General features: G+C 38.2%; 2 long non-coding RNA genes across 2 annotated transcripts; both read right to left on the bottom strand.

Annotated features, from left to right (window-relative positions):
- Positions 1-30,500: 30,500 nt before the first annotated feature.
- Positions 30,501-33,125, bottom strand: LOC134160660 (uncharacterized). The gene is made up of 2 exons (XR_009963652.1): positions 33,027-33,125; positions 30,501-31,983 (listed from the first exon to the last, which is right to left on the bottom strand). It is a non-coding gene; the product is annotated as an uncharacterized LOC134160660 (long non-coding RNA).
- A 4,256-nt stretch (positions 33,126-37,381) lies between these two features.
- LOC134160656 (uncharacterized) lies at positions 37,382-44,957 on the bottom strand. Its single transcript, XR_009963650.1, has 3 exons — positions 44,750-44,957; positions 41,433-41,532; positions 37,382-37,446 (listed from the first exon to the last, which is right to left on the bottom strand). It is a non-coding gene; the product is annotated as an uncharacterized LOC134160656 (long non-coding RNA).
- Between the last annotated feature and the right edge of the window lie 27,132 nt (positions 44,958-72,089).

The raw sequence follows: 72,089 nt of genomic DNA, 5'->3' as shown, positions 1-72,089 counted from the left end.
GGAGAAGAGGGAGAGGGTGGGAGGGGTCACAGAACTGCAGGGACCAAAGGAAGAATGTGTGGCTTTGCAGTAGGGGGTGATTCTAGGAACATGAGGTGGGAGGGTACAGATGGGGATTCAGGAAATGTGGGGGAAATTGTTAAACATCTTGGGGAGAGGGGGAGGAAATGGAGGACTAGGTTTATTGGGGAGACCTGCAGATATTATAGGGTAGACTTACAGATATTGTAGGCAGAGCTGTCATAGACTGGCTTACTGAGTGGAGAAAATGTAGGTTAATTAATCCTGCTGCTTCTGCCATAATTTATCAAATTACATGCAGCTTCTGCATTAGAAAGGTTGGCTGCCATGGATATGGATATGGATATGGATATGGATAGCATATAGTGTAGGAGAGACCTTACACAGGAGTGGCTTTGAAATACAAGAGGGGCATTAAAGGACCTTGCTTCTTTCTTTTTTTTTTTCATGGTGGGCAAATAGGCAATGAGTCAGTTCAGCTAAGGGGAATGATTTAGTGATTGATCTAGATGTCAGGTTTGAAATCACTGCTATAGATGCCTTGAAACTACAAGGTCATCTCAGCCCTTCGTCATTCCAAGGAAGAAAAATTAAATGCCATGCAGTTATCACATCTGGTCCTTGACGGAGGCCTTTAAAAATGAAGGCCTATTTGTTCTACATGGATTTGATGGAATCTGAGGTACCTGCTCATGTTTTCACACCCTCTAGTGTTATGTAGCAACTTGCACAACACAGATTTGTATATTTACCCACATCCAGCTGACAAAATATTACAGATTACAGGTAGATAATATATATAGGTACATATTACAGATGGATCTGTAATATCTGTGTTTCAATATGGATAAGCACATACTTTGTACTGAAAAATTATACATTGTTAATATCTTTGCTAAATATTCTCTAGACTGTGTGTGAATAGATTTTCAGACCGCTGACAATTCACCCCTGCCCTAATACACACGAGATACTGTCCTTTATCTTACTTCTTTACTAATACTCAGAGTAACAGTATAATGTTCAAGTCAAATATCAGAATTAATTAATTTGCAACAAGCACTGTGCCACAATGGCCTTATAGAGATTCAGCAGACACTAACATGATAACATACAAGTTGTATCTCAAGTTCATTTAGGTTTTCACAAACAGCCATGTTCAGAGAGGAGAGAATACCTTGATTGAAAACACCCCTACACCATTTGTTCATCAGTTCTGTGCTGAATCTGTGTGTCCAGATGAGCTGCACACTGACCAAACATGGAGTGTAAAAAAATTTCTTATTATCGATGGTTACCTTGCCATTGTCTGTTCTTGCTTCCTGTCTGTACAATACACCGGGTACAATGGGGTCCTCCTCCATGGATGAAGCTGCAATGTTTTGCAGAAACTGTACCTACACTACAGTACCACTAATAATCATCAGCCGCCAGAACTGTCAGTGCATCAGCTTGTCATCCCAGTGTGCAGTATGTTCACTGTTGTCAGATTCTCATTTTTAGAGAAAGAAGTCAAATATTTCACACTGAAAACTAATAAATAAGAAGTAACCCAAAGTGGAAAAATTAATTTTATGACATTTTTAAAATAAACAGAAGAGAAGGTAAAACAAGTAATAGCTACTTGTGTTTTCTGTAAGCTACTTTGACAAGAAATCAAAGCAAGTCAGGGAAGCATGTTTCTCCAATATTGAGAATGTAACTATAATAACTGTTACATTAGCCAACAAAAATTGAGAAAGCCTCCAAATCTGTGACTTGTCTCCACATGTCAAAAGGAGCATCTGGTCCTGTGATTTGCCGAGAATGAAAAATACAGCTTAGTGTAGAGGGAGAGATGTGAGTGAATTGCCAACAAAGGACACAACCATCTGAGTGCCTAAGGTGACTGGTTTAAGTTCAGTTTAATCTTTGCTCTTGTGCTTTATTTATTTGAATGTATCCCTGCAGACAGGATAGGGAAAAAAAAAACTCTAAAAAAAAAGACCAGGTACTGTTGAAACTAATTTAAATTGCAACGCAGTGGGTATGTACTTAAATTGCTGACATGGCATCCAAGGGGCCCATAGAGAGAAGCCTTTGGAAAAACGTGCGTGCCTTAGATTCCAGATACGGCTTGACTTTTTTTTTACATGGTCTGTACTCTGTATGAAGGTATTGCTCCTGAAAGAGCTCAACAATGAGCTGAGCAAGAAACAGAGCCGGTGGAGAATGTGCAAAGTCCGCACACAGCCCTGAAGGAAACCTGCCCTACTCCTGCTCTTCTAACGCAAAGGTTTATTGAACTGGCCTGAGCTTCCTAGTTTTCCCTCTAAGGGGATGGATAATAAATACTCTATGAGAACATTCATGTGGAGATTTGCTCTTGAATAACTAAAGTACTTCAAGGTATTGCCAGTTTATCCACAGTTTATGTCCTAAGCCACATTAGAAATGTTTCTGGTTTTCAAACCTTATCTTCAACTATCTCTACATCTCATTGTTTTGTATCACTTCAAGACCACATGGTAAAGTTGACCTATAATTTCTACTATGGTTATTGAGTTTTGGTTGCTTTCATCCTGTTTTTTTCACTTATCTGCAAAACACCTTCTCATCTACCTACTCCAGACCACTGAGGTAGCTGTCATGTAAAACCTTCCTATTTGCTTCAACCAACCACCAACCAACCGTATTTGCTTTTCTTTTCTCTTTCCTTCAGAACTGGCTTGCAAAAATCCTGCTTGCTTGCAATTTTTTCTCTTTGAAAAGTTAGTTTTCTTTCCTTGTCCTTGTCTCAAGGATTCTTTTGAGATGTTTCTCTACTTGTACAAAGTTGAGCTTTGGAGAAGTGGTTTTATTCATTCACTTATTCTGTGAAGGAATAAGAGATCTCTGTCTCTTACAAAGTTTGTGGGATATAAGGCAAAAAGCAAGGGAAAGGCAGTAACATTCTATATAGAGTATGAAGAAGAAACACACCTTGCAAGGAAAAGAAGTCTAGAGAGTGTCTGCTAAGAAATCAAAACTTGTGCAAGTGTCTAAAAAAATAGATGCAGTTGGTTTCTTTAATAAAGAACACCATCAGTTTTACAAACATGGACTCTTCTCATTATTTTCTGGGAGGGGAAAAAAAGGAAAAAAGTGGAAAGGTATGTGCTCTTAACATACAGCTAACTTAAAGCACACAAATCCCTTTCCCTGCATTTTCCAGCATATCCAGTCTCTTCTACTTTCAAGTATTTTTGACTCAAAACTAATCTATGAATAAAATAAATGTATGCATTTCTTTTTTGCTGTCCTCATCTGGCTAGCTGTACCTTTTCACAGGCTCTTAGAGGTCAAACGTCAAGACTTCAAAGTTTAGCTGCAGCCTGGCTTATGATATGCATGTATTCCCTGCAGCATGTGTAAGAGCTAATACTGAAATGATTTTAGATTGAAAGAGACTTTGAAGAGGTTAGAAACCCTTCAGTGATTTGCACTTATTTTTTCACTCAGCTTTGCTCCCAATATCCATGATCTTAAACATGAAACCTTTATAATAAAGTGCTTTTGTGTTGTTCATCCATGCTGTATTTCATACTGATTTCAAGGAAGAGACTATCCAAAAAAGGGGAAGGAAAGGAATACACATCAGATCTTCAACTGGTGTAAAGAGCTATTGCTTTACTGAAGGTGACAAAACCATGCTAATTTACTCCACATGAGGAGCTAGACCAAAACCATGCTCAGCATTCTCAAACTGGAAGGCAGTGAAACCCAGGTGTGTTTCTGGATGTGCCTTGATACGGATAGGAAACTATTTTGTGTGCAGCGAAGATACTGACTTGAGCAGAAAGCATACATAATCCTTTTAAGTATGAAACCCCTTTGTGTCCTCATTTAGTTAGATTTACTTAATTGTTGCCTCCCTTCCTGTACATGCAATTTAATACTATAAGAGTCATACCCATCTTACTGAAAGAGATGACGTCTTCTAAAAATACCTGAAAAGAAATACAGTTAAAAAGGTCTCCTCTCCTCCTCCTAAAGCAAAACAGTAAATGAAGCTTATTTTTAAAACTTATTTCCCAGCCAGCTCTGCTGATTGTTTTTATAGCATTCTGTGTGAATAGTAAATTTTAGGACAACAGATGGTCGTTAGCCTGTGTCTGTTTTAAGGAGAAAAGATAGCACAATCTAACTACCAGTAAGTTAGTAAACATTTCTATGCAGAGATATAAGACAATGAAAAGTAGAAAAATACAGTGGAGTGATGCTTTCTTATGCTTTTTAGATGCATATTACTTTGTCTATACATTGATTGCCTTGAAAAACAGCATGAACAATTGCGCTACATATAAGCGCTATGAATAGTTAGTCTTACATGAGAATTTTATTAAGATGTTCATGTAACTTAGAAATAAGACCATTTCTTCAGATCTAGTCCCTTCTTTCCGATACCAACTCGACAAGGATCTTCTCACCCAAAGAAGTGACTGTTGGATAGGCAAGGGTCACCTCTCCATTAAAGAAGTGCAAAGAGTCAGGTTTTTCCAAAATGCATTAGGATTTTGTATCTGCTCCACAAAGTGGTCTTCTGGCTGGGTACAACTGTTCAGAGACATGGAGTCCAGATACTCAAAAGCATCCAAATGAGACCTAAAATAAAGGATTATCCCCCACTCCAATTACTTCAGCCCTATGCTCATTGCATCAGTTAAGCACAGAATTAACCACCCTGGTGAAATATCTCTCTTGTCTTGAAGTCCTGCCATTCCTTGAGTAAGGACAATGTTTCACCTTGAAGTATACCTAAAGTTCAGTAGATACTGAAATCTTTTGCAGAGTTCTTGCCTTTCTAGGCAAAAATAAATCATAATTTTGGGATTTTTTTTTCTTTTTCTTTTTTTTTTTTTCCCCCAGTAGGATATCTATGTCTGCAGACAGTGTCATGATACCGTTTTTCTCGTTTTCAGGAGACAGTTCACATTTATCTGGAAAGTAGCTAGCACTGTAGTGCTAGAAACAAAATAAACTAGCTTCTTTTTTGGGTATGGAGAATTCTCCCTTATAGGAAGCGCTTCACATCTTATGTGTTGAATGGAACTAGTAAAAATAAAAAAAATCAAACCAGATAATTGTCTACTTTTCCAGATATCTCATTATTCATCTTTTGTGAGACAGTTACCTGCTGGTTTATTTGAGATGATCTTGATAAACCTACAGAATGTTATTAAATTTATTGTAAGTAATAATTCAGAAAGTGGTCCCAAAAATAACATGAGCCCCTTCACCTTTCCTTAATCAGTAATGCAATATATAAAATGTTTGAGTGATCAAATCACAAGCTAGAAACACAAAACTGCTTGAATTAACAGACCAACAAAAAAAGAGAAATTTATAAATAGCCCAGAGGTAAAAATAAGTTTATGACCTGCTTAATAAATATGTATAATAAATGCATAGAACCTAAGATATTTGTTAAATGTGGAGAGAGCTAGATTAAAATAATAATGTATTTGTAAGCCATAATTCAAAAAAAATGTAAAGAATGCTGACAATAAACATTTTCTTCATTAACTGGTTTGATAAATTGAGAATGAGCTAGTACTGACTGTTTCAATAAGCAAGCAAAGAACAAACAGACTTCATACAGGTAGTACTGTAGCCACCACATTGCCAGAGCAACAAAATCAATTAAATGTCTAAAATTATAGAATGTGAAACAAAATAAGAAAAATGATATTTTTCTTAGCTATTTTATCATGAGACCCACTAAGATGAATATTCAGTTGATAAATTAGCATATTTTACAATGGAAAACAGGTTATTTTAAAAGAGTAAGGAAAAATATAGGGAAGGTACTAAACACTTTCTGATCACAGCAGGAACACACTTTGCTATTTACTTATCATCATTTTCAAATAGATTTTTAGACATTTACTTTTGTTATTCCAATTAAAAATTTGTATTTTTATATCAGTCTTTTATTTACACCTCAAACTCACTTCTGTACTCAAAGTCGTTGATGCTAAACCAGATGAATTACGAAAAGCTCAGTGAGCTGTGTTCTGCAGTTTTCAGTGCAAAACCAATGAAGCTCTTACTGAGTTCTGTGGAGATTTTTCTTGGCAGCCAACCCATATCCCCCGACAGTCAGCTGTCTTTACAATATAGCTAAGAACAAAGATTGCTCTTTGAAAAGTCTTAATTTTAGAAACTTTCCAAGTTTTGAAATAATTTAATGTTGTTATAATTATTATTAAATTTTCATATTTGTAAAATCCAGCCTTTCCCCCGCACGCTACACTGTGTATATATGAGCCTAAATGCTTCCTCCTGAGCATAGCCTGAGGCTGCTGCTGTCTATAGAGTTGACTGAAGTCAGTCGAAGGTTGTGTGATTCCCATTTTTTTAGTAACTGTATTTAATTTATCTGGAAAACAGCAAAGGTTTTTATTTTATATCTTCTAGTTTCTGCTGCCATTGATTTGTCAGTAGAATGGAATGGAAAATACTATTAAGCTCTGGCAGCTGAACAGCAGTGGTGATGAAAGGTTGCCCTGCTTTTGCTCTTTATTGCACCACTCACTACCTTTCCAATGATGATTTGTCTGCACTATCATTTTTACTAGCTGTGGTGCAAAACACAAGAATGCTGTTTTCAGGTCATAGCTAGAGTGGAGAAAAAAGTACTTCCTTCATTTCCATCAAGAAGTTTCCATATTAAAACTAGCTGAGAAGGAAAATGCTCCCAATTTAATTTCTATGAAATCTCTTGACTGGCTATACAGCACTTAAAATATAAATGATGGCCAAGGCTATGGTTAAATTAAGCAAGCTGAAAACAGGAGACGCAGAGAGAAAAATGTTAGTGAGAGAGAGAAAAAAATAAAAATCTATTCACCATGTTCTTATCAAGATGTTTTGTGTAAAACCATTGGGCCTGTCCCTTAAAACTTCTTTATAAAATTTCAGTGAAAAACGCTAACATATCCTGAAGTGCTCAGTGGCATAATATATGTTTATGTATACTTTACATACAACAGTAGCAAGAGAAAGAGTTGGGAAATCATTCATAGTTGTTCCAAGTAGTCCACGTTCCATAGGGATCAGTAATAGTCTCCCTGCATAAAGCCTGAGCCAAAGTTGTGCTTTATTTCACTCTGCATCTTCTCCAAATTGGAGCCTCTTATTGAGCAACTGAGGAATGTAACAAAGACATAGATTTTGGATTGAATTTTTAGTCTAAAGTTGCTTCAAACTCTGAAGAGGTCTTTATTACTATATTCCTAGACTTTTCGGGAGCAGGTAGGAACACTGTGCTCAGTATGAGGAGGAAAGATGGAAAAAAGTGTGACACATACAGGTGTTAATAAAGCTTTCTGATCTGTTTCATATGCTTGAAACTATGGTTCTGTCATCTGTCATTTATTAATGTTGAAAGATACAGACATTTAAGCTACAGACTTTAAACACAGAGTTTAAGGTCTAGGTGGCTAACATAGATAAAGGACTGAATCTTGTCAGGATGAACTCATGGGAATTTTTACTCAGGTGAGCAATACCAGTGAATGCAATGGACCTGCTCAGAGGAGTAAGCTCCCACACCACCACTGCTGCAATCAGACTCATGCAACAAGAAGACTCCGGTGTAAAACAGCTGATAGGACAGAGGCACATGTGCCGAGTAACAGCTGATAGTGCTTAACAGAGACCACGTGTATTATTAGTCCTGAGCACAGGAAATGAAAGATATCCCCCTGCTCTTCTAATGATGCCTAAGAGCAAGTTGTGTGTAAAGAAATATTTCCTTAGGAAATAGCTGACTGATTGGAATCCTTAAGAAAAAAAAGAAAAAGGACAAATTTCCATTACCTTTTCTTGGATTAGAGGCAGTCTTGGTTTCTGCTGCCTCCCCAGTTTTCTTAAAATTGTTTTCCAGACATTCCCACGCTACTAGTGTACTAGTGTCAGGCCAATATCTATTAACTTTTTCCTGAACTGCTTATATTCGAACATAATATCTTTTAGTTCAAAGGGCATAAACCAATCATGTTATTCTTCTAGTTGACACTCAGGACATACAGAAAAGCCTTCCTGCTTCTGACTAGTAGCAGGTGCAGTTCTCACAATGGACTGAGAAGAAATTTTCCAAATGCTAACAGGTTTTTGTGATATGTTACTGATGTATATGTTGAAGTTACAGAGCCTAATCCATACAAATAGTTCATAATGTAAATTCATGAGCAGTCCATATTTAGTAGCACAGAAAATTATGTTTGTCTCAATTTGTAGTTAATTATCAAATAGAAGAGGGAATATTTATTCTTTTATCTTTTATTTTATGTCTTTTATCACAAGCAAAACTTCAAGTGTTGTCATAATTTTTTACTGTTATTATTTTATTGCTTTATCAACATAACTCAATTTTCTTGGGATGTGTCACTGCACTACCAGGCATTAGATATAATTATCTGAGGAAGAAAGCACAAGTTATTCCCAACAGTTTGTTTATTAGACAACACATCAACTTTCACTAGTAAATAAGACAACTTATTTTGCTTGAGCAAGTCTGCATACAATATTTATAACCCTACTACATATGCAATTTTAGCACACCTGCTAATAAAGAGATCTTGAAGGAATCCAAAAGCTTGTGTAGCACATTTTCATATATAACTTCCATCTATTTTGGAATACCATTATCTGTATTAAGATAAAGTCTGATATTTGTTGCTGCCTCTCATACCAGATTAATCAAGCTTTGCCTCTATTTATTTCAAAGAGGTCCAAGAATTTCATATATGATCACAGCCTAAATCAGGAGTAATGTGGCTTTGCTCTTCAAACCCTTTTAATGGCTCTTTATCCTTTATCTGTTTAATACTTTGCAAATAGCATGAGACAGTTTCTGTGAAAATACTATCTTACCACAAGACTCCTCATAGAACTTAAATTGTAAACTCAACTGCTCATTAAAGAAAATATGTTACTTTCAAGAGTTAGAATATGTCTAAAATATGTACAGCAAAAGTGACAGATTGCAGCTTATTTCAAAATCTATTAAAAAGTTAATAAATCTCATGGAGAAAAGCTAAATCAAATACGGTTATCTTCAATTTTCTGTTTAGTTAAGTTTAGAGTTTAGATAAATATATATGTATATAAAATCTGAATATTCCTGTAGAACACAGTGATAGTCAAACAAAAATACATAAACCAGCATTCACATAACTGATTCCCAAAGCAGTTTTGAGGCTACTCTATTCAAGTATTTGGACATGCCAGCTTCAGTCTATATTGTTATGAAAAGTTTCTAATAGCCCTTGGCTTCTGTGACCTTCATGTAAGCCCAAATAAATGGTTACTCAAGTGTATTGCAGTTATTAATCTGATTTTCCTTCCCTTCTTTAAATGGAGTTTCTGGCCCTTTCTTGATATTTTATCTTTTTCAGTAGCTCCAGATCTGGGCAGGGAAGGAATCCAGCTTTGTCTGTAAAAGTGAACCTTCAAAAGCATGCAGATTTGCCCTTTCTGGACAAATTGCTATTTAGTTATTTATTAGTTTCAGAAGAAAATATTTAACATGGAATGGCTTATTGTAATACTTTTTCAGAAACAGTGTTTTCTTAAAAAATATTTTTGTCCAAACTTCTGAACAGTGGTAGTTAGTGGTGGTTAGTTCCACTAACAGGAAAACCTCCTCAGTTCTAGGATGTTGCTGCCTGATAGACCAGCTGTTGTTGAACTGTCCACCAACATGATTCCCAAGTGGATTCTAGAGGAAATTCTTCACAGAGATTTATGGAATATGTTCCAACACTTTGGAATCAGTTCCTGAAAGTGGGCAAGGCTGGAATAAGCGAAGTCCCAGTTTTCCTGGGTATGATCTTGTAGCCTATCCTCATATTTCTGCAAGATTTTAGAAGCATAAAAATGTTCCAATAGATAACATGATCAAAAAAGAACATGTTTAATTCAAAATGTAGACACTTTCAACTGAAGGTTCAAAAATAATGTCTTTTTTAATTTCTTTTTTTTTTTTAAGTTTTTGCAATTCAGTTACAACAACTGTTTTAATGTTTTGATGATACTGTGGAAACGACAATACTTTGCTGTAGCAAAAAATCTGCGTAATCAGTACAGTAAGGACTTCTATGATCATTTTGCTAACACCTATGATTTCAACTAAGATTGCAAAAGAATGCCTATAGAAAGTTTTTTGTTGATGCTTTTAAAACAAGATATTGCATTTTGAATGTGAAAATAATTTAATGGAATTAAATTCCAGTACTACAATTAATTTTCATGGACCACTATTTATAAATGAGTAAGTCCAAAGCTAACATAATCCAAAATCTTTGTCTTTCCTTTAATTTCAATAGGAAATGGTTTGGGCTTTTCATACCTCTCAGAAAAGTCTCCAATTGTTTAAAGAAAATCTTACCAAGCAAGGCATGCAATAGGCAGCATCACTGTACCCCTACTATGGGGAAAACCCTGTGTGTTTTGGCACATATTTTTGTGGTAAATTAAGCCTGGGTTGCTGAAGTATCAAAATGCTGCCTGCTGCTACTCACATTGCCTTTCTGGAGCCTGCTGAGTCAAAAACTATGGTGGGGGGCAGGATCTGCCCTCACATCCTACCTGGTGCTGTGCTGCTTCCCAGGGAGGCTGTGGGCCTCAGCAGGATCCGTCATTACATACTTTTTCCAGGGTCACACAGGGCCAGGGAAATTGAAATAATTTTCATTTCAGGAGTTTGGCAGTTTTGTATTTTATAATGCCCACATTGGGCTTCAAACAAATACTTGCGCGTGTTCTTAAACCAGATGTAGTGTTCAGCCAAGCAGCAGGCATAAATAAGCTTGTAGCCTAGATTTCAGGGGTAGTTTTAAGAACCTAAATCAATTTGTGTATTCATGTTGCGGAGAATAAAACACCCCAAGAATTGCAATTACTGATATATGCATTTGGAATTTCTGGCATCATCAGAAATTCTCTACCTAAACTGGGAACATTAATGTTTAAATTAAAAAGAAAAATCCTAATCTGCAATTAAATTATGAATGACTTTTTTGTTTAAGAGAGCTAAAACCAAAGAGCCACAGCAGATTTCCAGGTGATTTTGACAAGTGTGATCCTACGGCACAGAATAGGTAAGATGGTCTAAACACAAGGATTTGCAGCATGTGGAGAAATGGGGAAAATGCATCAGTTATGTGTCTGAATTTCTTCCAGTGGTCACAGTGCTTCCTCATTTCATATAAACTATTTCATCATGTTTGAAAAGGGCACTGAAGGTCTTAAATGGAGATTGCAAGGGAGGAGAAAAGTTGATTTTCTAATGGGTATTTCCTAGTCTTTTGCTCTACTCAGACCCCTTCTTAAACTGTAATTTCTTTTTATAGGGAACGTTCCTAACTGCAATCTAGGCAGAGAAAATTGCTTCAAAGTATATTTGGTACCTAGAATATAATCTGCCGAAATGTCTTGGAATTTTTCAGTTGTGTTTAAAGTATCCAAGTTTAAATCTCCTTGAACAGTCTCTCAGATTCAATTTTCTAGCAAGATTTTTATACCTCTTGCATTTGCATTCCTGATCTTTTTAAAAAAAAATTAATGAGGTTCAGATCATTTTATTTGGATTTTTTTTTTTTTTATTTTTATTTTTATTTCCCCTTCAGAGGATCATCTCTGTGCTTATCTTTTGCAGTGTCCTGGTCTATACCTGAGCAAGCAACTGTGGGTCTGAGTCTGATTGCGCAGCCATGTCATTAGACCTGACTGCAGTAGACGGTGCAGGCAGCATGCACCAATTGCCCCAAGGTGATGCAAAAAGAGCCACCAAAGTTCCCCCAGTGTAGAAGCGAACAATTTTTTCCATATATCTTAGGTGTCACAGATGTATATATGTACATACACACACACTAGGGACACACTAGAGATATTAGCAGCAACCCCAAAGCTGTGTGTTGCTATGTCACTTCATTTGCTCTTACTCCAGCTCTGGAGACATGGGCTGTTCCTCAAACCCATCACTGACCAGAAGTTAGTCTGGGCAGACAGATCCCCTTTGGATGCAACACCTAGGGGCCACAGAAGGAAGAGGTGTGCCTCCTTACACACACAGACGCAACTCTCCTCTGTGAGAGTCAGTGCCCTCAGAAAAAGCTCTGCACAGAGTCAGAGGCTGACCCCTTCCAAAGCCCTTCATCTCTTTGTCATTTAACTATGGAAAACCAAAGAAAATGTAACATGATGGCAGTTTAAGAATAAATTCACAGCCTCATCTAAAATATGGATCTGCATTTAGAGAAGGCATTGGTTTCTAAGTGAGAAACTACAAGGTATGCCAAAATATTCAGCAGGTTGAAATCAATTTGTACTTTTGCAATGTAAGTGAAAAAAAGCCATCCTTAGATCACCTCCTACACAGGCAATAGAGCTCATCAAAGCCTGGGGCAGACAAATCCTGAAGCAGCAGAGAAGTGGCAAGGAAAGACATTAGGATACTATGTGCCAGGAAGAATGAATTTCAAGTTTAGATTTCAAGAATCATCCACACTTTCTAGGGTGGATACTGACCAGCCTGAACAATTGAAAACCAGAGCACTCACTGGAAAAAAGGCAACTGCATATAAACCCAGAGAAGCTAATAAGAAATTATGAGTATGAACTATACCATGACACGCAAACACTAATATAAAATCACTTAAAACTGTAGGCAGCAGCTTAGTTTCATACCACCAGGTGTTTTGCTGTAGCAAAAAGACAGAGTAAAGGGCTAACAGATTAGACAGGAATCTAAGTCCTAAGAATGCCCTAGCGTAGGGCAATTTTGGTGCTGGTCTTTGGGTTCTGCATCCCACAGTCTACACCCACTTCCAATAGTGTGGTTAACTGAGGAGAGACACATTTTTTTGCTGTTATACACTTCTGAAACAACCCGGAACCCCTGCCCCTCACTGCAGCAGTGCTGTGCATTTTCATATCCTTTTCCAAGTGTGGCTGCAACAGGAGAAAAGGAAGCAGAACACATCCCTGCACATGTGCCACTGCAAAGCCCAGCAGCTCAATGTTAGCCCTCCTTAGCCAGCATTTTCAGCTAAGGCCTTGGATTTCCTACTGAAGAGTTAAAATATGGGCATTAAATTCCTTCTTGTAAATAAAGGGAAGTATCAGGTAGGGATGCAGGCTATGTAACTGAGGTCAATATACCTTAAACTTCATTGGCAAGATCTCTGCAAGCTTACTGCCAGAGCTAAAGCTAGTCAGACAGCAGCAAGTTATGTAGCTACCCAAAATTCACCTCTAGTGTGTTGTTTGTACACTGACTTCATTAATTAAAAAGACAGCCCTACCTCTAAGTGGGATGCAATGCTTGGAATTAAAGCAGGAATGTCTCTGATGACACCTATTTACAACAAGGAAAATCAGTACCATTATGAACAGCCCAAGAAAGGAATATTAAATAAAATAAAATTGAAAATATGTTTTCCTGTCAGAAAAATTACATCCTGATTTCATCTAGCATTCTCACAGCAAACTGACATCCTTCCCCAACCTTAAACTTCTTGTATTCTTTCATATGAAGTATAAAATAAACATCAACAATTTTTAAGAAAAACAAACAGAGTAATTCCTAGGATTATACTTAGAAAATGCAGTCAGCATCCTGCAAATTTATACTTCTTTATTGCTTAATAGTATCATACCCTGTATAGCAAGTATTGTTTCTTCTTGAAAGTCCATTATCTCCTATCAGGAGCAAGATAACTTTATGAGTAGTTTTAAATGCAGTTTTTTTCTTTGTGGGATGAACTACTCTGAATTTGTGGGCTTTACATGTTTTAAAGCAAGCAGGCCTTGCTTAAATATGAAAACTTTCACCTTGTTGTGGTTCCAAGTTAATTAATCAGTCAGGCTTCTAAGCCAAAACTGTACTTTCAATGATGTTTCAGACTAAGGTTTTTTGAAAGTGAACGTTGAAAGAGAGCTTGATTTTTCTGGAAGTAAAGATTAAATGTAACAACTGGCTTCCTAGATGCTTGCCTGCAAGTGCCTTTGCCTCTACAGCTGAATAGAAAGTATTTGCTCCAACTGCTGCTTGCAGATGCTTTCTTTGTGGTTTCACAGCTTGGTCATAAGCAAACCTTTTTGTTTTTTATTTTTACAGCTGTTTAATCGGGACAGTCCCCACTCTGGTGTTTATTTGTGATGTTTGTTTACACAGAAGGCTTCTAGGTTTGCAAAGGCAGGGCTATGCTGGCTGGAGGGGCCAGGTAGAGTGTTTGTGCAGCTGGTCACCAGGTAACCCTCCCAAACACTGCTGGAGAGCACTGGAATCAAGTGTGAGGATCAGAAATGGTGCTCTCCCTGGGACTATTTGCATCACAGCACGAGCTCTGATATTTGCTCATTTTTTTTATATGAGGGAGAATAATAATTCTACTTTGAAAGCATAAAAACTGTGAAGCTGCAATTAACTCTCTTCAATAACTACATTTTAAGCAGAAGAAAATTAACTGCTTTATTGCTGAGTGTGACTGGGGAAACCCACAATGGCTTATTGATAAAATCTCAGTATATGGTTGGTCCCATGCAGCCAGAAATCCCAAGTCAGATGCCAAATATCAAGAGGCTTAAAAGAGAAAAATAAAGAAACTACATTCATTCTCCAATAATGTTTGAAACTCTTCTTTTGCTATTTTTTTAGATTGTTGAGATTTGCAGGTAGTCACATGCTTTTAGGAGCTGCAAACTAAAAAGAATCTCACCCTGGTCCCCTCCAAGTAAGCTGGAAAGTAGCCAAGCAATGGGTTTATTTGGAGCCACAGAGAATAAATGGAAATAATATTTCCTTTTGCACCTTAGAACAGTCAAGATATATCAAGACAGTACAATGCACATGATCAGGCCTGTATTTTAACTTTCATATGATTTGGCATTTCATTGTTCTTGACATGTTTACATTTTGTACTTCATCTGTAGTATTTCCAGTCATTTCTCTCTGAAATCTGAATTGTCACAATCACACTGCAATTGCGCATTAAGTGAAAGACAGCCATCTGCGTATGGAAAACTGGATTAGAACAGTCTTATATGAATACAGAACATAGTTGTGTGCATGTGTGCACTCCCCCAAGGCAATGAAACAGCAGAAAGACCCTGTCCTTAAGGAATATGTCAGTCACACCCCTCATCCTGAATAACCTGGATGGTGAGTGCTATTGGGTCTGAATTTCTATTTTCTTTTACCTGGGTCAATCATTGTGAGCATTTATCTCTTCTATAGTCACCTTCTGTGCTTTCATCCAGATAAAACTTCAAATAATGGTTTCCACCAGGGATTATATCCTTTCTCCTTTTCAATGCAGAGAAAGAAGTTAAACAAGAAAAAAAGGGTTCTGAGCAAATCAATGAAGCTGAGGTTAGTGGATTTTAAAAACAACCCCCCCTGTAGTACTGATATTAGTGGGCAATGGTAACTTACCAATTTGTTTCCATTCCCATAGTAACTATTCTAGGTACCATGGTAACAAACCTAAACAAACCTAAATATTATCTTTCCTTTTGGTCCCAAAATTTTCACATTTAATGTGGTCCTAATAAATAGCTACAGTAACAGTTCCCCTGATATTGTTCACAACACATGCCACAGTAAATAGGTTCTCAGCATGCCTACCAGAATATGCAAGCAGTCGCAATGCTTAATAAATAATATGTGATTATACTACATAACTGATTTTATTTAGCAATATAGGTACATGTAACAGCAAGAAGACATATGTCAATGAAACAGCATTTTAAGTAAGACAGGTTTGGTGAACTTACTGGCATGACTTATCAGTGTTTGACAGTCTGGAAAACTAAAGCTATTTTCCACGTTCATAATACCTGTCATAAGCATATTATGTGATTAACTTATGATTGTAAGGGAAATAGCTGCCTTTAAAAGTTATTATTCTAGTGGAAATTCATCTCAGAACTTGTGTAGGCACTTGGCTCTTTCCTTCTTGATCTGTTTCACAATGTTATATACTTTATTATTTACCCACAGTTCAATTTTTTTGGTAGTTTGATCATACTAAATCTTCATTTTCAAATACGAATATACCTTGATTCTATCTGTCAATTGAGCTTTCCAATATATGCATCCTAAAGGCTTTGCCAGCAGCCAGTGCCTCTGCCTCAGAAGCCTCCCTTTACCACGCAGTGACCAGCTGAAGACTTTCCACCCTCCTGTGACCAAGCCTTAGGCTGCTCTTAGCAGCCAAACTGTCTCCAAACAATGCCTCACTCTGGGGGTGCTGTATTGCCCTTCTTGAAGGACTGCCACCTTTAGCTAGTTGTCAGCACATTCTGGATGCAGCACATCTCACATGTATGCTTTGCATAGGATTCTGACCAGATGACTTCTTAAATAAAGAGGAAGACACCCCCAAACAGAGATTCTTTAGAAAAGCAGTTGGGATGCAATAGTTGTCTCTATCCCTTAGAAATCCAGTGAGTCTAACTGTTCAAAAAGACAGGCATACACCCTGTTCTATGATGCTCCTGGAACACCTCCGCCATAAAATACTAAAATTGGTCTCCAGAGCTGGAAGGCTTTTGCTTTTTTATCATGTTCCAGCCTGCCATTACATAGGCTTGCTCAGTATTATAAGGCAAGCACAGACTTTAGGGCACCACCTTGTTGGTAGGTGACATCTTCCCATACAAATCTTTTTTTCCAAGGTAAGAGGATGTCTACTCTTTGATTTGATATCAGAGGCAACCATCAACTTAACACCTTGAGTTTTTTACCTCTGGCCCTTAGTAGTCCATTACAGAGGTAAAACCAGAGAATTAAGAACTGAATATTCCTAGTGGAGTGGTGGATCTGATTAAAACACATGCTGAGGCCTCATAGACTCAGATAGATTTATACCCACTAAGGAAAATAGTTCCTAACCTGCACAAAGAGAAAGGGAGGAAAAGGCTAGCTAAAGTATGTAAGTGGAGGCTCAGTATGCAATGTTTCCAACAGGATAGCTAAAGCTGCACAGACACATCAGCCCTTAACCCTAGGCTTGTTTGGGTTGGAGGTCTAATGCAAAAGCTGTTTTCAACAATAGTCATCTGCTCCTTGGCTATGGACATGACCACAGCTTTGCATGACCTCATTTCATCTGGAAAACATTTTTTGTTCTAGACAAAACCAGTTTGCCTAGAAATGACAGATATTCTGCTTTAGATTTATATACTTTCTGCAATGTCTGGCTTACCATATATCAACAAAGCTACCCAGGATTGCTGAACTTGTTGCCTGTTTTGCTTGAGTCAGTTAAAAGCTATAAATAATGAATTTACAGTGAAGAAAACTATTATTTTTGCATAATGTTAGCAAAAACTATGATAGTCAATAGTTGGTGATGGACACAGACACAACAAGAGGCAATGAGCACAAACTGAAACACATGGATTTCCATGTGAATAAAAAACCCCACAACCTGAGAATCGAATAAGTTGTTTAGAGAGGTTGCAGAGTCTTCATCCTTGGAGATACTCAAAACCTGACTGGGCACAGTCATTGGCAATCTGCTGTATCTTGTTGACATTAAGGGCAACAAGAAAAACTTCTATAGGTACACTGGGGATAAAAAGAAGACAAGGGAAAATGTGGGCACCCCGCTGGGAAGAAATGTGAGACCTGGTTACGTGGGACATGGAGAAGGCCGAGATGCCCAATGACTTTTTTACCTTTTTTGCGTTAACCAGCAACAGCTCCAGCCAGACCACCCAAGTCACAGAAGGCAAAGGAGCTGAGACAGTGAAGAACTGCCTGCTAAAGGAGAAAATCAGGTTTGAGATCATCTAAGAAACCTGAAGGTGCACAAATCCAGGGGACCCAACAAGATACGTCCATGGGACCTGAGGGAATTGGTGGATGACATTGCCAAGCCATTATCCCTCATATTTGAGAAGTTGTGGCAGTTCAGTGAAGTTCCTGCTGACTGGAAAAGTGAAAACATAGCCCACCATGTTTAAAAAGGGAAACAAGGAAGACACGGGGAACTACAGGCTGGTCAAGCTCACCTTGGTGCCTGTCAAGGTCATGGAACAGACCCTCCAGGAAACTAAGCTAAAGTAAATGGACAATAAAGGGTTGATTGGTGACAGCCAGTATGGCTTTATTAAGGGGAAATTGTGCTTGAAAAATTTTGTGGCCTTCTATGATGGAGCCGCAGAGTTGGTGGATAACGGAAGAGCAGCTGACATCATCTGCCTAGACTTGTGCAAGGTATTTGACACTGTCCTACATGACATCCTTGTCTCTCAACTGGAAAGGCACAGATTTGATGGATGGACCACCCAGTGGATAAGGAATTGGCGAGATGGTTACACTCAGAGAGCTGTGATCAATGGTTTGATGTCCAAATGGAGACCAGTAACAAGTGGTGTAGGGACAGTGTTGGGACCTATCCTCTTCAACATCTTTGTCATTGACAAGGACAGTGGGATTGAATGAGCTCTCGGCAAGTTTGCCAGTGACACCAAGCTGTGTGGTGTGACTGACACTCTGGAGGGAAGGGATGTCATATACAGGGACCTGGACAGGCTCGAGAGGTGGGCCCATAAGCACCTCATGAAGTTCAACAAGGACAACTGCAAGGTCCTGCACATGGTGTTGGGACAATACCAAACTATAGGCTGGGCAGAGAATGGATTGAGAGCAGCCCTGAGGAGAAGGGCTTTAGTGCTGATTGGCAAGAAGCTTAACATGAGCCGGGAGTGTGCACTCACAGCCCAGAAAGCCAGCTGTATCCTGGGCTGCATCAAAAGGAGTGTGACCAGCAGGTTGATGTAGGTGATCCTGCCCCTCTATTCTGCTCTCGTGAGACCCCGCCTGCAGTACTGCATTCAGCTCTGGGTCCCCCAACACAAAGGTGTGGAGCTGCTAGAGGAGGGCCACGAAGGTGGTCAGAGGGCTGGAGCACCTGCTCTGTGAAGGGAAGCTGAGGGAGTTGTGCTTGTTTAGCCTAGAGAAGAAAAGGCTCAGGGGAGACCTTAGAGCAGCTTCCAGTGCCTAAAGGGGCCTTACAAGAAATCTGGAGAGGGGCTATTATAAGGGTCTGTAGTGACAGTGCAAGGAGAAATGGCTTTAAACTGAAAGAGGGTAGATACAGATTAGATATTAGGAAGAAATTCTTCACTGTGAGGGTGGTGAGGCTCTGGCACAGGTTGCCCAGGGAAGCTGTAGCTGACCCATCCCTTGCAGTATTCAAGGCCAGGTTCGATGGTGCTTTAAGGAACCTGGTCTAGTGGAAGGTGTCCCTGCCCATGGCAGGGGGTTTGGAACTGGATGATCTTTAAGGTCCTTCCAACCCAAACCACTCTATGATTCTATGACCCTACTCGAACAGGGGGAGTAGGACCAATGATCTCAAAATGTCTCTGCTGACCTCAATTCTGTGATTCCTGTTCCTATGCTAGATACTGTGCAAAGGTAAACCAGGGAAGGAGTGCTCAACCCTCAGAGAGACCAAATTCAAATCCAGCCAAAATTCCTGTTGTTGAGTCACAATGTAGCTCTTCTCAATCCTATTCTCAATTTATTGATAGAAAAACCAAAATCCACTAGTACTTCCAAGGCAGATATTTACACAGAAGAGCATACAAGTGTCTCAAGACAATTATTTTTCTTTCCAAAGGTTCTTAACTCCCTCTCCCTCTCCCCTTCCCCCCCAAGACAGGTATTGTCACCTAAAGATATCTGGTCTTTGCAAATATTTTCAGACTTAGAACCAGAAATTATGTCTGGAATGGCAAAATTTCTCAACAGTGGATTTCATCCCACAGGGATACAACTGGAGGCTTTATCTGTTAGTCTTTGAAGCCTGAAGCTCAGTTACTGCAGGGACATAACTTCACAAATTGTGTATTTGGGAAACTTTCCCTTAGTTTGCCAGCTTTCGTGTTTGTTACCATTTGTCTTTGTTGCCCTTTGTCAGCTAACACCTCAAGAAAATTTTGACATCCAAAAAGAACATAAAGTTTAGCATTTTCTCAAATCCTAGTTAATAGGGGTGGAGATAAAATCCTAGTCAGACCAACAGACAGTTGATGTTGAATCCATATGCACATTTGCATCATTCATAACCCTTTTTTCCTTCGGTAGCTGTCTCCAGATATTTGGTAGAAAGCACATGGATTTGGTTTGTCGTTACTGAAAACAAGTCCTGTTTTTCTATATTCTAGACTACATATACATGCCCAAAAGAGTGCTTTAGGGGGCACAAAGACAGGAACTGAAGTATTTGTTTAAAAAAACACTTTAAAGTAAACCAGAAAATCTGACATACATGTGCAGAAGTTTGTTTCTGAGTTTATCTTCCAGGCTCTTAAAGAACAGAACTATTGTTATGAATGTGTTTAAGCATCATTATCTACAGTTTGAAGGAAAGCTGAATGTCTTTAATGGAGTGGAACACTACAAAGAATTAACAGTATTTGATTTTTTCTTTTAAATTAGAAGCAATCCAAATTTTACACAACTTAGCCATTAAGAATTCATTTTATTAGACTTTAATGTACTTCCACATCAGTTAAGTGCAGTTTATTCTGGCAATTTTACTGGGACTAAGTTGCTACTAAAACTATGAAACTAAAAATCTGACCTGAAAATCTTCCTGACAGCTGTTGCTAGCAGACAGCAGTAACTACAACAGCTACTGTTTAATTTAGCAAATACCTGACCAAATTCAAATTGTTTTCAGGCAGCTAGATGTGGAAGGTCCAATTCTGCTCAGCCTGAAAGCATATGATGGATAGAAAACAGCTACACAGTTCTAAAGCATTATAGCTTGAAAACTTTACTATCAATAATCCTGTAACTTTCGGACAATGCCTCAGATCCTCTTATTTTTTTGTAATAGCCTGGTGGATATACTAGAACCAACTTTGAGCAATGTACACCACCATTTGCTGCCTTTGTACTATCTTTTGATCTTTTGCAGCTCTATTAGCCATTCATATTCTTACGTAAACTGTGTGATAGCTGACAAATCATTAACCATCCTAGAAAAAGATAAATTTGAAACTGAGATGAAGTTCACAAACTGTACTTCATAAAATGCCCAGGCATTAAAGAATTAAGGTATTTTGAAAAAAGAATAATATGAGAGTAATTAAACTGAGAAATTCTAGGAATAGAAAATTTGAGACCAATATTGTAGTCTTCTACATTTCTCTCAGGCACCACAACAAGAATTCCTAGGGCAGAAATTTTCTCCAAACAGGAAAATTTTAAGATGGTATTTCAAGATATACACTTTTGCTCTTGAAATCTGTAGCTTCAATATTTTTCTTTTCAGTCTCCTTGTTACTAAAGTTCCACTAAGGATGGCAGCTTTTCCTGTGTACTGTCATTAGCCATGGATTTTCATCCATTATCAGGAAATCTTAACCCTTGAAGAAGCAAACCTGGACCCTGGAGGAAGAGAGAATGACCTGAGCTCCAGTGGAAGGAGCTGTCTACTGTCTTGTGGCACTGGGGGTTCTGCTTTTACTCTCCTCCATTCTGCAGTCTCTCTTACTACCTAGCTTCTTTCGGTTGCTAGAGCAGGAATGATTAATATTGATAAAAATCAGTCATTAGTGATTCATCAGTTTACCTGTCCCTTATGGCATCATTGTAGTATGATCTTTGAAAGGTTTTGGTGAGGGTTTGCTAAAAAACAAGATGCAATGCATTGTTTTGTTTGGTGGTTTGTATTTAATGTACAAATATTACCATGAGAACTTTTCTCTTTATATTCACCATACTACTGAGAACTGAAAGAACTGTACTCTCTCCTATCCAGAACTAGATGTAAAAAAAGAACTCTGTTAGCAAGAATAGGATGCACTGAAGCACGTTTTTGCTGACAAGGTACAAGGTATTACAGTCTGACTCCTCATAGAAACACATTTCCACAGCAAATACACAAACTGTGTACAATGGCAGTGATAAAGCATTTCATGCTCTTGTCTCTTGCCTTCCCATTTAAACCAGCAGCCAAAAGAAAAGATGAAGCACCTGGATATTGTCATAGCCTGGAAAAGGTTGACCATAAGAGGCAGAGGTCCACTTTAATAAACTGAGTCAAAGGCTGCATTGGAAATTTTTGCCGTTGTCAAGTTTGTACTTCTTAATAGTTAGGGGATTTGGGTTATACTGGTAAGTATTTATTCCTGGTGATTACTGCTTTTGTTCTAATTGGTGCTGCTGGAGAGGAGAGGGCAAAAAGCGTCCGCTATGTGAGGGCTAGTTCATTGCAGGAAGCATGATGACAGGCATAGAATGAGAGCAAGCTCTGCCTTAAAGATCTAACCAGACAGGTCTGGGAATGAGAACGTTGAAGCACAGAGAAAGACAGCAATTTGCCTAAGGTGAACCAAACATACAGCCTTGCAAACAGTAAGAAAATGGACAATGTAAGTCCTGATAGCAGTTCTCTGCTGTTCATCCAGCAGTCACAGGTCTACATTTACATGCCTGTTACTTGAATGGAGGCAGAGGAAAAAGTAATTTTCATAATTATGAGGCAAACTCTCCCACTCAGATAGCTGCCTCCTCGCATTCTGGCCCAGTACCCCACTTATCACATCAATAAATACAAAAAACTGGAACAGTAGATGTAGCCGAACATATGGATATATATTGGAAAATTTCAGCTTTGCTTTTTGTTTTGTTTTTTTTGTTTGTTTGTTTGTTTGTTTGTTTGTTTTGTTTGTTTTTTGGTTTTTTTTTTTTTACATTGTTGCAACAATCCACATCCCTGCTGGGCTTTGGTTGCAGCTTTCGCTAATTATATTATTTGAGACATTTTGTCATACAGTGAATCAGATCCTCAACTGATTTAAAGGAATGCAGCTGCACTGGTAGTAGAGATTTGCCTGTTTTGCCTGTTCTTACCAATTGTTCGCCATCTTCCCCCAAATGAAAATGCAAACTGCCATACCCTAAAATACATTTTTTAAAAGCAAAGGGATATGCTTTTAGTAGATCTTTCCAATTTATTTCCTAGAACATATTGAGAACTCCATTTGCACTCTAAAAAGTGCAAAGAAAGAGTGCTGGCTAACAAAGAAGAAAAAAAACCCTGTGACTTCCATACATTCTCTAGATGTATCTTCCCATAGAAATAAAACTTCAAGACTATTACCACTTTCAAATCTATTAAATATATCCAAGAAAGCAACAACCATGGAAGACTGGTAGATGACTGCTCTATACAGGATAAGAGAAACTGGAATAGGGAAGGCTGCCTTACAGTTATCCTCCAGACCAATTGTGGATTGTCACCTAGGGACAACAGTAAAAATATTATTTTTCTTCCTAATATCAGTTCTATTTGGTCTGAAAATGGTCATAAGTTTTGTCATGTCAAAAGACTTATAAAGCTGATGAATAAATCCAGCTAGAAGGATATTAGTTTTGAAAGGCTCCAGTTTTCTGCAGCAATTGGTGTTCAAGGCACTGGATTTGCTTTTTCAAATATTGTGGCATGAGATAAAAGCAGATTACTTTCCTCAAGCAGCTATACATTTTCTCAGTCTTTTTGCATAGATGACTATATAAATTCTTTAGCTATAAGAACCTAAATAGTCAAATTCTTTCTGGCAACATTAACACAGGTTAAATTTCAGCTGTCACTGCCGTCTTCCTGGTGCCTGGAGATGCATCTTTATAGAGCCACTGATTTTCTGTAGCCTTAAAACTTCTGGGAGGGGAGGAGGAAGGCAGCCTAACAGAGGTTTATTTCTGCTTTGACATGTAGCTTAGACTTCATATATCAGATATTTCATGACTTGTTTTCCAAGCACTGCTGGCACCAGAGTTGCTGCTGCTGCCTATATGTTTGTGCAGAGGTTCTTTAGATATGAGTGGCTGCTTTGTAGCTGGCAAAGTTGCAGGAGGTGGCACGTGAATCTTGCAGAGGGAACACAACTCCCACCCACTCACAGCCCAAGCCTTGCCTGGGATCACCTTTGGCATGAACACAGGCTCAATGTGTGTGTTCTCACACCGGGAGCACAAAAACAGCTTAGAGAGGTGCGGCAGCTTTTCCAGCCTTGACGCAAATGCTACAGTTCGCTCATGCATGCTGCTGCTGCTGCCCGCTAGCTCACAGAGGAAGTTCTTAGCCCTCACCTTCAGCAGGTGAAGGAGCAGCCCCCACAGCAGCCTGGGCTCCCCACCCGGTGGGGGCTGTGAGAGCCAGGGAATAGATGCCTTTTCTTAGTCATGGGGGCCTTATAACTTGGGAGGCAGAGGCAGCTGCACCTGCTGCTCCAGTTTATACTTCATTAGTATAAACCATTGTCAGATGTTTGGGATGAATCCTTCCACCTCTGCTGGCTCTGGCACTTTCTAGATACAAACAAACTTGCAAATTATTTGGGTGACTAGTCTAATTTTTTTCCCTTTCCTTTCAATTTTGTCAATCCCAGTGTTCACAGCTCTTCTCAGCCACAACAAATAAATTACCAATAGCCCATGGTAGTAATCTATACCTTTTCCCCATCATTTCTCTTTCTCAAAGGAAACCATTAAAACAAAGCCTTACTACTATATCTAAGCTGAGAAAATGTTTTCCTCCATTCTTTCCTCTGATGTTCTTCCACTCTTATCCCCCACTGAGAAAGACTATATTTAATGAGATCATTGTGTTATTAATAGTGATTTTGCTGATTTTTCCACCATTAAATACAGATGATTTTGAACAGTGCAGTGTTCAATTACCTGATTGTGAAACTCTAATGTTAATAGGATTATTCATGCAAGCACTCTCCATGTTATGCAACAATTGCATAATCACTGCCTGAATATTGCCTTAAGTTCCAGCTCCAGTTTCTCCAAATCTCATCCTCCCACCCTGTTACAAGTTTTCATGCTGTATGTTCCTATGCTAAAAATTCTCTCCAATAAGTAATGAAGATGAAACATTTAAATTTGGATTCTCCCAGCTTTCTAATGTATTTCTTAGTACTACAGCTCTAGAGACTGCTTGTTGGGATTTTGGGGATTTTCTCATTTGGTTGTGTGGTTGGTTTTATTTGGCTTTTTTGTTGTTTGCTGAAAGGAACAGAAATGGCAAAGTCAAAACAGTTTCCCCTAGTTTTGTTTTACAGCAAACACAAATGTAAGTGCAGCTGTTCACAATGGATTCATAGACTTTGCCATTCTGAAATGGAAAAAGGAAAACAAGGTTACCATTGCTGCTTTTTCTTTCCTCCTCAAATTCAGACTTTCCTCTTATCCACTGCTCTAATCATTTTACTGCTGTTCTAATAATTACATTGTTTCTATGTGGCCAAAAGGTGAAAAAAAATGCTCAGCTTTTCGAAGGTGTATTACTCTGCAGGGACCAAGACTCACCATCCGTACTAGAAACAGTAGTAAAATAGGAGACCATCTGGCCTATTTACCTGCTCATGGAGAAGCAACAGTCCCCATGCCAGCTGGAGCTGTGTTTGCCAACATTTTGGAAGTCCCCAAAGCTGAAATTAATGACCAGATGTTAGTGGAAGCTCAGCATCACCACCTCCACTTCACATACCCTATACCTTTTTGCTCCAGCTTCAGTTGCCTTTGGGTGCAAGGAGCATGGGAAAAAATGGCCTTAAATATGCTTTGAGCCCCATTTCAAGGCTTCTTAAAACAAGCTATTTAGCACAGTGGTAGGGAAGGAATGGAATGTGTCCATGAAACAATGCCTGTGACAGTAAATCCAACCTAAACCTCATAAATACACTCGCTACTTTGAGAGCTGCACAGATGATCAGAATTCAAATGCTGTATATTCTCAGCATCAAATGCTCTGTCTATACTAACTCTTTTTCTGTACAGTATCAGTTGCATCAGGAGTCTAGGCTCTTCTGTTTCTTCATACTTTTATGTCTGGCTTTTTCTTCTTTTTTTCTCTTGTTATCTGTAAACAGAACTAGGAAAATATAGAGCATTTCAGTGTATGCGGTTACGATATACTGGCTCAGTGACACAGATTCCTTCAAGAGACAATATTATCAAATACATTACAGCACTTTGCGAATGCACTTGGCATGCAGTACAAGCTCTTGAGAACTTAAAGTGGGGCTTTGATGTACCTGATGCTGGAGCCAAAAATCTTCTAATCTTTGGGAAACAGGATGGTAATTGGTGTTTGATCTATAAGAAAGTTGCAACTGCCACCTATACAATTATGGGGAATCATGGCATGGACAGAAATGGAAGCTGCATGGTATTGTTTCCCCCCCAAGTAATCCTCTTCTGCCACCTGACATCCAGGTAAAGGCTGAGGAAAACTACACTATTAATTTGTACTGCAGACATTAATAGGGAATACAGATTTATATTACAGATATTTCCCATAGTATTTTCTACAAACCATAGACTTCAAATATCCAGTAATTTTAATTCGGTCTCTTTGCAGATTTCCCCCCCCCTTATATCCTTGTTAGAATTAAGATAAAATACATCCACTTCTCTCCCCTACATGGAACCAGTTGTTTCATCCTAGTAGGTAGGCTACCAGACTTTTCAGGCAGTTTTCTCTTGTCAAATCTATTCTGGCTGTTCCAAGTCATTGTCTTCTCCTAGATGGAACTGAATATAGAAAATACAAAATGGTATACTGGTGACAGATTACAGCCCACACAGATTCCTGAGGAGTATACATAATTATTACAATGACAAGAGTAAAGACGACAAATACAAGCTATAAAATTACAAATATAGGACTCCTAGAGTCCATTACCTTCCCCCAGCACACTCAAATCCCAGGAAATTGTCAGTATGCATGCCTTTTTTGTACATGTAGAATAATACAGATCATATATTTCCTAGAGCAACCACTGTTAGTTAGGCTAATACATTCCCAATCTCAGAAATTCCATCCTAATACAAACCAGACTGTATCAGTAAATGCCAACAGAAACCCCACCTTCTCTCCATTTTGATTATTTCCAAATGTGAACAGTTTATCTGAAGGTACATGGGGCATCTCTGCATCTCCCCATTTGGTAGTGCTTATGCAAGAAAAGCACGAAAGGTTGACAGCTACATTATTTTAATAGGGAAAATGCATTTGTAACTCCAAAGCAGCTTGTCTGTGTTTAAGTCTTGACTTTACTCTTTTTCTCAATGCTTACAGCTTCCTTTGTTCAGGCATACTTCTTGTTCAATTAAGAGTGAGATATTTCAGAAGCTGGCAAGTAACTCAGCAAATTGGAAAGCATTCCATGTATCAAGTCATATTCCCCTTTTTTCTTCATAACTGACCTGGTACATTCTTAAAAATATTAAAGCTGGTGGTTGTGCTTACCTAAGGACTGACCTAAAGCTCTTTACTGTAAGGGGGAAGAATTCTATCAACAGGCATTGTACTAAGCCCCTTCTGCTGAAGTGGTGATTTCTGTTTGTCACAGGCTTTAAACATACTCTGTGTCTGTTAAAGTTACAGATCTTCTAACATAGGACTGTGTGCAAAACCTTAAGCTGCCTAAACCAGAGGTGCCATGTGGAAGGCAGGTCTATAACAGAACAGGTGAATGGCTTTTCCCTCATCTTCTGACACCCTACTCCAGAAGAAAAAAAAATGCTGTTCCCCATAAAGAGATATAAGGTTTTATTCTTTGCATGTTGAGTCTCTTAAAGGTATTTTCCTCTCTTACTGGTTTTATGTGTCCTGGAACTATTCCTCTCTATACTCAGTCAAAGGGGCTCTGTTCTAAAGAGAGTTCAGTTTTGGAAAAAAAATTACATGCTGAGCTGGAAAAGTGGAGGAGGACAGCAGGAAAAAAAATCATGGTTATAGTTATAAGGAGAACTAGTCAAAAAGTAGTTTCCAGTTCCCAGGAAATATGCCTGTTCTAGAGTGGTTTGGACAGATTTCGAGTTGACAGCAAGACATTCTCAAAAACAGTGTTTCCATAGAAAATAAGTTTTCAAGACCCTGCAGCTGCACTAACTGAGTCATTATCTCTAAGGTTTGCAATTCTCGAAACTGATGGATTCTAGATGGACCTGCTGGGATGTCAACCCTGCAGTCAGAGGTACTGTATAACTATTTCCATGTTTTCAAGTCTTCACACATGCTCTGAAGTGAGAAGCTGTACAGCGGTGGAGCCAGGGCTCTGAGTAGGTGTTCCAGCTGCTAGGTGCTGTGCCACAGTGCTGAGCCTGCTGGGGCTGCTTCCCGCTCAGGACAAAACTTGGAGTTCCTACCATGGCAACCTGACAGACAAACATTGCAGGCCTTCACCTGGCTTTGGAGCAATCTGCCCAGACCCCAAAAACTTAACTTTTGGGGCATTATCGTCACACAGCCAGTTTTCAAAAAAACTTTATTTCAAGACTGCTGGTTCTGGAGTAGCCTGGATGGAATGTCCCTGCCTTCTGTGGTCCTAGCTTCAACATATAAGAAAACTCTTTTTGCCTGAAATAGCTCTAGCTTTATTTCTTGCCTTCCTCCAGGAGCCAGGTATAAATAAGCTAAAGGTTTGCCCATCATTCCTGTCAGCTGATGGATCACAAACAAAACACACATGCATCTAACTTAAGATCTATTCCATCAGTTCTAGTACAATTGTTTTGCCTATTGTGTATGTATTGTACTGCATTTATATGTAATTTATTTCAGTTCATGGAATGAATTCATGAGACATATAGTGCTCCCAAGATTTAATTAAGACCCGATCAGATATCAGGTTGCACCTTCCACCAAAATATAACTACTGATCAGCAAACTAATTTATGAATATTAATGCCTCTTTCTACCAAAACGCATAAAAATCCTTCTTTCTAACAGGACTACTGAAACCCAATTAATAAATATGCCACTAGATCCTATCTCCACTTCACACATACAAGTATATGACAGTGCTCTTGTGTATTAGTAGTAAAGCCATTAAGGCAGGGCATAGGAAACTTTATACATGAATATATTGCTTTACCAGGAACAGATGAGAAAATGGAGTCAGAAGGAAAGTGTTTAGTAATAAGAAAATACTTAGAGGAAAAAGATTTCATGTGGAATGTTTAATTATTTCTTCTGAGAAAAGTTCTAGTCCTGTGCAAAACATGTGGTATGCATTGTAAATAACAATAAATTGTTAATTGTATTCAGAAGTGTAGAACATTTTTCAGTTTTTCAAAATTTAATCTCTGGTGCTTGTTCCTTATTTCCAGTTCACACCAAAAAATCATTATGAATTTTACAGTGGGTGAAACCCTAAGTTTTGTCTCATTATGATATTCCATTCCTAGAATAAATTCAAATATAAAATTTCTATAGGCTATAAAGGCTTTAATGAAGCTACTGTAGTGTTAGTATGTTTGTTTCACATACATGTACACTGAGATTATTCTCTAGAAAATACAGATGAAAAATACTGATAGATACTATGTGGCTACTAGCTCCATTTGTCACTCAAAAAGCCTGAGATTTTTCCCAAGATTCTTATTTTATTTTAAAAATAAATACTTTTATTCTTTTAAAAGTCAAAAGAAGACAGAAGTAAAATACACCTCACCTCCTCTTGATTCATTTTCAAATACCTTCTGTTCATTATTATTTCTTTTGTCAGAATTGCATAAAACAAAATCCATATTATTTACACAGATACTTCTCTTAGTCTCTGCAACTGAGAGGAAACCACAGAGAAGGTACGAGAAATACCCCATCACAGACTGCATTCCCCACCTATAAGCAGTTTACAAGCTGCTTTAACACCACTGATTGAAAGACTTCAAACTACTGCCTGCCTCCCAACAGTATACAGCTGAGGATTTGTTTATAGCAATGGATATCTCAGATAAAATTCAATTATTTTTTTTTTTAAGAGCACAAGAGACTCTGATCCACAGTCTTTGCAAAGATGAATTTAATTGGCAGCTATTCTGCCAAAGATAAGCACTCGTAGTTTTACACTTGAATTAATAATGTTGAATAGATACATTACTATTCCCTTGTTATCACTGATCTGAAACCTCTAGGAGGGATATAATAGTTCCTGCTCTGCCTTTCTATCAAACTAGCCAAACTGTCAACACCTGGTGCAAGTTAATGATCTGACAAAAATTTCCAGTGTAGACAGTTATCCACAGAAAAATGGATTAAAACTCAGCTTTGTCATAGAGACCATCATGCACTCCTCAGTTTCTATCTAATCTGAATATTAAAAGTTCTAATATGCTTCAATTTGAGGCTCACTGTAGACTTATATCCAATATACAACATTTGTCCTGGCACCTGAAAGCTTTGGCTCATTCTGATACGTGTACTATATTAGAAGATGGCCAGTCTGGACAACAAAGATCTGTTCATTTCTTTAAGTAAATAAATAGAAAATAGAAAAAATAGTAGGTTGACTTTGGAGCAATGGAGCCATGATATACTGTCTTCTACAGAACAGTAGTGAACCTGGTAAATGCTTGGTCACTAAGAGGATGGACATTAAAAATTGAACCAAAAGAGACAAAATGAAATAAAAAAAGCTTTTACTTTTAATGGAATACCCTTTTGCCAATTATATAACAAAGGTCAGCATGTAATGGGATAAAACCATAGATACATAGGAAAGAATAAAATTTTTACCACCAGAATAACAGTTACATACTTCAATTTAACAAAATTGAATGAATGCTTAGTCTAATTCTGACCTTCTTAGGGTGTTGCCACAATTGACTTCAACCCACAGCTTGTAAAACTTTTTTTGCCTTTATGCACACCTGGTTTTGCGCTGTGTGTATATACATAGCCAGAGTTTGCAGTGACATACTGCAGGTTCTGCTATAGTGTTAGGCATTGATTATGGAACTGCACTGGGATTCCCATTTTCTGTGCTGCAGGTTATTCAGAACAGATTTTTCTGTTGTGCATGCCAGGCATTTTCTTTTATTCCTGCAGTGATTGATATTCAACTCAGTTATCTGTTTTGATGGCAAAACCTGGGAAGTCTCTTTCCAAAAAGAGAAAAAAATCTGGATATCCTCCAGGAAATACATTATCCTCTTTGCTGTTCATCAGGATCTTATTTCTTACCAGCATTGTTACAAGACATTGCTGTATTGTTGCGTTTATCTGAAAGAAGTGTCTAAAACCTTTCTGTTTATATATCACAGGAAAGATCTGGTTGAGGTTTGGGGTTTTGGTGTTTTTTTTCTGTTTTTGAAGCGAGAATGAATTGGATTGAAGTTGCAATGTTTTCTATACATTGTCATTTACATTTTCTTGACCCTAAAAAAAAAAACCAACCCTGTGTTTCTAGTTTAGATCCCTTCAAAGAGTGAAAGAGGAACCCCATTAAGTTTACAAAGCTTAGCCTCCTTGCTTTAAAGAACTGTGGAATAGTTTCTTGGGATTTGTTACAAGTACCTTACAAAGATGCGTTAATTATCTGATCTCAGTTTACATTTGTTTTATCTTCATTTTGTGCAGACTGTAGCATATTCTTTTCCTGCTGCCTCCTTAGAAATGGTTATTAGAACAGCAATTGATGTTCAAACAAATTCAAGTCAACTTCATGCTGGACAAGTGCCTCAAGAGCATAGCACTGTCCAGTACACTCCATCCAAAGGAAAAACTAGCCCAGTGACAAAGAAGGAGAAAGAATATAACTCATCCAATGCTGGAGTTATTGCTAAGATATGTCTGCAATAATTGCCCAAGGAGAGAATTTTCTGCCGAGTACAAATCTTGTGGATTTTTGTTTTATGAGTTTGTTTAAAGGGGTACTGGGCTTAATGGAAATTTACAGAGATCGTACTTGTACTCCCAGTGTCCAGACATTACAGTACCACAGAAAGAAAGTGGCCATGTCAGCAGGTTTTCGGGTATTAAGCTACCTCTGAGAAAAATTATTGCATTGCAGGACACTAGAGACAGCTGTGAATGTTTTCCTTCATATGAGGTAAGGACAACTGAGGAAAACGGATGAGATTTTTCTTCATTTCTGTCAAAGTCCCTACACAAAGAAAACATTTCATTTTTGAACAGGGTATGAAGCAACCTGTCTAAAATAAACAAGGCTGGCTTAAAAAAATATCAGGTATGAGATAGCAAGGACTGATGCTAACATCTATAAGAAATGATTGCATAGAGAGGGGTAAGGAACATTTGAAATGACAGGACAAGATAAATATAGCTGTGTGTTACCAACTTCCACTGACTCACAGAATATCAAATCTAAATGTAATGTTTTTTTTTCTGCTGCAGTTGGTCTAAAACAAGCCCTTCTATGACCAAATATTTAGAGGAAAGGACTGGGAAAAGGCATAATTCTTCTCATGAATAACTTGCTTGTTTTTTAGTGTTGGTGATCTCAATTAGAATTCCAGCCTTATGAATGAGATAATTGTTTTAACTTTCATGACCAACAAACCCAGCCTCTGCCTAAAGATTCCGAAGGCAAGGAACCCTTATTTCAGGGTTAATGGAAAATACACACAGAAACAAGTTCCCCTCACACATGAGGAGGACAGCAGATTTACACGTGGGCCTTCTGGGGATACTTGGTGCAGTGCTGCATATATGCACCCTGCCATGAAACCAGTGCTTTTGTTATAGCTGGACTTCCCATTCTGACAAGGAAGTACATTTTCAGCAAGGTGCACATCCAAATGCTAACAGCTATGACCTGGGCTTTTGCAGCTCAAAAACAGCCCTCGGGCGCAAACCCTACTTTTGGGGTAGTGAATCACTTAACCTAAGAGCTCACCAGTAGTGCAGTGAAATGCATGTTCTATCTGTCTACACCACATCCACACGTAAAGAGCTTATGGAGAGAAGCAAGCTTTATCATTATCTATAGATGCTCTATTAATATTGTCTTGTAACAATTGTGTTGTGTATTTTATGGACCATACCAGAATCTCCATGAAGACGAACTAAAGCTTCAGCTCAAAATGAGCTTCTAGGTGGATGTTCCAAAATGCTTGAAATTCCAGGTTTAGGCATGGATATCAGAAAACTGATAAAGTGACTAAATTGAGGTTTGTAAGTACTCACACAGGTAAAAGGCTCTCTGATGCAACACACAAAAGCAGGATAAAATCCACTCCAAACTATCCCTGGGGCAGAGTCTCATTTGCGGTGAAATATTACACATTTCCTACAAAGGTGACAAAAATGAAGGTACTGAAAGAGGTGTAATGAGAAGACTCTTCTAACAAACACCACCAGCTGCAGACTAGCAACTCCTCAATGGAAAGGAATGCTACAATTTAAGGCTTTTTTTTCTAAATAGTAATTTAAGAAATAGCTAAATCCTAATTTATTCCAAACTTGAGGGTGACTGGCTTTGTACTAGAGTTGCTCTGGATCTGTGGAGCCTGTGAACAAGTGTTTTGAAACAGCACTATAATCAGGGGGGACATCTCACGTCTGCGGAAGAAGTGACAAGGAATCTGCAGAGAATAAGTTATTCCATGAGCACCAGAGCCAACTACATCTGGTTTCCTCTGGACTTATATCTTCTTGTTGGTTGACTTTTAACTGAATATGTGTGAGCTCATCCTAATTAAACATCCAGTAGGTATTAGAGAAAAATCTTCTATAGCTCCTTGTTTGAAAACAGATAATTCACATACAGAAAAAAAAAGAAGCCTTAGTGGAGGAGGAGACACTCCAATGATTGAAACAGCAAAAACTCCAAAAGAGGCTTCTTTTTTTTCTAAGCAGTTAGGTATTCACAAAGTGCTATGCCATGTAGATTTTTCACTTTAGTAACAATTTAAGTGATACTTATTTTTCCACTCCCTCCAGTGAAAATAGGGTATTTGCTTTCCAGGAGAGCTTTTTCATTACTTATTAAGAATTTAATATGATTAAGAACTTTATTCACAAACATGTCTGGCTCAAAAAGGAAAGACTGGTAAAGATACTTACATAAACCTCATTTCCTTAGGAAATCAGGATTCAAATAATTCAGATATGGAGAGAGATGAAATAACCTGAGGGAATGGCTACATTTGGAATTCACAGTGGTTTCCCTGTTGATTAGTGAATCTTATTTCAACATTCCTCACAGTGGAAGAGCCAGTGTCCTGGGAAAACCCAGATATTATTTCTGTGATTACCACACCACCATCTACTCCTTAAGGAGCCTGTAATCCCGGTGAACAATGGAAGGAGGAAATAAACCAGGCAATTCTGACAGTGTTGCAGTTATGATACAGATTTCTGTGCATGTTCAGGACATGTAGCTTAATCTCTGAGCTCAGATTTCCAGATCTCCATGCTAATGCTTTAAGCACAGAACTGCTTTTTTTTTTTTTTCCTCCTGGACACGCTCAGAGGTACGTGAACTCTTCCATGTGAGTAATCTCAGCAGGGAAAGGTGATACATCTGTGCTGTGGAACATGGTATCTGACAGACTGCCAGCAAACTCAGCACTGGGGATTCTGGATGTCATTTATAAAAAGGAATTTAAGCTGCTTGACAGAGTTCCAGATTTTTCTTACTGTGGACTGCAACAAGATAGAGACTAAGCAAAGACACTGCTATGTAGAAATCAGGAATGGCGGGTAAAAGATAAAAACAGAGTCACTCTTTGAATGCTCAAAACAGTGCACAGTCCACTACATTGATAATGACATTGAAAAAGCATTGGTAAGAAAATTTTTCTATATTCACTTTTTAATTTAAGGAACTATTAATAGAATAAATTTAAGGTTTTATTATGGGAATTTTCAGAAAGTATCAATGTGCTTTTTTTTTTGTTTGGTTGTTTTTTTGCATGACAACTCCTGAGATCTATTTTAGAGAATGACTCAACTTTGTGATCAAGTGATAGTGTGCTTTCTAAATGTTGCCATTCTCTTAAAGTAAAAGCTTTCTTGAGTATAGATTCCATGCCACTTAGCATTTCCACTAAACTTGGTTCTTTCTTTTTCCCTGGGTCACAAGTGGTTTTGTTTCTTTTAAAAAGAGTACAACTGATAAATCTACTATGAAACTATAAAGTCTACTAGAAAGTTTTCCATCGCTTTCAAAGAGATCCCTATCAGGCCCTGTTTGACTACAAGGCAAAATGTACTTTGCTATTTACACAAAAGAATATAAAGTTACTAACCAGCAGAAAAGAATGGAAAAAAATTTTCCTCTCCTGCCTTTTATACACTCAGAGATGCGTAAAAAGGAGAGGAATAAGGAAGGTGTTATTTCATTCTGAATGGAAAAAAGCAGAATTAACTCAGGGTGGCTTCACTAATTATCTGCTGCAAAAGGAGTGGAAATTATATAGCCCTAGGAGCTTTCCAAGGCACAAGGCCTAGAAGAAAAAAATTAGAGTTCATTAGCCAGCCCCGTAAGCTGGAACTAACAATCAGTTAGCTGGGACTCTAAATTTAATGCTAATTACTTATTTTGTTGCTTTTGTATTTTATCACTTAAATGGCATATGCTTAACCTGTTTTAAAGTAAACATCTCCTAAAAATTTTATCTTGTGGCTTAAATGGCTTCTAAATGATCTATCCCAGCACAGTACATCCCAAACCCATCAGGCAGCTGCAGGGGGAGTAAAATCCACCCTTCCAATCCTCGGCATCCTGATAGATACAAGGTATAAGGAAAAGAAAAAGGCAACTCAGTATCTCTGTTCAAAGCTTCCCCAGCAGTTTTAGAAATTACAAACAGTACCCGACATTAGCTTGGAACTGCTTGTTGGGTAATGGTGGGGAAACTTCCCAAGAATTACAACGCAATCCAAATGGCATGAAAACACCAGTGCAGTGCCCTCATCTTTACCCATGGTAGTATAACCTTCTTCCCAGGGTATCAAGCAAGTGCAAAAGCAGTCCTCTTTTCCAGTATTGCTGTTGTGATTACAAGCAAGAAAGTAAGTATTACAAAATAGTATCAATTAGATAGACCACATGCAGGAATTTAAAAATGATAGCTTTCATAGCATAAGGAGCAAGGAATATTCAAGGAAGTCACACTTCCTCCTAGCCCTGTTTCAGGGTACTTTCACTTCTTCTCCCATGAGAAATGGCTTCACTACTTACTATGGTTTTATGCAGAATGAGCCAAATGAAAATAAATAAATAAATATATATGAAGTATAATAGATATTCAAATGCTATCTTCTGGCCCTTAAATCTGTTACTTTGTAATGGGGAAGACTGAAATCAGACAGTTGGCCCTACTAGGACCACCAGTGGAGACTGCAGAGCAGAAATGAAGAAAGTCCTTTATCTGCTTTTTCCATTTCTGAAGCTGCATTGGCCATCTTCCATCACATTAGTAACAGGAAAAAGTGACGTCATGTTGCACTTCCTCCACCCTTCTATTCCCAGTCTTCAGGGAGGATGCTCTGCTACTGGGAATTCACAAATCAGTTTTAGAAACCTGCCATCCCAAAGAGCTAAACCCCACACTTTTCTATTTTCACCTCATTTGTGTCTGGAAAAGGAGGACGATTCAGATACCCTCTATATCTAGAGATGTCTTCCATGCAGTGTGTCAAAAATTCTCAAGGGTCCCAATCCTCCTTGACACAAATAACTTCCATAGGTACAGAAGGAAACTGATGCACATTTTCTGTCTGTTCTACACAATTCTTGCAACAGCTGCTGTTTTTCAGTGGAAACAAAAAGCTATTAGGTGTCTCTTAGTAAAATAGACAGGGAAATCCCAGAGACAATCTTTAACAAGATACATTAGACAGTTAATCACGCTCTCTGAAAGCTATATAAGTAAATATATGCAGAACAACAGGCTGAACATTTGATCCTCACTCTGTGCATCTGCTTTTACACATTTTAGGGAAAACTTTAGGAAAAAAAACCAACCAATAAACCCAACTATGTGAGTCAGTCTTGAATCCTTTCTACCTTCCTAGGGCAGTACCCTGATTTCGGATCTGTTTTTACTCAGCTTTTGAGGATCCTAAAGAAATTACAATATTATAGTGCCACTGCACAATATGGAGTCAACACTGTGGCACCTAGTCCAGCCATGAGCATAACTAGTGGCAAGTCATTTGTAAACTTGGTGAACTCAGTTAACTGCTCTGACACAAGCTCTTTCTTTGCAGTCACACTTAGGACATGTTATTTCTAGTAGTGATGTGTTCTGAGACAAAGTTTTACATGAAGACATAAGTTTTTTGGCCCCATCTGAAACAGCTGGATGCACTTGACAAATAAAGTCTTCCTACTCCTGATTCAGGACAAGTGCCACCTACTGACAACAAGAACTGGCTTTATTGGCTTTGCTTTGTCAAGAATTCTGACCGATGCTGCTGCTGTTTCAGGCAGCTTTGCTTCAAGTCCAGATGGTGGAAATAGACCTTAAAAAAAAGAAGCTGCACTTAAAAAAATCTGGAATGGTACATGCCAGATTTTCATTAAAACCCACCTGCCCATGGTGTTACTGAAGAATTCCCTAGCACCACCAATCAACAGTCACTTTCCCAACCTTTTCTGCAAAAAAAAAATAAGCAAATTAGACAAAAAACCTCACCCTTTATGAACAGTCAAGTATGAAATTCAAAAGGTGAATTAGAAACAAGAAATCAAACAAAAGAGACAAAAATCAGTGGAAATAAGTCTAAACCTGGACAAAGACAACAAACCTATATATATATATATATAGGAAACTGAGTATTGCAGGATGAATAAAGATACCACTGCAGTGTAAAAAGTCAGTTGCATGGCTTCATCAAAAAGTCTTCTGGAAAAGATTTACTATAAATTACACCTCTTCTCTATACACAGGCTTCAGAAATGAAGTACAGGATTTCAAGAGACATTTTCTCTTTTTTTTTTTTTTTTTTGTCAGGTCTAGAGTCATTAAACAGAGATTAGCTGGATAAATAGAGGAAGTGATTTTTAAACTGTTTGCAAACTTAATGTGAAGAGCCCATCCTTGCAAATTATCACGTCTAATCAGAGATGCACGCTTCACTGCTCCAGTAATTGTACTAGTATTAGTCAAATTCTTGTTGTCTCCTCATTAACCATGAAAAGGAGACTCAAGATGTACTTCATTAGAGTATCCTGAATATAAATTGTTAGTGTAAGGGGGAAGAGATGTGTTACGTACTGTATATAGAAAGGGAAATATTAAGAACATAAAACATATTGAATCATTCGGGTGGTACACTGAATATATGACTTTCACAACCAAACCTCTCTTCTCTCTTTTCATTTTTACTGTCTCCATTCCCTCTTTTATTTGCAGTGAGACTACAGTACTTGAAAACATACTTTATAACCAATGCCATTAAAAAACAAAGAAAGAAATGTGGTGTATTTTGCAGCCGTTCCTATTTCCGCAGCCAGAATGCTATGGCTTAATCAGGAGCTGCGTCTTTAGTAGAGACATTAGGTAAATCATTGCCTACTGGATAACAAGTAAAGGTGATCTAACTCACATTAAATGTTGATCAAATCAAAAGGTTTGTTCCTTTGATCATCAAAGGAATTAAATACACACTCCTGCCTTTCTTTATTCGACAATGCTCTTAAGTTCATGCCTCTAAATCAAGAGAATTTAAATACATGCCTAACATATGAAGCATGTGCTTAAGGGAATTGAGGTTTGAAAAAACCAGCTTGAATTGTATTTCCAAGTTCAACTGGGTCTATTACAAGGGTAGAAGTAAAAACATTTCCAAGAATTTCAATAGAAGCAGAGGCAAAGCAAATTTTCATATTTACTTTTTTTCATAACTTTTTTTTTTGTGTGAATCTGAGTCTGAAATATTTGTGTTACTCAACAACAGTTAAGGAAAGCTGCAAATGAACTAGGTAGGACACCAAAATGCTACCAAAGAATGCTGTCTGCTCTCTACTTTATCACAGAATAAAAAGAACCAAACAGGAAATACCATGCAAAACTGTGCCCTTTCATCCTTGAACTACAACACCAAATCATCATGAAATCAGATGTGTGAAAATGAAAACCTAAGCCAAGTCTGGTCTAGTACTCCTTTGTGTGGAAGTCTTGGCATAAAGGCAGTGAGAAACTCAATAGGGCAGTCAAGTCCATAATGTATTGTCCAGGAACTCTCTTTAAAGCAAGTAAATGAACTGTATTTCTAGGCCTGAGGTTTGCTCCCCATCCAGTTGCATCCTCTCAGAACACAGCAATATCCTCACTCAACTTCAGCTCTATACCTCAGTACAAGACTAGAATCTTCAGTTAATTATTATTTACTGCAATTTTACCAGTATGCAGGTGCTCGTCATGGAAAGGAACCCATTTTCTTGGTCAAGATATCCTGGCCAAAAAAATAATAATTCTGAAATGCTTCCTGGTGCCTCTTTGAACAATATTAAAACACTTCAGCAACCTTTCATACAGAATTAATTAACATGAAAACCAGCCTTCACAATGCAGCAGAGCCCTAAAGTGGTTTCTGGAATTTAATTAGTCTAACCTTCTTTTCTCTACATTGGTACCACTCTATGAGAAGTGCAGATCATTATTAATTCCTTTGGTGTTCACTATAATAACATTAATCATGATGAACTCTTTTGGTAGTAAAGTGTATGTAATATGTAATTCTGTAATAATTTAGCATTAACTTGAAATTAATTTATAAAATACACTATTTGTCACCACACACTGAACATTTATAATATTCCTCATCATCATTAGTATGAGGATAACTTGCATTAAAAAATACACTGGGTACAGATTTAGAGATATCATAAATACATTTGGGAAGTTGAGTGAGAGATGTTAGTGATTATTTATTTATCAACTTTTCCTTTAAAAACTATAGTAGGGTCATTTTAAGAAGTAATAAAAATTACCTGTTGTGAAAAACACCAGCATCCTTTGGTTCAGCACTCATTGAAAAACCTGATTATTTGAAGCAAGAAAACTGTTTCCCAATTTCTTTGGTTTCTCTGGAATTTAAAATAAATCCAGAACTTGTGTATTGCTTGTAAATAATGAACTGTGCACCAGAGAACTTCACCTGATTATCAAGTTTCTCTCCCTATCAGACTAGCCTAAAAGACATTAAATTTTATCCCATCTCCTTAGACAGGGATCTCTATGATTGCATGAAAAATGCTGCACAATCCAATAGATGAGCCCTAGAGCTTGCAAAAAGAAACAAAAAAAATAGAGAGGAAGATACAGAATTAAAGTGCTTGTCAAGTGACGTATCTTGCTGCTACAAATGGCAAAGTGATTAAGTTTAAGATGCTATCAGACACTCAATGTATACAAACATCCTCAGTGAGTGATACTAATGGAAAAACAGTTTTGTCCTTTCCACAAATGATTTGTTTTTATCACTGGACAATGCAAAATCTCTGTACTAAAATTTCACAAAGGATTCATTTGGATTCCTTTCTTATGTATTTCTAAGGTGCCAATCACTATATTATCTACACACATTAACAGAGTAGCTGGCTTTTGCTAAATATAGACTCCAAAAGAATTCAAGATCAAAACACTTTCTTACCCAGCCACAGAAAGCCCTTCTCAGGGCTGGGAAAGGCTTCTCATCACAGCTCTGAGGAGCATTCTGGGACAGAGTCTAGATGCAAGGGACACTTGCATTCCGTTTGCAGGGCCCAGAAGCTGACTGGAACACATTTACTCACACAACCTACAGCTATGTATACATTCTGATATTACTTACATTATAGTCTTTGGACTATGTTATAGCTGATATAAACTGTGTGTGCCAGTGAAGCAACAGAACATGCAAGCATATGCTGAGTGGGAATGAATTTAAGTGCGTGTTTATACACTTGGCTGAATCAGGCCCCTCATCACCTGGGCAGATCTTCAGTGTATTTTATATCAGAATTACCTCAGTAGAGTTGCCTCCCTTTTAAATTGGTTTGAGAAAAGAGCAAGAATTATGTCCCATAAATTTTAGGTGTATTGACATGTCTTTCCCACCATAAATGAAAAATACTGGGCATGTCTTTTTCTTTATGTAATTACTTTTCCATAATACTATATATTGGTTGTGAAAAATGGTTATTTAAACAATTTCTTCTAGCCTAATATTTAAAACTGTATTTTGCTCTTAAAAATTTATTAACTTCATTTACTCAAAAGGAGACTCCACTTTGGAAAAAGTCAAGGATCCTTTGTCTTATCTGTTTCCTGCAATGATTTAATGAGGGATAAAAATAGACAAGAATGATCAGATCTTCTCCTGGTATAAATTGTTAGCTGCAGACCTTGGATCATAAATATCTTCCTCTTTTATATTATTATTAATGATAATTACAAAGGACCCTCTAAGAAGTTACTTCTTAAAGAAGTATCAGCCATGATCTTGTGGTTCAGCCCGCACCAAGCTTTGTATTTAAAATGTACATGCAGCTATTTAGTTACATACAGTGAATTCAGTATATTTCTCCCCAAATCATAATATTATTTCTTGAATACAGATTTTTTAGTAGTGCATATTCATACCCAAAGGACTTACATTTAGGAAGTCTTCTCAGGCCTGCTGTTTCAAGTAGGAACGTGGCTGAATTCCATTTGTGTTCGGCGTCAGTTGTAATCCAGTGATAATTCACCATGTGCTGAAAACAAAGAAAAGACTTATAGCTTGGAAAAATGATATTCTTCTCCTTGTATATTTGATATTAAAATAAGTGTTTTCCTAGTTATACTGAAGAGCTCTTACTCAATCTGCATTTCTCTGTGTGTTTCCCCCATCAGTACTGGAACTTAACCATCAGAATTGGAGAGGGACAAATTTCAATTAGTCTGGCCCTTGTTATGAGAGCTATCAGGGATCTTTCCTGAACAGCCGCAGCTCAGCACTGGCCTAATTCCAGCACTGCTTCTTATGCTTTTTCTTTTGCTTGGTCTGCTCTTTTCCTTAATCTCATTCCCCATTTTTCCATGCTCTTTTTTTTATCATTTTCCCCCTCACGATTTGCATCACTTTATATCCTCTCTTTCTCCTTCTCTTTCCTCCTGGATCCAGTATCAAGCCTTCAAACCTCAGCTTTATTTTTTTTTGCCTTTTTTTTTTTTTTTTTACCTCTTCCCTTCTATTTTTCTTTTCTCTTCAAGTTTTCCCCTTTGATGAAGGCCCCTCTAGCTCTATCAATCAGCATTTAAAAAGGAAACTCCATCAAATTTCCTCTCTGTACAAACTGAGACTTCCTTTAAAGAGACCATTTTTTATTGCAACTCAAAAAATGTTCCCACTGATACTACAACTTCACTCAACTCAAGGTCATAAAAAGTAGCTTATATATTTTAGTAGCCCAGTGATTTTAAGTGTTTATTCTCAACAGATGTGAACCTGTATTAAAATTTCCAGCACATGCCAGAAATTACAGGTCTTGTTCCAAAAAAATTATTAATCAAACAACTTCATGACACTGTCATTCCAGGAAAAGAGTATTTCTAGGTATTGTATCGGAGCCCCAGACAAGCAACATTTGAAGCATCTTTCATCCCAAGTGTTCTTTTTTATCCTTATGGAGATATCTTTGAGATGCAGTTGTTGGACAAAAGTATCCTGAGTTTAAATTTCAGTCAAGTATATGGGGTTAGATTCTTATAGATCAAATGATGTAGCATCTCTGACATTTCTGCAATAAACAGAAAGCTTGCAATTTCAAGGTGCAGTAGAAAACACCATATCACTTGCTTAAAAGAGTTACAGTTGTATAGTGTGTAAAGAGATGAAAATAGACAGGGTTTTTGTTCTGGAATTTTTTTAGGAAACATTCCTTGAAAGGCGTTATCAATAACTGGCTGTGATTTGAAGCATCCTTTTGTGTGTGGAATTGCACACAGAGAAAAAAAGTAAGTCAACTAATTGCATGCAGAAATTGGGCCAGGTAACTTTCATGCCACAGTCTCTTTACATAATATAGAACTCTTGTTTACACATGAGAAAAACAGGAAGCTTTCCAATTATTATATCAAATTCTTGGCTAGGGTGAATGAGTATAGCTCATTTATGCTTTGAAAGTGGAAGGAATTTACATGGCTAACATGTTATTTAATCACTGATTAATAACAAGAACCAGTGCAAGACATTATTCTCCCATCTAATTTGCCCCTGCAATTTATAGGTTTGCCCTCCAAAGTAGAGGCTAGTTAGTAGTTTTCTGCAGCTTCCACCTCTTGTCCATGCTTGGAAGTGGCAGACTATCCAGCACCTAAATTATTGTAGCTGGGGCAATTTACTCCAGCTAGAAAAAGAACTTGGATGCCTCCCACATTGCTGCAAGCTCCTTTCCTCCATTTCCTTATTGCACAGTAGTGGGACAACTAGGCTCTATTTTCTCCATTCAGGCATCAGTTTCTCTTCTCTGAGATCAAGGGGGTCAGTTGCAAGAGCATGCATGTGTAACACCCTGGCTTAGCACTAAAGAGGAATACTGTCCTTTGGGGAGCTCTATTTTATTGCTACCTGTGCCCAGGAGACACTTCCCACAGAAGAACAGTGTCCCACATCTGCTAGATAAGCTTGCTTGGGAAGCTGCATATTTTCTACTGGCAAGGTAAGTACCCTCACCAATAAATCTGCACATTATGATTTTGTAAACAGAGATTGCTCCTTGCTCTTAACTAACCTGTGTCTTCCTGAGCTCTTTTTGAGTCTTACATATACTAATTCATTAGCAGCATTTTCATGCACTCCCCATCTATTTATACATTCCCAGCTACACCTAAAGGAAACTCAGCATGTTGCTAGCTAATAATCACCTGGCTATCAGTGGCAGAGAGATGGGGGAGGAGAGTAACAGGGGTTTGCCCCAGCCTTGGCTCATCTTTTAATAATAAGCTAATTCAGATAGCGAACATACTAAAATTAGCAATGAAGCTGGAATACCAACGTGTAACAAAGATTAATGTGAGTCAGTGTGATGCCATCAATTCACCTCTCTAAAAAGCCACAATAGAACCAGGGGCTTAGAACCACTTGCAGTTCACTCATCCAAAACGCAAGCACAAAAGGTTCTGGATGCTACACAGGTCTCCAAGTAGCTGCTCTTGTAAATGGGAATCACAGACTGAAAGATAAGCTTCACCTATATATTAGTGAACCAGTAGTGTCACCCACAAACCCTACAAAGTTCATGGCAAGTCTATTCTAACCTAGATGATTCTATAGTACAATGAAGAAAATGTTAGCCTCTACCATCAGAAAAACACTGTTATGAAGGCTGGGGTTGATTCACCAAATCTAGTATTGCCTTACAGGAGAGAAAGCTGGCTATGCCCTTTCATTAGATTTGTCCATTGCATTAAAGGTTGTTAAATCAGTTTTGTCTAGATTTGTCAGGCTGCTTTTGAGGACGAAACTAAACCGCACTTTTCAGAACTGTTGCATTAAGTGAATTTTGCCACTTCCTGGGAAGCTTCAAGGAAATTGCCTTTATAGAAGAATGTTTTATTCTGCATTTTGGGTTCATATGAGATTACAAGATCTCAGCACACCTCTGTAAACTAAGCCCGAGTTCAGCTACAGTTGTGCTTTGCACAATTAAATATCCAAAGGTCTCTTTCCAGATCCTGATTTGCCTGGTAAATTCCAGCTCTCCCTCTCTTTGCCAGTATAGGTAAGCTACACACACACAATTCCAAATACCTGAACAGTGTTTCTGGAAATAAAAAGCTATTTTTATGCATTTACATCACTCTTGCTTTACACGCATACATAAAGAAAATCTTTCTGAAGAATTGTCAAAGATAACTGGGGGGGGGGGGGGGAAGCTGGGGTCAAATTCCATTTCTTTGATGTGTAGGAACAGGGCAGACAGAACTTACCAGAGCAGTTCTGACCAATGCACCAGCTAAAAATCATCAGATTTCCTTCTATCAAAACTTTTTTTTTATTCCAATGCATTGGAGCTTAGCTTCCATTCAAATTTCTTGCTTATGATCTGATATTTCTTGATGTTCTACCTATGTTCATGGCTCATGCCTCTCGGAATACGTTAAATTACAGCAGCAATATGGAAACTCCAGCCTTGTAAGGAAGGAACTACATAAATCAAGAAAAAGTACCAGAACTTATCAAGGAAGGCAAAAACTAATCTGAAATTGATGCAAGCCAGCTCCCTGGGATAAAACATTAAAGGTTTTCAGAATTTTATCCCTCACTATAAAAAAAAAAACCCACCAAAAGTGTAGAAAGAGTTTAGCTAGTCTTCTTTTCTCATTATTTCCCAAGCTCCTACTTACCTGAATCCTAAATAAAGCTATGGAGAACTTTCCTTTCTGTTTCACTGTTTGTATTACCTCATGCACCTGGTCAGAGCAGGTGTCAAGAGTTCCCACTTCAGCACTGGTGTGACTACTTACATAAGGCTTAAGCAAGGAGCTTGTGTAAGGGTAGGTGTGTTAGTTCCATGGTAGTCCTGGATTTCTTTCTAGAGACAGTCTCATTGGGTTTAAGTAGTTCAGGTGTATTTCAGAAAAATCTGACATGGCAGGCAACTTGTCCAAACTTGCTGTGAACTCCTGACACAAGTGATTTACAAGAAATTAAAAAAAATCCTCCATAATTTCACACAGGTGCCCAAAGTATTGATAGATTCATTCTTTGTTTTGAAACAAGAAATTATGCAAGTGTTTCAAACATGTAGGGTGAAAACAGCCACTACCAAATCGTCTCCTAAAAACACAGTTCTCATCTTGCAGCCACTATTATTTTTTACAGGATAACAGCATTACCTGGAGTTTTCTAATCCAAAGGTTGAGCTGGATGTCAGAGAAAGGACTAAGGTAACTGACTCAGTGAAACTCATTTCAGTTCCTCGTTGTTTCTTTTAAATTGTACATTCCTAATCCCTTCCAGATGCTGCTGAGGATTTCCCAGCCCTTCAGTGCTGCAGATTCCCTTTCCCCTCTGCTATCCCCTGCCCTATCTGTCTTGGTGGCAGCTGTCACACAGCCCCATGGTGCTCTTCCCTTCCAAAGCTGCATGCTTCTTTCTGCACTCTGCAGCTAGTCTGAGAACCAATGTAGGAATAAACTGCAGTATATAAGAAATAATCTAAACTAGTGGGTGACAAAACTAATCTTGAAATCTTTAAATCCTCAGCCCTTTAAATTATTTTATATTGAGTATTTTTGAACAGAGAAGGGAAGATAAAGGAAGAAGTTTCCTTAATTTTGTTGCAGGCTTCTTTCTTCCAGTCCAATGCTTTAGACAAATTATTTCCCACAGCGCATATGAGATAAAAAAAAAACCAACAAACCCAACCAAACAAAAAATTCTGTAGTAAAATTATTATCACCAGCTGACTGATGAATTCACTCTGGAGAGGGCAACATGACACAGTTTACAACCAGTAGTCCAGATACTATCATCTGAATTGGAAAAACACAGTGTTGCCAACTGTTCATGTTAGAAAATGGAAAGTTGTGTTATTTTTCTTTTGCCTCCACACCTTTTTTTTCCCTCCAAATAGCCAAGAATTATTAGATCTTTTGTATGGTTTTCCTTATTGAAGTCTTTTTATGGGCTCATAAAGACAGACTTAATGAGGCAACACAAGTCCCACTGCATGGGAGCTCAGTATTTTCATTCCCAGCAGTCTAATTTTCCTATCAAAAAAAGGAAGATAGTAGAAAAGCTTTTTCAAGCATTCAAGTTCACCTTCAGAAAGTGCCTGAGCTTAAGCCCCATGTCAAAAACCCAGTTATTACATCATATCTGACAGGTCAAAAACTAATAACAGTAAGAAGTGCGATAACTTAGTAGCTAAGGTAATCATCCACAAGTCAGGAACATCCTGGCCTGTCTTCCCTTGCTCTCCTCAGCTGCATGCCCAGAACAACAGTCTAGAGCACTTCAAAACTTTTTATATAATTACCTCACGCTACTGTGAAAAAATACAATTTTCTATTTAAAGCACATAGGGACTTTCAGAAGCATCCGACAAGTCACCGAATTAAAGTGGTGAGGCTCAAGCCGGTACTCTAGCCGTTGTTCTGTTTTTCTGTCCTTGGATGAACCACTTAAATCCTACTGTCTCTCAGTTTCCCATCTGGCAAAAAAACTCTTCTGTAGACTATGTCACGCCAGGTTTGAGCCTTTTGTGAGGAAGGTACAGGCACAATGCTTAATTACATAATGTAAAAGAATTCCAGTTGCTTTCATGCTGTGAAGCACCTTTCTTAGGCCTGTCCTTGCTCAAAGTATCCAAAGTGTTTTTAGAATATGTGGAAGAAAGGTTGCCTCTAGTCCATCTTCTGTGAGATCATAATTATCTTACAGTATTTCTTAGCAGGAGATCTGTCAGTTGCAACTGTCTAATTCTAACCAATTGAATTATACAGGAAAAAAAAAAAAGGTCCTAGAGCAATTAAAATGAGATAAGATCTATTTGAGGGGCAGAAAAGGCTTAGTTTAAACAGCATAAAATTACATAAATAGCACAACATAGCATAAAGAAAAATTAACAAGTCCAAGATGTAATGGTCTGTGGGTTTATTCTAGGAGTCATAACACTAGATAACTCATGCCTACTGCAATCTTCGTGCCTTATTTTGTACTATTGTTTCAGTTTGTATGTAATATGACTGTGGATGTAAAACAAGTCACCAACTCACTCTTTCTAACCTTTCAGTTCTCAGGTCCTCATCTCAAAACTAGATAGAGTAGAACTAAAAAAGAGAAAGATGATTTAAGGGATGGAATGCTTTTTATACAAGTAATAACTACAGCTTTTTTGTCATGAAAGAAAGACAGCTGAGTGGATGTATGATAAAGATATTTAAAACGTGAGTGGAATGACGACAGTAAACAAAGAATCAATATTCATTGCTTTTTCCAACACAAGGACTATAGTGCGCTGAATGAAACTAGCAGGTAGAAGGTTTAAAAGAAAGAAAAGATACCACTTTGTCATGTAACAATAGTCGGCAGGGTGGTATTGGCACTAAAATTTACGTTTAATAAACTCATAGAAGACAAATCTGTGAGGAGCTGTTGAACAGAAAAGCAATACATTTAACCTCAGAAAGACTGAACTGCAAATTTTTGATGGCTGGGGGTGTATTTGCTTGTCCCTTTCTTATGAACTTCCATGGGATCTAATGGTATCATAAGTGACAACTGAAAATCCTATCTAGTCTTGTCTAGTATACTGGCTCAGAATGGCTATTCTCAGGTCTCAGTTTCTGAGGTTTCAACATGTGAAGTCATTTGACCACCATAGAGTCAGGGGTGATGGATCATATTTGTTACTGACTTCAGAGGGAGCCTTTTGCACAAGTGCGGAGCCTTGTTTTGAGCTGCAGTTCAGCACTGTGGCCCAGCCTTCCAGTGCTCTCCATCCCATTTGTCTGCTGCGCTGCATCTAGCACAAGAACCCCTGAAGGGAGAGATGCTACAAACTGTCTGGCAAATGCCCTGAGGTATGACTGTATCACCAAAGGAATGCAAGACCAGTCAAATATAAAACTGAAGCAGAAGCTCTGAGATTCAACAGAAGTGCTGTCTATGGGCAGAAATAGGGTTTGAGTCAGAAGGATGAGCAATGAAACTGCATACCCAAGTGACTGTATATAAAACATTTTATTAAAATGAATAAAAGTAGATGATCATGATAGACAATTATGCTCTGTTCCTCTCCTTATTGGGGAACACAGAAGCAAGTAACATATTCCTTAATATTTCCATGTCTAAAAATGTAACTAATGTTATTTGTTATCATGGTCCTTTTTGCTTTAATTCTTCCCACCCTTCTATATGTGGTCAAAAAAAAATATTGTATGTGTTCTAATAAACCTTTTGTTTAATCCTTGAAAATATATTATAAAATTTCACCCCTGTTGGCACAATGAGATTGGACAGACAGGTCACTGGGTGACAATGCTAGAAACAAGTCAGTATGAAATGGAGAGGGGGACATTGTGCTTTCTAGGAGAAAGATGAACTTGTGATAACATAATCAGTTCAGTGTGACTGTTTGGCTAAGTGGTACATTTAAATCAACTGTCTATCCTACAGCCAAATAATTTTCTGTTGTTTTTTTTTCTGCTGTGCTGTGTTGCCAAGTAAATCATACTACGGCATGTTGGTTCTCTTCACAAAATGTCTGACATCTGTGTCTGCATTAAAGATGCCAGCTTGATTTTTTGGGAATATGAAAAACCACAATAAATCCAGCAGTTCACGCCTTTGCTTGTTGAATGATGCTGTAACGTATAACTACAAGAATTTATAAAATACCCCAAATGAAGGAAGAAAAAAATAAAATAGAACCTCCTTGTACAGATTTAAAAAAAGCCTCACAACTTTATATCTTTGAGTTAGGCAGAAGATTATGAAGACTAATCAGAGGTCATATACTCCTTTTGTCATTACCTGGAATGGGAAACATCCTAATTAAAACTTCCAGAAGAATGCCTTTTGCAAGTTTTTAAAGTTCAGCAGACTTGGGATCTTATGAAGTGCTTAATAATGAAAAAAATTCTATGGAGAATTTTAAGTCAAGGAAGAAGAAACATGCCACTTCTTAATTAGTCTGTAGCCTGTTTCCCCATTGGGCAACCTTGTCTCTCAAAGCACTTCAAGTAAAGCAATCTGCAAGTGCCTTCTTCTGCATATTTGCATATTCACTGGATGGGTGCTTGATCTGGCAATTGAAAACCACTCAAATTCAAGAGACAAAGAGGAAGAAATCACCTGTCACCATTAAACATGGAGAGTAAACAGTAGACATTTTCATTTTATTACAGCCAGTAAACACAACCAGTAGCCTTTGATTCATCTGCAGTGTTTTGTTAAGATCTTCTCCACATACTGAAAGATGAATATTTTAAGCTCTTGCTATTGATTTCAGAGAGGAGCTGTCTTTTTAATCTGGAGAAACATACCTAAAGAAAATAACACAGATTCTATCTAGATATCTTCAAAGAAAAAAAGAGTTACGCAAACCATGAAAAATAGAAAAAAAAAAAGTGGAAAAATGGAGACAGAAAAAAAAGTACATTTCAGGAATGGGTGAGAAGTTAAGTCTAGAAAGACAAAACAAAAGGAAATATCTTCTGTGTGATTTTCTTGAAGCACCTATTTCCCACCTCTCCAAACACCTAAATAAATTACCAGATTATTTTATGTATTTTCCTTTTCTTGTGTAGTCTCTTCAACCCCTCACTCATGAACTAGAACCAATTGCAAACAGGAATCAACATAGATGAAGATTTGATAAGGCTTACTAGCTAAAACCAATCCAAATTAAAACAGTCATTTTTCATAATCAAAGTGAGATCTGACTAAATCCTCATGAGCTTAGTATCTTCTGCTCTGCTATTTAGCTTTCAGCCTTTTTTTTTCCATTTCTATTTTCTCTCTAACTTTTGTTTCTCTTATATATCCTTATTTTCCCTTGCTTTTTTCCCTTCATGTTCACCCTGAAAACATTAAGTAGAAATGGCAAAAGCCATAATCTGGAGTAACCATCATTAAAAGGAATTTAAGAACTATTAACTAATTCACTGGCAGTGGAACCAACAGCACACAACCATGGCAGACACTAAGAAACAGGAGACTTGTGCACTGTGGTGGTTCTCAGTTATTGATGGCAATCCAGTGAGGATTTTTCCATTTGATGGCTGTGTCTTGAGGATCATAGGGTCAGAGAATGGTTTGGGTTGGAACCCCCCTCTGTCACAGGCAGGGACACCTTCCAGTAAACCAGATTGCTCAAAGCCCTTCCAACCTGGCCTTGAACACTTCTAGGGATGGGGAAGCCACAAGTTCTCTGGACAGCCTGTTCCAGTGTCTCATCACCCTCGTGGTGAAGAATTTCCTCCTTTTACCTAACACAAATCTACCCTTTTTCAGTTTAAAGCCATGCAACCTTGTCCTGTCACTATATGCCCTTGTAAAAAGTCCCTCTCCAGGTTTCTTGAAGGCCCTCTTTAGGCTCTGGAAGCTGCTTTAAGGTCTCCCCTGAACCTTCTTCAGGCTGAACAACCTCTTCTCTGAGACTGTCGTGACACGAGAGGATAAATAAAAACTTTAGCATATAAAGAGAGTTTTCTTACATCTAAGATGAGATCCCCAGCTGCTATAAAGTGGGAATGCATCTTTGGTACATGATGACATGAAGCCTTACTACTTCTAAAGAAACAGGAATAATGACGTATATTCTTCAATGCCACCTGCTGGCACTTTATTTAATAGCGAATTCTTCAAAATAAATAAAGGTCTTATAAAAACAGGTGTCTGAAGACTCATAATGTTTAGCTTTCCATGTCTGGACATAGAGAAATATGAATCTAGATTGCTCATGACCACTGCTTCAATTCCCCCTGTTATCTTATGAGCTATCTGAGGGATGTCACAGATGTTTTTTTCAGTGGCAGGACTGAATGAACTATTTAAAGTGTTCATTTCATCCTAAGGAATCTAACTTCATGCTAGCAAGAATTTTATACACTAGCTATACATTAAAAATGTTTAACTGGTGAGCAACATGTCTGAGATACTAAAATTTACAGGAGATTTTCTAAATCTATTTGTACATACAAACAATGAAAGTACTAATAATTACAACTAATGTGCTTACAGTCAGTATTTCACACACAGACATTAACTAGAGCTTTTCCTTGCTCTTCCCTGCATCTGTAAGCACAGTGCACAGAACAAACTCTGAGAGTCCTGACAGACTGTGTAGAGAGGAGGAGTTGGTTGTGACGTTACAAAGCAGAGATATATTTGTAACAGGACCAAAAGCTGAAAAGTACAGAAAGACTTGTAAGAAGCTTAATGTGCAATAGAGCTTAATGCTAGGGGTGAAAGGGAGGGCACTGGGACAACTAGTACTTCTGATCTCTGCCTAGTCTCCCTTTAACATAATGATGAATGATCCTCAATGAATTCTACATTATGGACTCCTGATTATACTTAAATTATTTTGAAAGCTTAGACTTATGTTAAATTAACACTTTCTCATGATTTCTAGGATAAGGCTGTCCAGTGCTGTCAGAGACTTTAAATGAGCTTTTGCAGTATTTGGGGTTAGTCTTGTCCATATTCTGTAAGAAATTTATCAAGAAGCTATGCTGCTAAGATTGTTTTCATACTTCTACAGGAGAGGAGCAGCAAGGAGGTTACTTAATATAATTGGCACTTATTGTATTCACCCTTTTGTGTATTATTTTAATAATACACAGACATAATTCAGAAGACCTTTTTCAAACTAATCTGACTATAAATCAATGAAAATTATTAACCTATTAATATTTTAATTTTTACTGAAACACTTCAAGCACCATACATCAAAATCTGCATTCACTTACCATCATTCTTCTTTTCTTTTTTTTTTTTTTTTATAAAGTCAGCAGTTAATCCAGGAGGAGGATGTGGCCCCAGATCACAAGGGTTACAACCAGACTGAAATTGCTTAAATAGCACAAGAAGATTGGAATGGTTTGTGACATGTAGCATTGTCTTGCACCTTTTGTAGTCATTAATGTCAATACTTTTATACCAATGTCTACAAATGGCAGACACATCCATGATTCTATTCCCAGAAAACCCTATGATACGGGACTCCATTCTTAAAGATAATGCACAAAGAGATGGACTACAATTTATATCAGCTAAGAAAGAATAATGTGAGGTTCAGAACTACCCTATATTCATATCCTTTTAAGTTTAGTGAAAGCTTCTCATTTTTTATAATAGTGCCTCATAGCCATATTAATATATAAAAAAATTACTTGCATTTTTAAATTCTATTTGGGCTCTCTCTGCAAGACTCCCTTAACTTTGTGAAGATACATTGACTCTTTAATTTCCGGGCTGAATTCAGTATGAAACTAATGCACAAATCTTTTCAGCAAATGAGCAGGTTAAGAAGCCATAGATGTTCCCTAAGCCAAAATGCAGAGGTAATCAGTAAGGTCCAAAGAGAAAGAAGATGCAAAGAGAAAGAAATTGAAGATAAAGTCAAATGCTTGTCAGCCTATCAATGACCCCATGCTGAGTACATTTTATAAGCTCAACTCCTCCAATTAAAAAAAAACCAAAACAAACCAGACTGTATTTTCTGAATGCATCAGGTAGATTTCCTGTACTGTCACCAGTGCAGAAGTTCAGTTACAGAAGAAAGAGCACAGGCACTTGTTGTTGATTGGAAACACTGAAACATATTTATAGATCTGTATGATAGAGAAGACTGTCAAGCTTTGCTACAGTGTTCAATGATGATAGTCAGATTTTTTCCACCTGGGACCTGACTCTAGCTGTGATACAGATATTAAGTGAAAAATGAGGACTGAACAATCCTTGATCTGGCTATCTAATAAGCTCAAAGATAAAATCAATCAAAGTTCAAGCCATTGGAAAGTCAACTCCTATTTAGGAACCTCTAAAAAGGCATGAAGCTTTCCAGAGGGAGTGGGAAAGGATGTATCCTGCCATAAAGATATAACTGAAAATGAACTGGATCTGTTGAGTCTACCAGCAGAACCACCAAAGGAAAGTACCAGAGGTGACCACTGGTAGAAAGAGTGTATGATCTGGCACAGTGCTATAATGTCAGCAATTTGGCACAGCTTTATTTTGCTTCATCAAACACTCCTTGTGATGGCAAATTAATTGTTCCTGTAGAATTTGAAATAGGTAAACGGGAAAAAGAGGAAATACATGGCATTTCTCATGACTAAAGTGATAAAATCAATCTACTCTAAAAACATGCAGGCTGAAATCTGCCCTTAGTATAAATCCACAGGATTTAATTGCAGGATGAATTCAGGGTGAACATTGCTACCTAGTATCAGATTAGAATAAAGATTCTTAAAACCAGAGAGCACAAAAGCCTTATTTCATTTCATGAAGCCACACAGATTTACATGCTCCTACCATTTATTCTCTTCTCTTGATTAGCAAGTTTTTTTGTGTCATTTGATCATCTAAAATGTGTGCATCAATGTTTATATAAAGATGAAAAGGAAAGAAAGGTAAATAAAATGTAGGAGTGAAAAAACAGAGAAAGCATCAGGGAAAGTAAAACTAAACCAGTAAAGATGTGAAAAGTAGGCTGAGGCATTAGAATAGAAAAAAGAGCATGACTTTCTTCTGGGTCAGGTTTCACCTTCCCAATAGCCCAAGTCCCTCACAAATGGGTACTTCATTTTAGCTGGATTTTTTTTCTTTTCCCCTGCCAATACAGTTACATTGAAAATTTAAAGTCCATGAAAAGAACACTTGGACTCAATAGCAGCAAAGTCATTAACTGAAAAAAGTTACTCTGAAATGAGTTGAATCATTCACAAACAGCTTGACGATCCTTTGGTCTTGGTCGAAATTACTATTATTTTTAACAAGCCAGTAAACTGTTGTGACGTGTACATTTCTCTCTGATGACAGTGAATGAGGAAAGATTCAAGGCTTTTCCTTTGTGAGAATCAAAATGACAAAATCACTCAGACAAGATAAAAAAAAAATCAGTAAAGTAATAAGGTTACCAGGAACATGACAAGCCCAGAGGGTTATTCTGTTGCAGCACCATGAACCTTGGGGAAAAGTACCCCTGCCCTGTGATCAGGAAAATGATAGGCACTATTGCCAGAAGTGCTCACTATCTGGATGAAGCCCTTTCTCACTAACGTTAGTTCAACTTGCAGTAGGATTAAGTTTTTGAGACTTCTAAACCAGAAACTGTAATACTGGAGTTTAAAAAAGGAATAACTAAATAAATAAATAAATAAGGCTGGTGGGGTGCACTGAGAGAAACACAGCTTGAAGGCCCTTTGATTAATAAATGGCTTTCAAAATCTGCATCAACTTGTTCTAACAACCTAAAAGTTAGAATAGTTGGGTTAGAATTAACACCTTAATATTGTGATATTGAATAAAAATTACTATCCTAGAAAGAACCACTGCATCTCTATAGCATCACAGAAGTCTAACAGGAAAACAATTTTCAACATTTTCAAATTACTTAAGATATTGTTTGGGTTCATGAATATTAGAAAAATAATCCTGAAAGCAGGATTTACTAGTGTCCTGGGTTCAGCAGTAGCAGTCATTTTTCTCCTTCTTGGTAGCTGGTGCCGTGCTGTGTTTTTGACTTTCGGCCTGGGAATGGTGCTAATAGCACCAATGTTTTTAGTTACTGTTCAAATATTTGGCCTGGCCAAGGACTTTGTGAGTCTCATGCTCTGCCAGGGAGGAGGGGAAGCTGGGAGGAAACAGAGACAGGACACCTGACCCAATCAAGCCAAAGAGGTATTCCATACCACAGCACATCATGCCCAGGATGTAACTGAGAATTTCCTGGAAGGGCTAGTAGACTGAGGGGTTGGGCGAGGTATCGGTTGGTGCTTGGTCAGGTTGTGGGGGTGAGTTATCAGTTGGTGGGCAGTGAGGTGTTGTATTCTCTTCCCTTGTTACTTCCTTTATCATTATTATTATTGGTGGTAGCAGTGGTGATTTGTGTTATACCTTAGTTACTAAACTGTTCTTATCTCAACCCATGGGAGTTGCATTCTTTTCGATTCTCCTCTCCGTCCCTCCGGAGTAGGGGGAAAGCAAGAATGGGGGGGAGTGAGTGAATGAGCTGCCTGACTGGTTTTAAACCACGACAACTAGCCTAAAGACAATCTCTCAAAGAAGTGAAGGAATCCTCTATGCTTTATTAATTTAGGACAGACAGGAGAAAGCACTAGAAGGACAAACTTGAATTGCTAGTGAGTAGCACAAGATGAGCTAATATGTCTTTTCCACAAGCATGTGATTTAGCCAGATGGTGATAATTAAAAATATTCATCTGAGGGTGACTGATTACCAAGTAGAGCTACAAGTCTTTGCGAAAACTTGTCTCATGAACAGCCCTATTTTTTAAAACAAAGCCAGAGCCCAGTGAATGTACCTGTTCTGGGTTCAGCAGTAGCAGTCATTTTTTCTCCTTCTTAGTAGCTGGTGCAGTGCTGTGTTTTTAACTTTTGGCCTGGGAACAGCGCTGATAACACTGATGTTTTTAGTTGCTGCTCAGTAATGTTCACTCTGATCAAGGACTTTGTGAGTCTCATGCTCTGCCAGGGAGGAGGGGAAGCCATGAGGAAGCAGAGACAGGATGCCTGACCCAAACTAGCCAAAAAGAGGTATTCCATACCACAGCATGTCATGCCCACAGTAATGTAAACAGAGTTACCTGGAAGGGCTAGATCACTGCTGGGGTCAGGCTGTGTACTATCGGTCGGCGGGTTGTGAGTGGTTGTATTCTCTTCCCTTGTTATTTCCCTTATCATTATTATTACTGGTGGTAGCAGTAGTGGTTTGTGTTATACCTTAGTTATTGGACTGTTCTTATCTCAACCAGTGGGAGTTACATTCTTTCAATTCTCCTTCACATCCCCCAGGGAGAGGGGGGAAGAAAGAGTTGGGGGGAATAGACTGCATTGTTCTGATTTATGGCCTAGGCTTAAACCACGACAGTACCACATCAAAAAGTCAAATTAAAGTCACTGGAGATGAACTTTTTCCTTTTCTTGCAATGCTTCAAGTTTCTTTCCAGTATCCCTCTTCAGGAAAAGCTTTGGATCCTTGTTCCTGGGCTGTCTACTTGACATTACAAGTGAAACCTAGTTGGAAATTCTTGGCCAAAACACACAAAAAGCTCTTTATGAGCCCTAACAGGGGTTTCAGTACAATGATACATAACTATATATAAGCTGGATCATACTGGCTATCTCAGAGTCAATATACCACAGTCCTGTTGCTGAATGCATGGACCTCTCTGTTATATATTATATGCAGGATCATTTAGTAAGAGTAAGCACTGCACTTTGTGCCAGTGCAGTAGAACACCTCATAACAGTTTGGGTCCATGTGACATGAATTTTCTAGCTTAGATGTGACATGAAACCTTCACTGAATGTACCATTTCACAAGCTGAAATATTTTTGATGCTGTTGTTAAATCTGAATCACAAAGTTGATTTGCTGAAAGCAGTTGTTTTCAGTTTTCAGTCAGGCACACACACTTTGGTTGCCTACCAGCAAAGCCTGAATTCATTCGTTTTCAAGCATTTTGGCCTCTCATCTCCATTTCTGTGAGCAGACACCGTGTTCGGGTGAAGTCACGTGGTTTGAAGCAAAGCATAGAAGTGCTTTAAATTGATTTGTCTTTATTGTTTTCTATTGTTTAATATGTTGTTAGTACATGGGGCTACTCCTAGAGATTACCTAGGAGGTACATTTTCAATGCAGAAACACTGTATGCAGAGAAATTGCAACAGGTATAGCCATGTCATGTCTCAGGGGCACGACTTGCACCTGGTGTGTGCAGGCTCAGTGTGCTGTCCAAGCACCTCATGGACACACAAAAAGGTGCTGGGCGCTTCTGAACCAGCCAAACCTTCCTATTACATAAGTCAAACCACAACAGAAAGGCTATGGTTCTTGAAGCAAGACAAGGGAAGAATTTTTCAAGCAGCTGAGGAAAATCTCACTAGAAATAACTTGATGGAATTGGTAAAGGAGAAATTTCAGTCTAATATTGTGATGCTCTCATCAGTGTGTCACCAGGACTGGTGAGACTTGTTCAACTGTGTAATAATCATCCAGGAAAACAGATGAAGTTTTGTCATATGAAAAATGGAAGAATAATTTGACACATCACTCAAATGTATACTTTCTGAAACAGTTCTGCACCGGCAGGTGGATAGGACAAATCAGCTCTTTTCAAGACCTTGGGCCATCTCCTTATCAGTTGTATATTAGTATCTCTTCTATGAAATCATGTGAGAAATCCTACCTTACATCTGACAGCTTGACACTGAGTATCTGTGAGGCTTAATGTCTACCTAACAAAGCACCTCCACTGAAATCTCATAGGGATTTCATCTTTGCAATTGTGCGACATGAAAATTTCCAAAATGGTAATAGAAAACTCAGAGACACTGTAGGAATAAGTGATTATTTCCAACTAAGATATCTCTATGACTGTGCAAGAGACCTGATGCATGTGAAATCTCCATGTCAGCAGCGAAGACCACAGTCTAGTCCTTAATGGAGTTAGGAAGAGGGGGAATGTTTAATATAATTTGAAACATTCATTTTCTTAAATGCAAAGCACATTTCAGGAAAAAAAAAAAATGTTTCCTATTACAAAGTATGTTACCTGTGAGCTGAATTCTTTTCCCTTTAAGAGAAAAGACAGATCTGTGCAAAAGGAATTGATATCGGGATACTCATTACAGGGCAATTATACTCTATAGCAAATGGAGTTCTGGAACTTCCATGAAAATCTTCTGCCACTTTTCCACTGGTTATAGATCACATTTTCCAGGCTTAGGCATCAGAAGCCTGATAACTGAGTAATCCTTAAAGAGTTTGCCTTCATCTTTTGCAACCTGCAGGGAAAGGGCTTCTCTGAGATCCAAAAGCTCACTGATGGTAAATGGTTCAGGTGAGACCGTTTCCTCCAGCAGTTTTATCCTCACTGAAGTTAAACCCACTGCACTGAGTACTCATCTGCTGTTTGAAGGTGAAGGGAAGAAAGAAAAAAGAATAAAATGCAATCTTTCCCCAGCTCAATCCAAATGCCTTTTCTGTAGACCTTGGAAACTGATTGCAATTTCAGTCAAAAGAGCTTATCTAGTGGGGGCTAACTTTTGTTCACGAAGCATTCTGAGCAAGAGATACAGAAAGAGATACAAACCCCAGGAGGACAGAATCCAAGTGGGAGGCTCACTTCTTTCTGTCACTTGGTTTGCTCCAAAATGGGAGGGAGTAGTATGTTGCAGTCTGCTATCACAAAGGGCAGGATCCACCATCTTAAAACCTCACTTCACCTAGACTGTAAGAAATGAGACTGGAGCTCTCACCATTTTCCTGCTTGGGCACATGCTTGACACCTCAGCCAGGCATTTCACCACGTCATTTCATCAAAGCTTCCACATTCCCCACAACTCCAGACTCACACACACAAACACCCACAGAGTTTAGAAAATAATAGCAGTGTGCTGACAAAGGTTCATTGCAAAGCATGCTGTCATAGCAGCAAAGGCCTTTCTAAATCCACACAAATGTTTTCCATTAGATGGATCTAACTGATGATAGGAGGAAAAATTGACAGTAATGGACCCTAAGGTAAAAAGAAGAGATCATGGTCACACTATGTGATATTGCAGGAGAAAGGGATTACCCTCTGTTTGGGAATAACAAAATCTTTATGTATGTGGGTAAGTGGTTTTTTCCATCATTACGTTTGCACTTGAACATGGAAGGAACTAAACTGACATCTGTGGTCTTTGCATTGTACCCTTCTAACAGAAGGACATATGCAATAAGATACGTTTATTTTACTTGCCATTTATTTAGCACTTTAACTAGACATATTCCTAAAGAATAGCATTTACATTGTAGCAGCTGGTTAAAGGTTTTCCTCAGAAGTGACATACGAATCCTCACTTTATCCCAGCACTGAGATCTGTAGAGCTGCTGTAGTCAGGAGCTGTGCATGGCATGCCCGCGTTGAAGTGAGGAACACCTTAATCAGAGCCATGGGAGGCCTTTTCACCCTGCTGCTTATGTGAAGCAGAAAAGGGAGCTGGAACATGTGTCCTAACTGAAGGACCAAATGTAAGAATTTCAAATGCTTCTTTTCTTAGCGCCCTTGAGACAAATCTTAAGGGACAGCTTGGGATAGAATTAAAAAGCTCTACTATCAATCCAGAAAAAAAAAACAAAAAACCAAGAAAATAAGGTAAGACCAGTCCTCACAGGATACAGGATACTTGTCTGGCTGTACAGTGGGTCTGAGGCTGTGTGGTTAGTCCTTTACAATGTACATTCTGACAGGCATTTAGATGTATGCTATCCCAAAGCTATGGGAGATGACCTCTTGATATATTATAAATGGACCAAATAAATTTTTTTGTCATTCACTAACTCTCTAATATTTTCTCTATTTGATCTCCTCCACTTTCAATTATGAAAGCCTTTGAGATTTAAGTTGTTAGTCAGGCATGGGGGTGCTTCGTTTAAGGGCTTTTTGCAACGGTTTAATTAGCAATCAGAGACTTAGCTGCTTTACTCAGAGATAGTGTCAGAAGAAATAGTGATCCTTTGATATTTAAGTTTGGAGAAACAGATTTCTACTGATGTTTTATGGGCTGGTATAGGTCTGTTTGGTTGTTGGTTTTGTTTTTTTATTTCATTCTCAACACCACTATAGTAAGTATCTCAATTTTCTAGGTCTCTTCAAAATGGATATTTCTTATCTCCAAACTTAGATAAGCAGAACTCAAAATTTTCCCTATTACAACAACAAATTCATGAAGTCTTGAGGTCAGAGATGACCACGTGGTCATGTAATAAATTACTGTAGGAGACATTCACAGTCAGGTCTCCATGTAAAAATTACGTTGTAAACTTACATTGCAATAACCAGAACCATATTTTATAACCTCACAGCACCAGAATGTGCAGTTGGCTGCTTAGATGCTTAGATCAATAGCACATTGCCAATTAACTGCAGATGCATTTTTCTGCCTAGACTTCCAAATACATTTTAAAGCACCTTTTCCTCTGTTGTAGAAAACAATTCTCATTATGTAAAAATCTTTGTATTTTGAACCCTTTATTTTAACAAGTACAGACCTTCCCCTATGGGAGGATAGGGATCAAAGTCACAGTACATCCACAGACTGGATGAAGCTGCTTTGCTTCGATGCATATAATGTTATGATAGACGAGTCAACTGAATATTGTAGATTTTAATACAGGCTATATGTATGTTTAAAACAAGGCTGTGTATACTATGGAAACATAATTCATCAAGCTACTTTTAATGAATGCTTAGAAATAGCTGAAAAATAAATGCTAGCTTGCTTCCTGCATTAATGCTGGCATTCAGATTTTTTGTTGTGGGCCTTTTAATGTAAATGTATAGTCTGAAAAGCTATTGAGAAAAATTTTAAGAAAATTTTAAGAAAATTCCAGAAAGCTGTGAATGAAAAACTTTGAAGTAGTACCTCAAAGCAATATTTAGTTTCAATATTTTAATCAGAAATATAATTGGCTTTTCCATATGGAAAACTTTCTTTTAGGAAATCCTTATTTGCTGCTGAGAAGTATTTCTGCCTAAAATATTTTAAACTGTGATACTTCTGAATATTTAAAGTTTAGATATGCTACAGATACTTTGAAGTATCATACACTGAGCAGATAAAAAATGTAATTCACATTATATGGCTTTAAAGGCCTTTTTTTTTCATGAACTGCTAAAGCTGTTAAAAACTGCTTTACTTCAGCGGAAGTGAAGCCTCTGGGATAGCACGTGTTCTGTGCCCAAGTGGCCCAGAGGGAATTGTCACTAGGATTTCAGATAAAGTTAAGATAGCTTAAGGCCATTACAAGTCACTTTTCTAGACAGGCCGGGATGCTTTCAGAGTCTCAGGCATCATGGGGTACAAGGTACTGAACTAACCCTTCCCTTAGCTGCTTTGGTCAAATGGCTGAAGAAGGAATGCTAGGGAAAGATGAGCTGCTGCACTGGCTGTCTTCCTTACATCTTGATAGCTGTGGTGGAGACACTAACCGTTATGTGAGCTATTTTCCCAAGGAAAGCTTGCTGAAGAAGGAATTAAATTAAGTGGGAAACACGTACAAGATGTCCAGATGCTCAGCTGCAGGACATCAGAATACTTCCACTGAAATCTGAATTATTCTGTATGATATTAGTTAAGCATCTGTGTTCTTTTTGTCTGGTCAGCTTTAGGAAGCTAAATTGATAGATTTCAAGCACATTATCAGAGCAAAAGTAGAAGACAGTGGCAGTAATTAAAACTACAATGACCCACATTGTGTCTTTTATATTTTAAATAAGGTGAGCTAGGTCATAAAGTTTAACTACTCTTGGTCTATAAAACAGGAAAAACGTTTCAAAGTAGCACCATATAATGCCGTAAGAGAGATCTTTGCAGACATAGAAGAACTACAGGTAATCTAAAAGGCACTGTCTAATATTATATACATTACTGCAATTCAGTCCTTGGGCTCCCTGCTAGGAATACTTGAAAGAGTGACAATGATGATCAGTTGCTGATTTATGTAGTAGAAGCACGCTGTTGGGGGGAAAAAATATATTCTGCCCCTTGTATAAGGCCTCAATATTACATCAAAGTATTCTTAATAAAAATTACACTGACAGGATTGCAGAAGAGTTTAATATGAATAGTTCTTCTAATAGAGACAAAGTAAATATCTGGGCATCTGAGCTAGGTTATTTCCAGCTAGTGTGTGTGTGCTTATGTGCATGTGCATGTGTGACTGAAATGACCAGTTTCCCCTGCAGAATGCACCACCGGGGATAGAATGATACAGGGAATGGCTTATGGCCTGTGTGTCTGGTGGTAAAAATCAATGACTTGCCTTATTGAAAGGTGCCTTCAGGGGCCAAAAGCAGTGAATAGCCTATTAGTTGGTGTGTGCATGCTGGCAGATGATAAAGTAGCATTGAAATCAGTCACAGACCATAATAAAGTACCCATCCCCGTCTTAAAGCTACTGTGTACTTCTGTCTCAGGAGAATATTCCTTCGTTAACCCAAACTGTGCAGTAACTCATCTTTAACCACAGAACAAATATGCAGTAGAAAAGGAACCTATAATGATTTCTTATGATTCCTGATTCAAAAAAATATAGCTGACAAATTACTGGTGTGCAGGGCAAGGATCTTTTTGGTGTATTTATGTATTTTTTGTATTTGTATAAAAAAAATCTATTTTGCTATTATTTGGAATGGTGTGTATGGACTCCAGCTGAGGATCTTGCCTGATACCAGAGATGTTTTACTCATTTCCAAAATAGAAAGGAAAACATGGAGTGTTTTGGAGCAACAAAAAAGTGATGCAATAGAAAGAACATTCTGACCTTTATTTTTCCTGTCAGTGAACCCTGTTTCAGTGTACATTCAGGTCATCTATTCAGATATGAAGACCAACATACAAATACATTGTCACTGAAGTATTTCTTGATCTTAAAATGTTGTCATGCTAAGTGTTATGTGCCATTCCCTGGGATGCTTAGCTTTGATGGCATACATCTGGTTAATGCCAATAATGCCTTCAACAAACATAATAGCCATTTAATATGAAGCTTTCCCATAAGATGACTAGGTAGATCCAGCCTAAGAATTAGAAGTGGTATTTTCTCCTGGCTGCAGGAGGAAAGTACTGACTTCACTAAGTATTTTCATGCTTTAATTATTTCCTAAGAGAAACTGATGGCATCTGTGCTTGTATCCATGGATATCCAAAACTAGTACAAAGTGTATCTTTTTTTTTAAAGGACTTAACACTTCAAATATGTAGTCTTTTGTCTTGAAATATGCCATAGTGATGGCCATAAGGGACAGAATAATTCCCTTAGCTGGAGTAACTGATGTGTAGCATTTATTAAACAGATGGATAGACACGTGTACACTCACACACAGATCTGCTAACATTATGTTAGTTGTGGCACTCCCTGAAGGCCATGCCTCTGGAAACCACAGGCAGAAATCCTGTCATCATATTGTTATGTAGAAAGGTGTTAATAGCTTCCATAACAGAGATTCTAATAGAATGCTATACAAAAAGTTTTAAGCATATAGTATAGCATTTGCATTCAGAAAGTCATCATGGCTCTTCATCACTTAAGCACTTGTCTTAGAAATTTCCGAACTTCCCATTGCAGCAGCCACTGAAGGAAGATCAATTGGGGTATCTTTGCAACCTTGCTTGTCGCAGAGCAGCCTTGCAGCAGGAATTTCCCAGGTGTAAAGTAAAGGGAGGCAAGACAGAAAGTGCCTAAGCAGCTGGAATTGGTTGAGATTTGTCAGTGCCCTGAAAAGAAGTGTTAGAAATTTTGGTGGGTAGGATAGAGACATCCCAGTTGAGAAATCTACAGCTAGAGGTTGTTACCCCTCTCCTTAAAGAAGCAGGCCTTATCAAGTACAAAATGTATGCCTCTTACATTTAGAATAATCCTTCACACTCCATCACAATGTAAAGGACTATTCCTTTTCTACTGTGGCAGATACCTAGGGCTTTATTGACTGTACAGATTAATTCAAAAGAAAACCAAAAAACCATATAAAAAATTCCCATCAAAATCGCAATGACAAATTAAACTTGTGAAAAACAAATGGCAATCATTTTTTATTAGATACCCACAAATTTAAATGTTCTGAGAAGACAACACGTCACGATGTAACCTGAAAAATTTTTGCAAAATATAGCAGTGGTTGTAAAGGAAACATGATCCATCGGATGGAAGTGAGTGGCTGAAGTTCTTCCTTCTGCTTTGCAGAAGAGCAGTTGCATGACCTTATACAAATTTAATCTGTTTGTTTCACAGGTACGTATGCAGCATGCTGCAAAGCACTGCTGAAGAAACAGAAGACTTATGCTCTTCTATTACTTTGTCTTCTTCAGAACAAGTCACATGATACTAAGCTGTAAATGTTTTCAGTTATTCATTACTTCATTCTACTCTATAAAGCACTTTATTGGGGGTGGTCTACATGTGTAAACTTGGACAAGCCACTCCTTGTATGGCATTTTCCCACCAGCTATGAAGGGGTGAAAGCATTTATAGCATGAGCATGTTGTGAAGACTGACTGAAGAAAGACTGGAAAATAGCTAGTATCTCTGGTAATATGGAGCACATGTGTACCTAAGACAGATCAATAATGACATGCTTTATGTGATATACTATATAAAACACATTTGAAATTTGCCAACATTGGACTGCTTCATTATGAATCAATCTTTCCCTTACCGTTGCATTCTAGGCTTTCAACACAAGCATAAAAGGATTTCAAGTAACACTACGCGAATATGCAGGTGAACAGAAATGAATAAATGGGAATTGCACTTGGAAAAGGAAGTGAGATTTTTCTGTAAAGAAAACAGGCTTTCATCTCCCCACAGCTCACCATATGCTGAGGAGTGCAGGCTATTCCCTGACTTAAACATGCAGCAGGGAGTGGCAGATAGAAAGGTAAAAATTAATCCATTATTACTGCTAATTTTTTTGAGGGGAAGCACAACCTTCTCTCTATTGGTCCACAGTTCCTCTAGTTTATTGAAAGACACACAGTATTTTTTGAGTTGTTGCACCGCATATTAAGAGAGAGAATTAAAATTATTTTGTTGCCAGTATGGACAATTTTTCCAGGAGGTTTCCCCCAGTCAAGAGTAACATGCAAGCAAGAAGATCAGTTACACTTGATTGTAATGCTTCCTCCACAGAAAGTTCACACCAGTAACCACACTTGCTTGGTGCTTCAGTCTCTCCTAACTCAATTCTCTTGAAAGGAAAAGGAGGACTGGCCTCATCTGAGGACTGATGCAAAGCCTGCTGAATTCAATGTGTGCACTTATGCTAGCATTTCGATGAGATAGGGCTTGTTCTTTTAAAACAGATCTTCCAGTTTCCCCCATTTACTGTGTTTTGGGTTGCCCTTGGAGAGCACTGGATTCCTTTCAAATAAAACTGAATGGGAAATGCACTCCATGAGTATACCTATGCATGATAGTTCATGATAGGAGGTCAGTCCATAAAACTAGACTAGAGCTAATCTAAAGTAACCATCCTTCCCAAGCATACACTGTAGATACCAGGTCCCTGGCAGCTACTGTTTCTAGCTGCAGATACGCACCTATTGTGCTGTCCTTCCTGTGAATGTAGATACAGCCAAAGAGATTCCCTTCTGCACATCTGAATCCTGCACAGCCTGGTAAATTGAAGAGAATCCTGCACAAATGATGGGGGAAGATAGGGTAGCATTATGAGTCATGACATAGGTTTCCGGCTAAAATGGAAAAATACATCTTAATTTTATCTAGCTGGATCTTTCCCCAGGAATGGCAATTTCACACACAACAAAAAAAACCCATGAAAATTATTGTGGGTATTTTTTTTTCTCCCCCCTCCCCCCCCCTTTTTCTAGGAACCTTATAATATGACTATCCTAATTCCCTAAGGAGGTAAATTTGATATTTTTCCAGTGTGAATCCAGACCCCTTCTGGATATTAATCCACTTCACAAAGTCATTACGAATAATTTAGCATAAAAGCAGCCTTTTTCCTCACAAGGCAAAGCACTGAGGCTGAAGCATTTGTAGAGCAGTGTGAAAAACATACTGTAGCTGCCTTGGCTCCATTTGGATGGAGTATAAATAAGGAATTTTGGCTGCAAATCCTGTCAGTCTCTTAGTCTTATTTAGCACAAATATTCGGAAAAACAATTATAATATCATTTGGCTTTCCTTTTTCCCTTTTTTTTTTTTTTTATAGTGCTAAATCAACGCATAATTACTGGAAAGCGTTTCTGACTGAATTTTAGATGAACATTTTGACAAAATATAATATTGGAAACAATCTTTATCAAACATTCATGTGTAGTGTGAGAGATAAAAACAGGAATCCATAATTCATACGGCAGAGTGTATTACCAAGTGTGAATAAGAGGCTGAATTTAAATGAGGGGGTCTGAACAATATTTTCTGCAAGGCATCTGCTTTAATCATTTACATTATTCACTAGGTTTTCCAGAACTGTAAATCTTAAATATATATTTATGTTTGTGAGAATGTGTATGTAAATACACACACATATATGCACACACACAAAGCATTATACACATCCACACATCAGCACATATTCACGCTGATACAGAAATGTGTTTGTATACAGAGACACAACAACTTAGGGCCTGATTCTGAAATCATTCTACATCAATGGGAAGACTCTTACTGACAATGATGGATTTGGGGATCAAGACCCTAGTGCCTTGATTTTCTTACCCTGAGTTGCCAGTGCTATGAATCAGATCAAGGTAAAAGGAAAGACAAGTATTTATTTACCCTAAAATAATTGAAACGTTTACTTAGTTGACAACACACATTACAGAAAAGCAAAAATATCCCAGTGAATCTCCCTACTTTGAGGTGAAATCCGATAAAGACCTTTCTATCAGCTGTTGTATCTGACTGACATTCTTACCCAAATTGTGTTTTCAGGACTGGCTGTCTATGCTTCAGGGTACAATGACAAGAGAGACCCTTGAGTGAGCAGCTGTGTAGGGCTTGATCAGGGCTTGCAAGGTTCTCCATCCAGATCCAAGGCTTCCCTTACCCCACTGACCCACCTTAATTCAGACAGGAAGGAATTTTAATCCTCCTCCCTGCCTAGTCTCTCTCTACCTATGCCACTTAGATGTTAACTCTTGCCAAGGTAGCAAACAGGGTCACCTAGTGATTGCTGGATGCTTCACTAAGCCCTGAACAGATTTTTGGTCCTTTATGATTAAGCAGGCCCTCTTATCATTGAGCTTTCAGACCCCAGAGTGGTTTGGTTTTGTTTATAACATAATAAAGCTTAGATTTACTTGTTAATGACACTTGACGCTTTCATAAAAGTAAGGTTTATGCATATTGCAGTTGCTGTCTCATTTTTGACTTACAGGAAGGTAAGTGAGGCTGATAATGAGTTTAAGGGCTTGCTGTTAACCATCCCTGTTTTGGAGGATTACCAAGGTACTCTTTCTTTTTCCAGTTGTGATTACTGTGTACAGTCCAACCCTCTTGCTGAGAATCCCTTTTCAGAGACTTGCTTAGGACAGTGTAGTACCTGAGGAAGATTCATGATGACAAATAATAAAAGACAAAGGCCAATACGAACACAGGTTCAAGGTCTGATGCTCATGTTTGCGTTCTGACATGAAATCCTACGTATGGAGCATCCGCTATGCCAGCTTCTGTGTAACTATGTCATCTGCGTAACTAATCCTTTTATATCCATGCCCCAGTTTAGTGGTTGGTAAAGCAGTATCACAAAGCAGTAGCTGTCACTTTGTTACAGGAGAAGGCCAAAGGACTAGAAATAGCTCAGCTCTACTGCAGGGACAAGGTCCACCTGCCCTGACGGGGCTCAGAGATAGCCTGTTTAAAGGAAACTGTTTCTGCTCCTTCCACTACTGTACATTTATTACAAACAACCTTTTTTTAATTTTTTTTAATAGAACTCCGGGTGTTGCTTTTTTATCCATTCCACTTCTTACCCCCTTTCTATTTCATAACAATGTGCTTCTTGATTCTAGCAGATCTTTTTGAGAGGTCAGGAACAGCTGGTATTGCTGCACAGAATGTTGTCTTCCTCTTGTATGTATGTGTCTATTTCAATAATTGTTACTTTCTTGGAGGTTAACAGTGAACAAATGATAGATGAAAAATACCAAAACAGTGGAAATCTTTCTCAATACCAAAGTGAGTTATATAGGGCATATTAAAAAAAAAAAAAAAATCACAGTTTTTAATTATGAAGAGCAGACAAGTCGATGAGGAATCATGCATGAAATCCATGCACTCTGAAGACCAATGAAAAGGAATTTCACCTCTTTTTATGAAGCTGAGCCCAAGTGATTAAAGTGATTGTGCCCTATCATTTTAATTCGCTTTCCTCTAAGCTTTTTTTAATGGTGCCCTCTTCCATGCTTAAGCAAAATGATGAATTAATTCAGTTTCTCCCCTGTGGGGCAGGAGAAAAGCAAGATTCAACACATCCCATTCTGCCAATATTTCATTCACAAGGCACATTACATTTACCCATTTTCCACTCCTTGATTGTTTTATATTGTTATCCTGAGGAATGTACACAGATCATAGAATTTGTGACTGTGTCTGATGAAAAATCAGATGTACTGCAAAGTTGTGCAACATAATTTGGAACAAGCACTGCTGAGGTGATGGGGAAGAAGGGCAGTCACAGATGTGCTGTAAGAGAAAAAGGAGCTAAGCTCCCTGTATTAATACTATCCTATCTAGGATATATACTATTGAAATAGTTGTGTAGCTCTTACAGCTGCCACTATCTTGGTCACAGCTGCATCCAGTGATCTTCCTTTGTAATTTCTGGCTAACCACTTGGGTGTACTGACACTGCCTAGCTTTAGTCTTCTACCTGAGATGGGAACCTAGGCTCTGGCTGTGTCCCACCAACCCCTTTATAGCATCTGTGATGGTATCCTTATGGCCAAATACTCTAACCACAAGAAGTCTGTGGAACCATCTTCAGGATTCTTGTGTGCTTCACAGCTGGAAATCCAGGAAATGTAACTCAGAGCCTTTCAACAATACTCCAGGGATTGGATGAACCATATGCAGAGTGTTGCTTGTGGGGGTTGCCTGAATCCATCAGTCCATGTCCCACAGGGCTTCATGATACAGCCCTTACCTCCAGATCTTCACAAAATGTCCTGCTACTCCAGATCACACAGTGTCTTTTCAACGGCTCTACAGCACAGGCAGAGCACATATCTTTCTCATGCATCTGATCATTACATCAGCATCTAGGTCCATTGTTGGCTTTCTGTGCAAGGGATTGAGATGGAAGGTAGTTTTAAAGTGGGAGGTGGTGTAGCTAAGCGTTGTAGTTTAAGCCCAGCTGGTAACTCAGAACCACACAGCTGCTCGCTCACTTTCCCTGTTCTTCCACCCCTGCTCCCGGAGGGATGGGAAGGAGAATCCAAAGAATGTAACTCTCGTGGGTTGAGATAAGAATAGCCCAGTAACTAAGGTATAACACAAATCACTACTGCTACCACCAATAATAATGATAAGGGAAATAACAAGGGAAGAGAATGCAAGCACTCACCACCCACTGACCGATACCCAGCCCGACCCTGGCAGTGATCTAGGCCTTCCAGGTAACTGCCCCCAGTTTATATACCGTGCATGACATGCTGTGGTATGGAACACCTCTTTGGCTAGTTTGGGTCAGGCGTCATGTCTCTGCTTCCTCCCAGTTTCTTGTTCCCCTCCTCAATGGCTGAGAATGAGAGACTGAAAAGTCCTTGATCAGGGTAAGCAGTACTTAGCAACTAAAACATCAGTGTTATCAGCATTGTTCTCAGACTAAAGTTGAAAACACAGCATTGCACCAGCTACTAAGAAGGAAAGAAAAACCTGTTACAGCTGAACCCAGGGCACTATTTCTCTTCAACAAGGTATATTATTCCTGAGAATATATTTTGGAGAACTTTTCTGAAACAGTCACTTTCATTCATGGACTAACTTGGTTTAGAGTCTTAGATGAAAGCCAACTTTGTGTCAGAGTTATAAACAGAGTGAAACTGACAGTAAGGCTATGAATAGTCACTCTTACTTAGTTTTGGATGCATTCCTGCTCCATGAATGAGCAACCATTGTAGATCCTTATCAAGAAAGTTGCTGTAGGGTTTTTGATGGTACAGGATCCCAAAAGAGGAGCACCGGTATCCGGTATTTTGATCTTGGTACTTCCAGAGAAGACAATACTGAGATATCTGGCATACTGATTTGGCTGTGGGCCTCCTCCAACCAAAGAATGGCCACCAGCCCAATGAAAGCTTTTGACAGCTTAGCCCTTGCCCAATTTTTATAGCCTCTACAGTATGCCTGTCCTCCCAAGGATAACCACAGACCTCACTCCAGTAAGAGTTGCTATACAGCACTAATAGTCATTAGTCATTAGCCAATAGTCATTAGCCAGTCTCTGGTCCGTTTAATGAGTGTGACTCCTTTGGGTGGAAGTAAGTCATCCCCATAAAAAGCACGCCAATGCTTTCTTGTGTCTTAGTGACAGTTCGCTGCTGAAAGCTCTACGTCTTGATTAAGGCTCCTTTGCTTTATCTTCTCTAACATCTTCCAAGCAGAAAACCCCTTCCATCTTCTTGGAAGAACCTCAGTAACAAATAAGGAGTAATGCAGGATGCCAGTGAATTTTCTGGGTTATTCTGCTCTGAAAAAGGGAAAGATGAGAAACAGGATTTGGTTTTGAACCAAATATTGGTTACAGAAAAACAGATAGGGTAAGTGACCTCTGTGTTTGGGCCCAAACTTCAGCATCATCCATTATTCAGACTCTTGGCACAGGCCAAAATGTTTTCACTTGATGCAGCCTTTGTCATGGTAATTGATGACTATATTGTCACATCTTTCCAGTAAATCACTTCTTTTCAGTCACTGCCAAGAAGGTCTGGGTTGACTGAAGCAGGGTCATGGAAGTCATCAGGCAGGGAGAGAATAGATTGTGACAGTGGCACAGGGCACACATATGATCCTGAAAAACATGTTTGAGTGCCCTTCTGGGGAGGGTAAATCGGTGTAGGAAAATGAAGGATAGAAGTGGGCAGGGACATATAGATGTCACAAAGTGTGTATTAGGCAATGATTGAAGTAGAGGTTGATACTAAAAGTGCCTTGCTGAGGGAGCTTGAGGAACTTAGCTATTAAAAGGTTTGTCTACCCATGTGATATGTAAATGGCATTCACTTTGGGTAGGCAGTAGTCCTAAAAGTTTGAAGTGCGAATTTACAAGGCTGCTGCAGTTCAGGGAACAATAACTTGTAGAGACCCCTAGTCAGTGTCAGTCTGACCATTAGGAGTAAAGGATGACCCACAAACTAGAGATAACTGGTGGACCTCTTTCACTGACCTACCACTTTTACTTTAGAGAAGATCAGAGGTGGTTTGAGGGCAGCAAGAAAATCCTTTTGTGCTGCAACACTCAGCTAGGCAACATGAAAAGAAAGAAAGTGAACAATGCCTCCATATGTTGACCAACAAAACAAAGGAGATGTCTTGAATTATGTTTCCCAGCCTTAACAGTAGGATCTTAAAAAGAAGCAATTGTAATGTTTTGAGCAACTGAAAAATGAATCAGCACAACCAAATCCTAACAGTGAAGATTAGAGAAAGTGTATGCCACTTCTTTTTGTATGACCAATTTCTCCTTAAGGAAAAAAATTCCAGCCTCTCTATATATAAATTTATGAAATAAAAGATTTAGATGAGATATTCTGCTACAATCTGAAGAAGAACAATGTTAAAATGTATTTTTCTAATAAAGACTCCATCCAAATACATAGTGGCTTACTGCACCCTAATAAACCTACCCCTCCTACATAATTACGTAGAAAGTGTAATATTGTGTTGTGCAGGCCCAATGTTCTCCTTCCCATCACACACTCAAACACACACAGATTCCATTTGCAATTAACAGGAAAATTCTCTGTATTAGTTTTCTTTGCACTTTATAGACTAACAGAGAGATTAATTAAGAGGTCTGTATTTCTATTTCAAGGTTCAAGTACTTTCACTGAAC

Source organism: Pezoporus occidentalis, unplaced genomic scaffold, assembly GCF_034315485.1.
Source record: "Pezoporus occidentalis ecotype Australia unplaced genomic scaffold, CSIRO_AGI_Poc_V1 ctg101, whole genome shotgun sequence".
Taxonomy (NCBI): Eukaryota; Metazoa; Chordata; class Aves; order Psittaciformes; family Psittacidae; genus Pezoporus; species Pezoporus occidentalis.
Note: the sequence above shows the minus strand (reverse complement) of the source record. Positions and strands in the feature narration are given on the sequence as shown.